This window comes from Ammospiza nelsoni, chromosome 13 (assembly GCF_027579445.1).
Source record: "Ammospiza nelsoni isolate bAmmNel1 chromosome 13, bAmmNel1.pri, whole genome shotgun sequence".
In the NCBI taxonomy this organism is placed as follows: Eukaryota; Metazoa; Chordata; class Aves; order Passeriformes; family Passerellidae; genus Ammospiza; species Ammospiza nelsoni.
Window position 1 is genome coordinate 19,528,876 of NC_080645.1, and position 72,089 is coordinate 19,600,964.

Genomic DNA, 72,089 nt, shown 5'->3' on the forward strand with positions numbered 1-72,089 from the left:
TCTGCTTGGCTGGAGCTGAGGTCACATATGAAGTGGTGCCTAAACTGAACAAATATTTCCAATATATATAGAAAAAAATAAAAAGAAAGAAAGGAAAAGAAACGAAAATCATTAACCTTTTGTCATTAGCATGAGCTGTTCTTTGAGCTGCTCAGCAGTTTGAATTAGTGCACCTGCCAAAATAAGCACCAAGTGTTGTTACCCTCTTAGGGACAGCCCTGTTCCATAAATCACAGCCTTTCAATGACAGCTAAATGTGGTTTATATCATATAGAGAGCCTGTGTTTATGAATGTGAGATAAAAGGGGTTTAACCAGTGCAAACACTGAGACTACTGTGTGCAGCCTGTCTCTCTTTCACAATTCTTCTCCTTTTCCTTTCCTGGCATTCCTCCTGCCCAAGCTCACTGCTTCTCCGAATTTTCTGCCAGTTTTGTTGGTTTTCCTTCCAATTCTTCCTGTCCTGATGTGCAGAACCAACTGCAAAATCCAAGTGAGTGTCCAGCTGGAGGGAAAAGGGATTTTGAGAAATCAATTATTTGTATGTGGTTTACAGACAGCTAGGGAGATAAACATATGGCCTAATTTATATAAAAACATGACTTTTGCAGAGTAAATTCATTTACTATTCACAACTTGTAGAATTCCAGCATTAGGATAAATTCCCCCATTTTCACTGTCTGAACTCTTAATTCTTCACTCCTTGTCCAGACAGCATTTCTGTGGTGCTTCAATATTACAAGGGAAATGGCAAAAAGGAGATGCGCTTCTTCCTGATAACTTTTCTTACAAGAAAATAAATTTAAACATTACTACCAAGCTTCCCAATTGCATGGAAAATCTGCCACCTCCCAGGTTGATGAGATGTAGATTCCTGATGTTCTGAAAGTGTCCAAAAACCCTGGGATGTCTCAGGTGCCTGGTTTCCCCCAAGCTGTTCCAAAATATCATATAAATAGAGTGTGTTACAAAAACAATATAAGCTGAAAAACATCCAGCCTGCAAAGCTGAAGGGAAGTGAATTTAAATGCAATATTCAGAAGGAATTATTCCCTGTGAGGATGGGGAGGCCCCTGGATCCCTGGAATGTCCAAAGCCAGGTTGGATGGGGCTTGGAGCACCCTGGGACAGTGGAAGGTGTCCCTGCTATGGCAGGGATGGAATGAGATGAAATTTAAGGTCTTTCCAACCCAAACCATTCTATGATTCTATGAAATTATGGTTTAAACCATCCCTAGCCACTCTCAGCTAAAGGTAGTGACAACAAATCCTAAAAAGAAAACAAAGGGGTTGTGGGTTATCCAGGCAATACAGGTCCAGAGCAACCACTGAGTCATTATTTATCAAGAGTCTCCATGTAAATAGATGAAAACACTGTAATTTTCACTTGTATTCCAGTGCTATGTTCTAAGGGCTGTAATTTATGCTAACTGATTTTAAATCCCTTGGAAAAGGAGCACGAGAGGTTGCACAGAGAAACCACTTGCTGGCCATGGCAGGAAACAATCTTCATGCACGTCTCCCTGAACTCATTCCAGAGCAATATATTGAGCTGAAATGGTGGAATTATTCATTTTTACTGCAGCAAAGGTGGGTGGAGGGGGGAAAAAATCAGATAGGGGGCAGAGATTAAGTTATCATTAAAGACCAGTAGAAGAATGGGGTAAAATAGAGAAGAGGTGCATTTCTCTGTCAGAGGTTTTGAGTGTGAATCTGGTTAAATCCCAGGCCAGGAAATCCCATCCTCGTGGAGTTTTGCCATTGACATCAGGGAAGTTCAGCTGCATCTCTCATCAGCTCAGCCCCTGCTTTGGGATGCTGTGGTGGTGAGGATTCCAGAGGGATTCCACACCTAGGCTGGAAGGATAGCATCCTCCAGGAGGGCAGGAACACAGCCAGGAGAATTTAAACAGCACAGTTTAATGAGCTCCTCTCAGATGGAGTAAAATAAATTATGGCGAGGTGTGGGGCAGCCTCTTCTCCCAGAAAATTTGTGATAAGACAAGGGGAAATGCCTCAAGATGCAAGCTGGATATTAGGAATAATTTCCTTGTTTAGTGTTTAAGCACTGGAACAAACTCTCCAAGGAAATGATGGAGTCACCTCACTGGAAGCGTTTAAACAAGAAGAAGATGCAGCATTTCGTGGTATAATTTACTGGGCATGGTGGTATTTTCTCAAAAAGGTTGGACTTGTCACTATTGGAGATCTTTTCCAATGCTTTTCTTAATGGTTTTGGAGATCTTTTCCAACTTTATTTGCTCAGTGATTCTGTGAGCTGGTATGAAAACTCACAGGAATGTCACAGGGATGACAGATTTCCTCTTCACTGCTGGGAATCACAGGCACTTCTGGATGCCATCCTTCTCTTGGGAAATGTGTCAGGAGCACGGTGCCTTCAGGAAAATGGGCCCAAATGCCAATTCCCACCAGAAATTTGCCACCCAGCCAAGCTGTCTCAACAGCAGTGGCTTTCCTACACCTTGTAGTTGTCCCTAATTTCAGCCCATGAGCTCAGTGTTTCTGTGTGGGTCAGGAAAGTCGTGATCCAATTCCTGTGATCCCATTCCCCAAGGCAACTCCAGCCCTGCCACAGGAGATTTATTTCCCATTGGAAAGCAAGGAAGTGCCTGAGCCATGCCCAGCCCTCCTAGGGGAATTCTTTGCCACCTCAGCTGTTCATTCCTAGAAACTCCATTGTCAGGATAGTCCTGTGGATCTTGGAGAGGCTCAGAGCCATTTTCTGCTGCAGCCCCTTGGAACAGCTCCGCGTTCCTGCAATCTCCATTACAACACAATAACAGGAAACGTTTCAGTGGCCTCTGCAGTACTTGGCATATAATTTCACTTTAATGCTCATATTGTTCGAGCATTAATAAAAACTGGGAACTGTGATATAATTAAATCCATTCTTCCCACAGAGAAATGACTGTCTGAGCTAGTGGCAAGAGCAGCACTCACAAGTTGCCTGGAGAAGGGAGAGCATTCCCTTGCCAAGGCACAGAGGACACGTGCTTGGGTTTATATCCCTCTGAAGAAAAAGAACTCCAGTTGAGAGCTGGAGACCTCTGGTACCTCTGGATCCAGAGCTGCCAGATTTTATTGCTTGAGCTCTGAGATTATCCCGTTAGAGCCGAGGATAAACCGTTCTCACTCAGAGCAAGCTGGGAGACCAAATATCTGATAGTGCCACGGCTCATGGGAACCAGCTGGGCTGAAATTTGGAATTTCCATTGGAGGGGCAGGACTGGGGAGGTGGCAGCCTGGAATTCTCTGTGCAGCACTGAACGTGGGGTTCTGAGGCTCGTTGCCTCCACCTGCACCATCTCACCTGCAGATGCTCCAGATATGCACACATGTTTCAGACTCTTATCCAACTTCCAGCTAAGATCATTCTCTTTCCTTTCCCTTTTTTTAATTTAAAATTCGAAGTTTTCCCCTCTCTTACAGGGAAAATAGGAATTCTGGATCCAGTATCAATTTGAATAATTTTACACCAAGAGATGTCTCACTGATCACAACCTCCTCCATTGACTTTTGGTGGATTTGGGGTTTCATGCTGAAATTCTGGTGAAAAATCGGCCCTGATCAATTCAAGTTTATTATTGATTTCTGCTCCCTGGGATTTCAGGATGCAGCCATTTCACAGGATGTCGTTCAAACCTTTACTTAAAGCGCCAACAGCTGCCTTGGTTGGCTGTTGATCCAGTCAGAACCAAATTCTGCCTTAAGCAGAGCAGGTATGTTAGATCACCACATCATCATCATCATGGCTGAGGAGCTGGAAGAACTTTTTCTTTGGCGGCAGCCAGTTAGAAACCTGTAGAACAGCACAGAGTGTATTTTCAAACAGTCTAAAAGATCAAAAAAAGAGAAGTTTGTCCTGTTCTTGATGGGGATTCCAAGAGGAATCCAGGCGTTCCTCCTGCCGTCGGTGCAAACTTTGTGCGCCGCGAGGTCACAGAATTGGGAGTGGGGGAAAGATCAGAGGTTAGGGAGCTCAGATTTCTCCCCAACACGACCTTATCTTGGATTCTCATGGTGTGCTGCTGTGTTCTCACAAGGAGGAGCCTGCCCTGGGCACAGAAGGGAGTTTGAGGCAGGCAGAGCCGGGGCTGCTCGCGGCGGCGCCTTTGAAAGGCTCCCCTGGCTGGCAGTTACGAGATACTGTACTTAAAATGTCAAATCAGGCAATCTGCTCTGAAAGGAAAATTACCACAGCAATCACAGCCCCAGATTTCCTCGTGGAGCACAGGCAAAATGATGAAAATCGTTTGGCCACCCAGAGCCTTAACGCTGGAGTGCCAGGTCAAGGAAAGCTCCAGCAATTAGCCTGCTGTGCTAATGACATGCCTGTTTGATATAGGAGCTGAATAGCACCCTGACTGACCATAATATGATTATGAACGTTTTGGGTTGGTTTAAAAAAAAATTAAAAAAAAAAAAAAATTGATGCCTTGAGAAAATAGAATCTAATTTCTCTGGTATTTCTGAAAGACCTCTGTTTCCTGAAAAGCCAAGGGCAGGTTTCAGCTCCTTGGGTTTCCAAGAGTTATTAGATTCACTCCCTGACCTACCTTTAATGAGGAGAAGATGGCATTGTTGGGAAAGATATTAAAATACAGTAGCATGAGAACCTTGTCCCATCACAAAGCTGTCATAATTCAAGGGGTCTGTTTCTCTTCATGCATCATTAAAAAGAAAAAATAAAGGAGGTGAAAGAAGATTGCTCCATGTTGGATATCCTTAACAATCCACTCACTGAATACACAAGTTAAATTCTGGTGGTCAGAAAACATTCTCTTTCCTCTCCTTTTTTTTTTATATTTTATTTTAAAGGGCTTATTTTGAGTTGATCTGCCATGTATGAAAAGTTCAAACACATTTTCATTTCATTTTTGTTTTCCTACTTGTTGGGAATAAAATGGATGGTGTTGAGTAGGGCAGGAGCAGGATTAGACTGAAAGTGTCCCTAAGGAAAATCCCTGCAGGGTCACCAATCTGCCATGCTGGAGAATGGGATTTACCACCAAATGAAACAAAAATAAACAGGAAAAAGCCATTTATTCCCATGGAGACACAATCAAAACACACCAAGGGAAAAAATTGTTACTGGGAGGATGTGTCCAAAAGACACCCAAGCACTCATGGCCAGAAGTTTGGTTATTGGTGATAAATTGAATTAATGTCCCAGGTGAAGCAGCCCAAAAATCTGAGCACAACCAGCCTGAGATTCCCAACACTCCTGCAGGACATGGGGCAAAGAAAGCAGTGACACAACCGAGGCTGGAGCAGCACAAATGTCAGAGGATAAAGAAAGTGGGAAAAGAATATCCCAAATCTAATTGAATATTTGGATTGAGAGGAGATCAGGCTTCTTTTAATGCAGAGATGTTCCAGCGTGTGGGACCATCACTGTCCATTGAGGCAGAGCTTGGAGGATTTGGGACAAAACCAAAAACAAAACAGTGACCTGCACCCAGTGCCCACTGTGGGGCCTCCAGCTTGGGCATTCCAGCTTTTTTCCTTGGCATTCTGTCCCCACAGACTAATCTCAGGCAGGATATTTATTGACATTAAACAAAAAGCCAATCCCCTCTTTGGAGAGAGGAAAGGGAAATCTCGAGGTGGGTCTGGGGACAATGGCTGCTTGTGTCTCACCAGCTCCAGCAGCATCTCAAATGATATTTTTTGGATTCCCAAGGAGAGGAGTGGGAGCTTGGGAAAGCTCCTGACTGTCTTCATGCATATTCAGGATTTCTCTTTGTTTTCTGATGAAGGGATAGGCTCTGTCCTTAGACTTGTGAACAGTCCCTTGACACCAGCCCTGGAGATTTTTGTTTTTAAATTAGGCAAGCCTGGAATGACTTGAATTTGGACCCAGTACTGACAGGCTAGCCTTGGTTTAAAAGGGGGTTTAACCTAAAAGGAAGTGGAAATCTTATATGAATTTGCTTCTGCTCCTTGAAAGATTTTTTCATCCAAAGCCTTTTATTTCCTCCCATTTCTCCATTTCTGCTGCTCCTGGGGATTATCAAGACGTTTTGTCAGAATGAGGGGGAAGAAAATTTTTAAGCACTTTGCACTGGTCTTGGAGCTGATATCGAGATGTTTGCATTGTATTTGTACCCCCTGCTCCACTTCTGAGCTGTGGCACGGGCTGCTGCTGCACCCCTGCTTTCCCTGGGCGCTGAGCCAGCTCCAAAGCCATGGGATGAGTTTGTGCCTCTGTCCCAGCTCTGGGTAAAACCAACCCCTCACCTCCCCTCCAGCCCAGCACCTCCATCAGCAGGGAAAATCTTCCCAACCCACCCCAAAACCGAGGCAGCACCAAAACAGAGGCAAAAGGAGCATCAGTCAAACCTCAAAATGAACTTTAACAAGAAGAATGAGCAGGAAAAGTTAATCAAAAGCACACCAAGCCCTTGGCATTGCTGATCTGCTCTGTGGTGAGGTGCAGAAATGACCAAAATCTGTTTTTCTGTATTTTTTATAGGACTTTGTACTAAAACATGGTCACTCCTAATCAGAAGAAAAGGCTGCTGCTCTCTAATTTTACAACCACAACATTTCAAATGTTGTTTTCCCATTTTTAATACTGTGGAGGGAAAAGAAAACAAAGATTAAAGTGTGGAAATACAATTAATTCACACTTGCATCAGTTCTCTATTCTCACTACTCGAAAGAGCTTTAAATATTTACTGAATTTCACATATTGCACTTTCCTACTATATTCACACAAATGGACAATATAAAAAAAATATATACATTATTTTACTATTCCAATTGCCCTCCTTTAAATCTGCAGTCCATCATTAGTGAGAAGAATAAATTGAAATTCAGCCTGGCAAAATTGAATTGAAAAGTCTCAGCTACAATTTGTCTAAAGCAACATGTTTTATAATTATTTTATATATATATATATTATTATATTATATATATTATTTTATTATAATATATAAAATATATGGTATATTATATAATTACATATATTATTTTTATATATTATATAAAATATAGAAATTATTTTACTATTCCAGTTTCCCTCCTTGAAATCTGCAGTCCATCATTAGTGAGTTACAGAAGGATAAATTGAAATTCAGCCTGGCAAAATTGAATTGAAAAGTCTCAGCTACAATTTGTCTAAAGCAACATGTTTTATAATTATTTTGCCCTTCCCTACTAATGACTTTCTGACTCTTTCCATCCCCTGGGTACCCAAGGGATATTCAGCATTATCTGTGCACATCAATAATTTTTATGGCACATGTGTTTTCACTTTGTAGCAGACTTTTTTCATTGCTTAAAAGTAGCAAATAAAGCTCTAATAAAAATTGATGCTTGTGTCCCTTCGACACCAGGTATAGGTTTTCCAGCCAGCCATAGGATTTCATGTTGCAATCCAGATTGCTGCTGTTCCTGGTTCTCCACACAGCCAGGAAAATAAAATCAGGCTGTTGAGGCTTTGGAAGGGAAAAGCAAATCAACCAACAAATATTTGGAGAAGAGTAATTTGGGGAATATTAGATAAACTTTCTTTCCTTGCTTTAGTACAGGAAAATTATCTCTACTTGCAATTTTTTCATATTACTAATATTATTTCTGCATCTTCTGGGTCTCTGGGTTTTTGCTGACTCATCTGCCATTTGAGACTTTTCCTATGCCTCTAACTCACACATCCTTTATTCTCTTGGAATCTATTTTGGAGCCCTCAGCTCACCCTGTGGGATTCATTTAGATTTTTTAAAAACACTCAAGCTCACATGAAACCTCTTAGTCAATATTTAATTTCGACTCTCAGATGCAGAGACCCTCAAACTATTCTGATTTCCAAAGGAAAGGGGAAATGTGGACACAGAAAAGATTTTGCTGCTGTGAAAAGCCAGGAGGCTCTGCCTTGTAGCAGCACATTTCTGGATTCCTCCAGCTTTCATTGTCACTCTTATCAATCCCAAAATCTGCAAAATTTCTCCCTTTCCTGCATAAATAAAGCTGGAACGTCTCAGCCACCCCTCTGCAGATGCAACCTGGGAGTCGTCCTGCTGCTTTATCCTTCCTGAAGCCATAAATCCCCCCAAATGTCCCCAAATTCTGATCTGTTCCTGCAGCAGAGCAAAAATTCCAATCAATGCCACACTGGGATGAAATGAATCCTACAGTGGGATTTGAATCAATCCCTGTGCTGGGACTGATTTGCAGAATGAAGGGTATCAAATGGCACGAGCCTCTCCAGGAGCCATGGGGAGCCCATGGGGAGGGGAGATGCGTGAGGAGGATGGATTAGGCTCTCCATGATGTCCAGGGAATATCACCTGGGCCAAATTCCCCCAGCATTTCCACCCCAGGAGCCTTTGTGACCTCCTGAGGGTCTCACACCACTCACAGTCCCAAAGGAAAGGGCTCCTCATGCTTTTGAACCCTGTCTTCCACTTTTCCTCATAGATATTTGGGGTTTTGGGATGGCTTTTGGGATGGTTTTTGGGGATGTTCTTCAGCTGCTGATCTCTGTGGGTTTTCCACATGTGTCTGACAACTTTTGGCTGTCTTGAAACTGTTCAGTTTGAGGCTATTTAGGCTCATCTCTCTTCTCTCCTTCCTGTACTTGTGTTGAAGGGAAATGAAATCCTGTGGGTTATTTAGGCTCATTCTTCTCTTCTCTTCTCTTCTCTTCTCTCTCTTCTCTTCTCTTCTCTTCTCTTCTCTTCTTCTCTTCTCTTCTCTTCTCTTCTCTTCTCTTCTCTTCTCTTCTCTTCTCTTCTCTTCTCTCTTCTCTTCTCTTCTCTTCTCTTTTCTCTTCTCTTCTCTTCTCTTCTCTTCTCTTCTCTTCTCTTCTCTTCTCTTCTCTTCTCTCTTCTCTTCTCTTTCTCTTCTCTTCTCTTCTCTTCTCTTCTCTTCTCTTTCTCTTCTCTTCTCTTCTCTTCTCTTCTCTTCTCTTCTCTTCTCTTCTCTTCTCTTCTCTTCTCTTCTCTTCTCTCTTTCCCTGTGCCTATGTTAAAGGCAAATTAATCCTGTAGGTTATTTAGGCTCATCTCTCTTCTCTCTTTCTATGTGCTGAAGAAAATGAAACCTGTTTAACATGAAGGACACACCTAAAGCTCTGCTTGGTGCCCAGCAGAGGCTCCCTGGGGACCTTTGATCCACACCATGCCCTGTCCCTCCAGTTCTCTCACCTTTTAATCCTTTTCATCCCCACAAAAGCACCAGCCCAAGCTGCTGCTCCAGCCAAGGGCCCTTTCCATGCTCTGACAGGGCTGGGAGTTGTAATGGAGACACAGATCAACACCTCAGCTCGCTCTTGATCTGCTCCTGATCTGCTCCACGGGAATAAATGGTTTTTTTCCTGTTTATCTGCCAGGGACACAGGACATTGCAGCAATACCTGTCTGCCCTCATGGAGCAGCAGGGTGGTGGCCCTGCAGGAGCCTGCAGCTTGCCCTGAAGGCCTGGAGCAAACCCATTACCACCAGGGCTCCCCTTCATCACAACTTAACAGCTTTTTATGGATTTGTGTTGGAGCCGAGTTCAAGTGCTCCGAAAGCAGTGATGTCCTGCCAGTGATTTAAACTGGAACCTCAGACTAAAATGTTCCCTTTGCTCTCAGCTCCAGCCTGGGGACCAGGGGTGTGTTCCTTTTTAACAGAAACACCTTTTTTCCCCTAAAAATATTCCCAGACAAACCTGCTATGAGTACTTTGCATGTGGTTTTTGCGAGCCTGGGACAGTGAGATGGGCAGGATTCACTCTGAGCAGGACCTGGCACCAGGGAAATTTTGCAGCTCTTTAAAATGGGACCAAGAAATTCCCACCAAAGGCTGCACTTACTGGAAACCAGTCCCTGAGGGGCAAAATCCTGGTGGTTCCTGCTGGATTTTTACAAGCCAGGTGTGCTGGCAGGAAACCTGCAGTGGTCCTGTGAGGCAGGTAGCCTGACAGCTTCTCTCCATCACATCTTTGCAGGCTCATGGAGCGTCTCCAGGCCCAAGGAATTTTGCCCCAGGCATCCTGGTCCTCTCTGGAGGTTGCAGACTTTGAACAGGGTGTAGGGCACGGAGTTGCTCCTCATTCCCTGCTCCTCTGAATTGGGACAGCACAAAAAGGATCAGGAGCTGCAGGTAACAGGGTCAGAAGGGCGATTGGGTGGCCAGAGCAGAGCCAGGGCCAGGTTTCTGGGTGATTACAAAAGACATCACTTCTTGGGAATCAGAGATTAAACAAAAGAGTGGAAAGAGGGAAATGCCAAAGAAAAAGCTTGACCAGAAGGTCTGGGATGGGGATAAAGAGATGGAGGCAGCAGTGACCCCACACCTCTCCATCCCACAGCCCCATCCTGGCTCACCAACCCCTCATGTCCTGCCTTGGGAGATGTTGAGCCCCCCTGACCCAGCACACCACAACACCCAGCGATACCTTAGCACCATAAAATATGCCCGGATTTGATTTTTTCCTATTGCCTAAGCATAAAAAAGCCCCAACATTTGGGGTTTATGGTCTTTCCACTCCCTCCTAACAAAGAGCTGCTTCTTTCCCGTTTTTCAGGGGGATGTTGGGAAACTTTTGGAGTTTGTAGATCTGAGCAAGGGCGAGCATCTCCTCTTTTCCTGCCAGCGACAAGGGCAGCAGTGATCTAATGAAGTGTACATGTTCTAAGTGGGGCTTCTTCATTTGGAAACACTTGCCAGAGCTCCATAAATGGGACTCCTTCATTTCTGACCCTTTGCCCTACTTCAAATGAGCTTTTAAACCCTTTGGAAAACATGCGGTTTTGCTTTCAACTGCATTAACGCTCATAATGTGTTATTTTGGCTCTCCTCGGACGTTCAGGTTGAAGGCCCAGATTTTCAGAGATTTGGCCTGGCAATGTTGACAAGCAAGCCCTACTCATCAGGCACCCAAGTCAGCTCCTTTTAAAAGCTCTGTTAGCTCAGCTGTATTTTTCTTTGTACACCCAAATCCTCCTGGCCGTGACAGGAGGCTCCGCGCTGCTCACGCTCCACAGAGCTCGTACATAAAGCCCCGAGTGTCCACACGGACGCTGTCAGGACTCACCTGGGCTTTACAAGGCACTAAAGAAAACACTGGTGGCATCTTGCCCTGCTGGCAGCCCTCCCAAAATCTCCCAGCTCGGTCCCCGTGCCAGCAGGGACAAAGGCGGTGTGTGCGCGCTGCCCACCTTCTCCAGCCTCGGTATTTATTCAGCTTTGTGCCATGAGAATTTGAATTTTAAAAGAGGGTTTCTGCAGCTGGAGAGAGCCCAGGCTGGGAATAAAAAGGGAGAGGAGGGGGAAAAGGCAGGAAATTTCTGTGCTGTGCAGGGATGGCTTCCTCCTGCAGGTCCCCCCGTGCAGGAGATCTGTGAGTCTGCACATATCCTGTGAGTAAGGAAATTTTCCATTCCTATTTAGTGGCTGCCTGGTGGATTTCAATTTCACAGACATGGATTCACAGAATCATTTAGGTTGGAAAAGACCTTTAAGATCATTGAGTCCAACCCTGTACCCAACACTGCCAAGTCCACCACAAACCCACGTCCGCAGAAAACAAAAAAAAAAACAACCCCCCCCCCATCAAACCCCAAAAATCACCAGTTCAGAAAAAATTATATTTTTTAATTATTTTTCACTGTTTAGAACCAGTTGGTTTTGAACACCTCCATCCTTAACACTTGCTAATAAATAATTTCTGATGAATTTAGTTATACAATGTAGCTCAACCACCCGATTTCATGTTTTGTTCATAATAATTTCATTCACAATAACCTTTAATCACTGATCTGTGACAGATAAGTTGTTTTACTGTAAAGCGTCAGAAGATCATTTTGTGGTAAATAAATTTTGACCTGAATTATCTAAACTATGTTTTAGGAAGGGAATACTGAGTTTATTCACCCTACATTAAAAAAAAAAAAAAACAGTTCCTGTGGTAAAAATACAGCCTCATCTCCCTTGGTTCCTGTTAAAAAGAGCAGAGGGATTTTAGTTCCTTCAAAAATGGCTCTGAGCAGCCCTGCTCTCACCCATGATCTGGATGTGTGAGTATTTTTGTTGAATTATTTTATCAGCTCTGGGGAGGGATCTCCCATTTCTCTTTGCTAATTTCCACTCCCATCGATGGGGTGAATCTGATTTCCAGCCCCCCTTCCTCTGGGCATCCCAGGGCAGCCACAAAGCATCACCAATCGAAAGAAATGCAGCAAAGAACAAGGTGACATCAAGTGTCTTTATGTGGCAACTTAAATCCAAGCTGTAGGTGATGGTTTGGAACATAAGAAAGTCACTTTCTTCAAAAATACCAATGTTTTATCCACCAAGAAATGGAAAAGAGGAGGAAAAACCCTTGCCAGGCCACATTTAGGGAGAAGCATCCCAGCATATAAATGTTTTTGGGTACGTGACCAGCTCTTTAAAAAGTTATGGTGGATTTTTCCTCCAGGAAAGCTTTTCATTAAAGTCATATTTATTTCTTTGGGCTTAAGTAATAACGTAAAGCACTCCTACTTCTTCTAACACACTATTAACAGCATAATTAATTCTCAGCAACAGGAAACAGAAACCTTTCTTCTTCACTTCATCATCTCAGAGTCAGACCTTCAGTCTTCTTCCAGGATCCCTATCAAACAGATGGCTTTTATACTCATAAACATGTTGAGCTCAATTTTCCTCCTGCTGAGTGAAAGATTCAAACAAACCAAACTTCCCTACTACTGCTAGGAAATTCCAAACATCTAGAAATACTTTTACAGATGTTCCTTGGCAAGTGACTCCTCGAAATGTGTGTGGTTCGAAAAAGCCAAGCCCAAAGCAATGAATTTCACTGATGAAAATCGCTGATCAAAATAAAAATGAGGCGGGGGAAAGGAGGGAAGGATAGAAAATAAGAGAAGAAACAGACTTTTAGCTGGATAACCCAGTTTGGGAGCCCTGGGACAAAGCATTTTGTAAGTTCTATTCATTTGTAAGATGGAACCTTTCAAGCTAAACTGGGTTGACTTTTTAATGAACAGTGTCCAAATTTCGAGACAGCCTTGGCAAATTTCTTGCTTCAGGGATGGGAGCCGGTGGTTCAACCACACTTGGAGCCCGAGCCAGCCCCATTTTTGGTGGTTAGGACTAATTTTAGAGGGTGAAATTTCAGGGATGCAAATCCATGCAAGATGGAATCCTCGCAGATACAAACAGCCCTGGTTATTTGCTGCTTTTGAGCAGAGCTCTCCTCGATTTAAGGTCTCGTTGTTGTCACGCCGTTCTCATTCCCATTTACGAGACATTTATCCTGTTAAATCCTAATCCCTGTGTACAACTAAGGCTGATGCACGAGTGGATAACTCTGCTGAATGCCAGGACAATAATCCAGATGTTTCACCTAGTAAATACATGAGATATTTTGCTGTCTGCCAAGCGTTGCCTTGGCAGGCAGAACCTTTGTTCTCTCACCGATGAACGCAGAGGAATTTCCAGGGGGAATTAGCAATGGAGGGAATGGATGAGAAGTGGGGGAAATTGAAGAAAGTCAGACTCAGATCCACACAGTCCTGCTCTGGCTGGGAACAAAGCAAACAGAGCATTTTTAAAGGTGTTTTCTGAAGGTGAAGTGGCATCCATGGGCATGACTCCGGTACAGTGAAATACCACAGCACCAACCCTCAACTATTGGCTCCATGAGGAAAATATATTTAATGAGGTTTGGAAATCTGGGATGCCACCACTTCTCCCCTCTCTTTTTCCAAGCATTAACCCTCCCCACAATTTTTTTTTCTCATAATGGCTCTCTGGTTTGGTGCGTTTTCCAGCATTCTGCATTTTTCCTTTCCCCGAGTTCGTGTTCGTTACACATGAAACCATCTCCAGACCCCTGGGAAAAACCTCATAAAAATTCAGGAATTATATCATCTCCACGCTGTTTTTAAGGAAAAAACAATCTGGTTTTTTGGAAAGGCTCTAGTGAGCATTAGCAGCTCTCTCTCCTCCACGCTCTGTGTGTGTCTGGTTACCTTGCCCTGAGCCAAACAGCTTCATTAAATCTCATTTAGGCGCTGGCTGCGGTCAACTCTTGTGACTCCAACCCGAGCTGGAGCAGAAAATCCACAACCTCTGCACACAAAGCTCATCTCGTTGGGCCAATATTATTTTCATCTTCCTGAACATCATTGTCTGCCCCAAAACAACCAATTAGAGACACTGTTAGTTTTGGAAACAGCTCAACAAAGTGTGTGTGGATCAGACAAGCGCGGGACTTCAAACAGGCAGGCGTGTTTTTTGGCTAATATTGTCTGATAAGGCAGCATTATCTGCACCTTTTCCCTGAGCTGGCTCTCACCCTATTTGAAATAATTCTATTTTACAAGCTGGATGTCAACAATACCTGTTTATGGAAGGTGACACCGGCTCCCCCCTGCCGCTGGTGTTATCGATGAGGAAGCACTAAGTGGGCGTGTGAGTATTTTTAAAGTACACTGCAAAAAATAAAATAACAAGGGGGCCCCCTGATTTATCCCTCTGCTAACAAAATAATGAGCCTGCCACCTACAAATGTGCTGCTCTTCTGGACTCGCTTTTAGAAGAAATCTTTGTTTCTCCTCAAAAGAGAAAATATTGGGGGTATCTTTGAAGTTAAACAATTTATTTTCCTGGTGTTTGCTGGCTGGATTTTAACTATAAATTTTAGGTTCTTTTTTTTTTTGTTTGCCTGTTATGACAAGTGCTGCTGGTCCTGCATTGTAGAGTGGGAGAAACAAATGATCATTTTCATCTCATTCTGGCTCTCCTCAATCCAGTCACTGGATGTCAGAACCAGTGAGAAATCAAGAACTTATTGAAAGTGTCTGTACAAGAACCATGATTTCTATATAAAAACCCTAATTTCCAGATTAAAATTTCCACATTAAAAGCCTTAATTGAGCTTTTTTTACTACAATCTCATGCACACACACAAGACTATGTAGAGGCAGGAATTACTCAATCCCAGTTTTTAAAGTACAGGGTTTCAGAGCTGATAATCAACATTTCACAGCACCTTTCAAAGTGATTTTAGAGCTGCATAAACAATTTCTGGCCCTGCCTAAAGCAAAACAGGCAAACCCCAGGGGTGGATGTGTCCAGCAGATGCTCCCAGGTGCTGTGACACTTCTGGTAGCACTGTCCCCTATTCAGGTCCCCAAAACTCTCACAAAGAAACTTCTTTCTCTAATATTCATTCCTAAATGTGACAACAATTACAAACAATTCCCAAAAGGGTGTGGCTGCCCTTGGAAAATGCAGGTTTAGGTTTTCCTGGGCTGTGTGCAGTGGGTGGGGGTGTATTTGGGATTGGGGTGCTCTTAGGGCATTGCAGATCCTGCAAGCAATGAGAGAACACAGGGAGAGAAGTGAAGATTTACATTTGGGGTGAAACTTCAGGATGAAAAGGTGGGGATACTATTTAAGCAGTGGTAGGGTTTATCTCACTCACAGTCAGGTAATCTTCTAAATCTCCATATAAAATGAATTAATTACTACTGGGAAAATTGCTGTCCAAGAAAACAGTTCCAACAATAATTTCCAACCTTTACCAAATCTAGGATAAGCAACCCAGGAGTTCCTTGATGTGTTAGCAATGCCTTAATCTTAGCCCCAAAGAATAAAATCAATTTGACCAAAACAAAATATTAATTTATTTGCATTTTTTGCTTCATGAAAGACAGTGATGCTAAACACGTTACATTTGGCATATTTGATGTTCAAACACATCCAGCTTCCAATACCCTCTGATTTTTATTTGGATGAAGTGAGGGACTAACAGCATAGAAGCATTTTTCTTATTTTATAATCCAAATGCTTTCCTTGTATCCATGAATCCCATTCCATCAGGGATTTCTGATCCTTTCCCTACCAGAGTGTCCAAATGTGTTTTTCTAGAGAAAATAACGTGCCTGTGAGCTTTGCTGTGCTCAGGCAGCAGCAGTCTCTTGTTCTGTGCTTAATTAGCTAATAAAGACAAGCAATGAAGAGACGTGGTACCAGACCTAGCCCAGCTGTCCCAGGATTATTCCTCCTCCAGTTCCCTTTGACCACAAGGCTGGGTCACAGCCCAGCCCACCCTGGCCCAGATGAGGTTTTCCATGGCCCACAGTGGGATTTGGGTCAGGCTCACAGTAGCTGAAAGTGAGCAATTACATTTAGAGGGAGGAAAGGAAGGAAAAACAGCTCAACAGCCTGATCTGGGCCAAAATTCTGGAGGTGCACCAGGGAAAAATAGTCCTGCAGTTGCTTTTCTAAGGAAATGAACATCCAGCACAGAGACACTGAATTTGCTTCAGAATGATTTAAAATCAGCATTCTGAGGGGGTGTGTGCATGTGGAAAAGCAGGTTTGAAACATAAATATATTCCTTTTGTTGACAATGGAAGAAGCACTGTTTCCTTTGGTCCTAGAGAAGAGCAAACAGTTGCTCTGATAGTCTTGGCAAATGAAAAACTTTATTTTTATCAGACAGAGAAGGAAACCCTGTGCAGCCATTGCCAAGGAGTTGCACACTACGTGACATGTCCCATCTAGTCCCAGTGCTGCCAGTGAGAATTCTCACAGCACATATGCTTCACTGAGGGGTTCCTCATCACTCCCCTCCCCTCCTGGGTGGGAAGGCCCAGCACAATCTTCCTTGGCTTGAACAAAGGTTTCTTGTAAAAGTGAAGATATTTTTAAGCAGGTGAAGATATTTTTAAGTGACCTGTCACTATGGTCAGGGTTAGCACAGAATTCACAGAATAACCAGGTTGGAAAAGACCTTCAAGATCATGGAGTCCAGCCCAGCCCCAACAGCTCAACTGAACCCTGGCACCCAGTGCCACATCCAGGCTGTGTTAAACACACCCAGGGATGGGGACTCCACCACCTCCCCGGGCAGAACATTCCAGAACTTTATCACCATTTCTGTGAAAAATGTATTTCCCTTGGTGCAGCTTGAGGCTGTATCCTCTGTTTCTGTCAGTGCTGCCTGGAGAAAGAGCCCAGCCCCAGCTGAGCACAGGCGCCTTTCAGGAGCTGCAGAGAGTGGTAAGGTCACCTCTAAGTCTCCTTTTCTCCAGGATAAACACCCCCAGCTCCCTCAGTCATTCCTCACAGGGCATATTGCCAGCTGTACCCTGTGCTATCCTGCATGGCAAAGTGACAGGACAAAGGACAATTATTTGAGATCTCTGGCGCAGCTGAGGGTGAGGATGGTCAGGCAGTAAGGCCCCTCCTGCTCTTCACTTCCCTCTGGAAGAAGGACCTGCCCATCTCCTGACTCATCTGGACCAGAGCAAGGCCTCTGGAAGAGACAAATACTGGAAGGCAGTGTTCCCAACAAGGAAATGCTCCCAGCTCTGATGCAGTTAACCCTTCCCTCATGCTCAGTCAGGACAGGCTCCTCTCTCCAAGGAGATCAATTCACTTCATGTGCTGTTGGAATCAGTTAATCATCTCAGCTGGGCTCAACATAGGGTTGGAAGGACTGAAGACAGTTGTCACTCCCGGCTTTATCTACCAAAGAAAGCCCCAACCCACATTTGTGGAGATCATCTCCATCACAAACACAGGATCACTGCTGCAGTTACAGGCCTCTGCACAGTTACAGGCCTCTACTCTTCCCTCATTTTTCCAGGAAAACAGATTTTGCCTTCCTGCTTCATTCTGCATTTTCCTAATTTAACTTTGATCCAGGGACCAGTGTTTTTAAACACCCGCATTCCCTGTTTGGCAATGAAACCTAAGGAAAACTCTGTGTATAGCCACACTGCAGGGATTCTGAACGTCTGGGCTTTCTGAGCTCTTTCTTTCCTTTTTTTTCACTCCCCAACAGCTGGCTCTTAGCAGGCAGACTGCTGCTTAAAGCGTCTGATATGATGTGAGAAAGCAAAATAATCACCTGCCAAGGATTTCATCTTCATAAAAGGCAAGGTGTAAGATCAAGTTTCAGATCGTGTAGGAGTCGGGCGCGCGCCGTGACACCGCCGTGAACCCTGAGGAACCAACTCCTGTTAGCTTTGAAAACACAACATTCATCTCCTGGCCTCGCCAGACCCTGGTTTGACAATGCTGGGCCCTTCTGGGAGGATAACTCAAGGGAGAAAGGAAAAAAGAGGGAGAAAGGAAGCTCCCAAAACTGCTGAGATCCATCAACCATCTCCACCAGAGCTGCGTTCTCCTCTTCCATGATGATATTCGCGGTCACTTCTCCTTTACAACTCAGCCAAAATTGTTGGATTCACACTTGGTTAGCCAGGGAGAATTTGCCCATGCACACGGATGATGGAAAATTGAGAATAAGGGCTTTCTTCTCATCAAGGGAGTGGGTTTTTCTTGGGAAAAAAATTGTTAAAACCTTAAAAAAGAAAGGCAGTTTAAACCTTGAAAAGTTGGCAGGGCAGCTGTCATGATAAAACTCTTCTGTTAACTAAGATGGACTTGTGTTGCATCTTTGGAGAAATGTTGTTGATTTACTTTTCATCTTTAATTAGATTTTTTGCCTCATTTGGCTCAGAAAGATATAAAAAAATTAAAGATATCATTTGTTGAGACAGTGATTTTCTGGCTGAATAAATATTTATATTTTTGCATATTATTTTTACTGCTTCATGGATGGATGGATGGATGGATGGATGGAAATAACATTTCTGGTTTTAGAGAAAAACTGAGTCTCTTCCTTCACTGATTTTCATTTCCACCTCTGCAAAATAAAAGCCAAAACAGGTGGCAAAGGACATAACATTGATTTAGTGGCAACCAAGCATATTTATTCTAAAGCTTTTTGTAAAAAAGAAATTCACCGGCTTTACAGATGGGGAAACAAATTCCTGATATTTGGAATTGCCACGGGCCAGTTCCACTGGGGATGTGAGGAAGAAGCTTTGGCCCACAGGGTTCATCTGCCTTGGGCACATTCCATCACCAGCAGTGATTCCAGCCTTCTCCCCAAAACTGCATATAACTGTCCTTCCCTAAAGGAAAACTGTCCTAAACCAAATTAAAACCCAGCTCTGAAAACTCTCTAAATAACAATCAAGTACAAGGTATTTGATCAAGAACATCAGCGCAGGGATTTCCCCTTCTGCTCCAAATTCTGGCCGTGATTTCCAAGAGGTTCCTCAGCCACATTAATTTATGTATTTCTCAAGATTTTTTTTCTCATAAAGGTTTTGTCCTGACATCTCCTTGAGACCTTCTCACTGTTGGTCCCATAGGAATTTGCTCCTGCTGGATTTTGCTGTAGCTGTGAGGAGCTTGCTTAAAAGACAAGAAATTTGCTGCTTGTGTTTCAGATTTGTGTGCCTGGGAGTTTGGCTGATTTTAGCTCCATTACACCCACTAGATCTATTTCAGATCTATTATTTGGACTAATAACTGATATTAAGGAATTACCTCCTACTATAGATTTTACCAGTCCCTTTACACAGCAGATAAATTTATTTCAATGTGTGCTCAGCTACAAAATTGATCCTACTAATTAGTGAGTAATTACATGTATAAGTGTCCAAGCATTAAATCTGTAAAAAGTCGGATTTGAGGAAATTTTTGGCGTAATCCTTGCAGGGTGTGAGTGGGAATAGATCCACAGGGAGGCAGGATCAGCTAATTAGGCTTCTCCCCCCTCCCCTGGATTTTCCTGTCCCGCCTCCTGTTTTGTGTGTTTCCAAACGAGTACACGATAATTACTTCATTAGGAAACTATTAGAAGGGAACAAGAGGGGATGAGTCACTCGCTTTTTGTCCCTGCTTTTATCTGATGGTGAGAAGGGAAGGAATTTTAAAAATCTTTTCTAGGTCACAGATCCTTCCAAGTGCTCGTGCCCATCTTCCCTCTCCCCTTCCTACTCCTCGACTCCAAGTGATTTTGCAGAGCCTGGTGTGGATGCAGGAATCTACCCACAAGGAGCCTTTTCCACTAGAAAAGCATTTATTTATTTTCTTTTAATATTTTGTTCTCTCTAGATAAGGAAAGCCCTCTCATCAGTACATTGGTTTGGGTTTTTTTCTCTTATACCAATAATTTCTTGTGAATTACATTTTGTGGCTCTCAAACTTCTGTGGCTCAGAAGTTCACACTGAAAGATCTGCATGGAAATATTTAAAGACAAGAAGAAACACTTCAAATTAAAAAAAAAAAAAAAAAACCAAAGTTAATAAAACTTGTGTGTTGCACAATATTCCTCCACCCACATTTGGGTCCCCATTGATAATATATTTTAAAAATTGCTTAATACATTTAGATTGCTTTCTTTCTTCATTCTATCACTTCAACCATCATGTCAAGAATATGACAAAGAGGAGCCTCCAAATCCATGTTTAAGCAGTAAAAGAAATTATCTGGTTCCCAGAAGAGCTGAGTGCTCTGCAGTCATGAGCAGGGATGAGGATTCCAGTCCATTTTAAAATGGAAGCCTTAATATTTATTGCATCAGAAATGCATTTATCATCTTCTGGAAAGGAGATCTGGCACAATTTGGAGAAAGTTCCCTCAAAGAATGGGAACTGAGTCCCTTGCTGGCTATTTAATCACAGTATCAGCTTGCCTTGCTGTTTTCCAAGTCATTTTACCATCGCCTGGCCAAAACATGTGAGGTCTCCTCACCCCAACTGCCACTCGGATTAAAAGTGATTGACAAGGGATACAATTAAGGTCTAATTCAGAATTCACCGAGCTTAAATCCCTCTAGTAAGGAAATACTTCGATTCCACCAAAAAAACCCCAAAAAAACCTAAAAATACCCCTTGGAATAACCCTCACGAGTTAATATTTGAATATTCCAGGAGTATTGCAGCAATAGTCAAAAATCGAATGAAAAGTAACTCTGAGCAGTGGCTGGTTCCAGTTCCTTGAAACAACAACAACAACAAAACCATGAGGCTTTGAGATCAGAATCTCCTGGTGTGATTTGCATATTGATACAGAGCAGATGTTGCAGAAACAAATGCTGCTGCATCTGCTGATGGATTGGCTTCAGCTGCCTGTAGGGGAGTTCAGCAGGGGTAGAGTGTCACATTTGTCATCCTCATCGACTTTATAAGTCCTCTGTTGACCCAACAGTACCTGAATAATTTTTTCCCTTGCAGTAAATTAGAGAGGGAAGCCTGCAGGGGAAGATGTGGGGAACGGGACATTTTTCCAGATCACAGGAGAGGTTGGCTGAGGCTGCAGGGATGAGTTTTGCTGTTTGTTTTTACGCTGTTCTGCTTTTTTTTCCCTGTCTTGGACCAAAGGCAGAAAACAAAAAAAAGTGGTCAAAATGTTGGTCCTGTCATTCAACAATTGTCATTGTTTTATTTTCATGTCAGGTTATCCTCCCAGCGTTTCTGGAGGAGTTATGTGAACACCCTTGGGAGCTTTGATGTTCCAGTGATGGATATTGAACCCTGAGCCTCAGGAGTGTCTTGCTCCAGAGTAAAAACTGAGCAGTGAAACAAAACAGTGATGGTTTGAATGACAAATTTCTCAAGGGCTTTTTGAGGAGAAAAAAATCCAAGGGCATCAAGGTGGACTGGGTGAAGTTTCTTCTAAATAACAACAAGAAAGCTGAAGTGTCCCAAAGGAGTGAGATCCCATGTGTTTGCAGCTCCCCCCATGCATTACAGCTCAGTTAAAGCAAAAAAAAGATGAGGGCTACACACAAAAAAAAAAGGGTGGAAATTCAGGGGCAAAAAGATTCCAGCTCTGCTCCTCAGAAGAAAGAATTTCCTTCGAGGTGCAGCACCATAAACGTGCTGTACAAACAACACCCAGAATCCCGCATTAGAGAAAACCAAATAATAGGTGCCTAAGGAAATAGCTGGGATTTAGGGGGCTTAAACCCAGGCCCTGCTGTGATACAATAGCCTTATTAAGCATGATATTTTATATAGGATCCAGAGAGTTTGAAGGGTTTGAAGCATGTTTGGGTAAGGATCAGGGGGATTTCAGGAGCTGTGACCTCATCCTGCGTTTGATGCTATCAGAGCTGGGCTGAGAGAGGTTTAGGCCAACTGGAAGGCAGAGCCCAGAGCAGCTCTGCAAACTCAGTGTTTACCAGCCTGGAGCCTATAATTGTTTTTTTTTTTGTGGGGGGGAAGTTCAAGGCCACCCAAAGAGCGTTTCACAATGCTCACCAAACCAATAAATGCTGGAGTTGGGGAAGGCCACAAACCGGAGCTGCCGGCCAAGCCTTGGCTGCCTGGCTCCCTCGGACTTTAAAGCAAATTGTGTGGCTAAAACCTCCTGCACCTCTTGGAAAGCTTTGGGCTTCACCTATGGGCTCAAGCCAAAGCATCTGGAAGAGGGGAAAAGGTCTCCTGTCACCAGGAACAGCGATTTTCCTCAAAATAATTAGATCTTTGCCAGCTCAGAAAGTTATTGCATTGTCATAGAATGACACAATCATGGAATGGTTTGGGTTGGCGGGGAATTTAAAGTTCAGCCAGCTCCAAATCCCTGCCATGGGTAGGGACGCCACCCACTAGCCCAGGTAGCTCAAACTCTTGAGATTCCAGATGTTTGCCATGTAGGAAGGGATGGTTGGAGCAGGAGGAGCACATCAGGATGGTCCCATTGCACATCTGCCTGGTCTGTTGGCACCTAAGCACACAAACATGCATCCAAAATGCCTAGAAGGGAATGGGAAAGAACTATGGAAGTACTTACAGCAGTGAATCGGCCGTGGGCATTTTTACAAAGCTTTAATTTTGTATTAGAGCAAAACGAAGAAACCCCAAACTTGGGGAGCACCACAAAATGGGCAGACTTCAAATGTCTGCCTTTAGGTCCAGTTAAACCAGATGGCAAAGGATGTTTTCCAAGGAGGTTTGGAATTCTCAGCTGATGTGAGATTACGTGTGGCAAATTGTGTCTGCGTTGATTCTGCCTCAGAAATTGCACGTTTGGATATGACTCTGCTTGGGTTTGGGCTTGCTTGCAAAGTTCTCTTCCACCATCCATATGAACACACTCTCTAGATTAAATCAGATTTGCCTAGAGGCTCAATCCAGAATAAATTTCCAACACTTGTGATGCTGGGATAGGACTCTGGAGCCAGGGACACATTCCTTGTGGATTTCTTATTTTTTTCTGCTTCATATCAACATAAATTCTGCATAACTCTGCTATCAAACAGATTAAATGAGACTTTTGAGAGAAAAAAAGAGTGTGAGATACATCTGGTCCCTGGACAGAACTTTGGGGCTGTTATCTCTGGAATCTCTCCTTAGCTGGATATGCTCAAGAAATTGCGCTCAGGGCTATAAATAAATATAACTATTTAAATCAAGAACTTAACAATTTACCTGTTTGGGAATTCAAAGTGCTATAAATAAAGTCCTAAACTACATAAAGAATTTAAATACACAGAGGTTTGCTGAGGACAATCAATGACTTTGATGTCCATTGGCTCAGGCTGTAACAGCACAGATAATCAGAGTGCCATTAATAAAATGTTCTTTCTGCCTGAAAATTGAATTAGCTGAGTCTGATACATTTTATATCACTCGATGACCCAGCATGGCCAGAGCAAAGCAGGAATATAAAAGCCATCTGACGTACTTTGTCTTTGGCTGTTTTGGGAATCTTCTCAGCTGACATGAGAAGCAAATGTTCCACAGTCTCATGGGGTCTTTCTTGGGGCTGACTGGTTTATAGCTGGGGAACAACAACAAAAAAAAATAAATCCTCAGCTGGTTTCAGTAGCTATTTGTTACCAACTTAAAGATCAGGTTCTTCAAGGTAAACTGAAGATGACAATTGGAAAATAAACATGAGCCACTTGGTGTGTGTCCTCTATTGGGCTGAAATGTGACCCGTGTGGGGAGAGGTTAAAGGGTTAAATTGTGCCTTGCTCATTATGGGCCTGGAAAAAAAAATCCATGAGTAAACTCAGAGGGGTGAGGCAGCTCTGAAACCCCTCAGTGCTGCTCCATGAGGCTCTGCAGTGACATGTGATACCCAATTTCTGGAGTGTCATGGTTATCAACTGCTCAGGATTATAAGAACTGACGTCAAAAAGTGTCGGGCAGCCGCTCTCCCCTTGCTCTGCTTGTCACTCTGAGCTCACAAGAAAAGCATCAGGGGTGTTTACACATGGCAAAGTTATTAAGGGCCCTCACAGAGGGCTTTAAAGGCTGCAGGCTCACCTGGAAGATGGCTGGCTTGATCTTAGCCCTTTCCTTCTGGCTGGAATACCTTCCTCGTAAAAACCGAAATGGGCCCCAGAGAACATTTATGTTCCCCAGCCTCATCCCTCCCCCTGATCTAAACCAGCTCCCAGTAAGAGATTTCAGACCACCCTGAACAGAGCCGCTTGTCAGGCTGCTCATTTGGGGTCAGAAAGCAGCAAAGCATTTCAGCATGTGCCCAGAGTTTGGGCACCTGCTCAATCCTGTTTTCTGCTGACTCCGAGGTGCTCCTGCCTGACAACATTAAAGCATTTCCCTTCTACTTACATTTAAACATAATTTATTTTTTGCAAAAACAGAGTCTAAATATGGATTCCTGACAGTAGCTGAACTTCAGATGCTCATTTATGAGCTTCTTATCCACAGGCTTTGGGGAGAAAAAGGCTCCTCTCACAGCACATGTTCTTTTTCTCCTTCAGCAGAAAAATAAAAAAAATTTGCTTTGAATTAGTAAAGAGAAATAATATATTGAAGTTACACAATAATATATTGTGTTATATATATATAACAAGAGAAATAATATATTGAAGTTACACAATAATATATTGTGTTTCATATATATAACACATAGTGGTGCCCATGGGACCCAAGTCACCCCTGCTAACAGACATCCAGAGGCAAAGTTTTCATTCCTGGTCCCAAATGGGGCACTTTGAGGAAGCTCTTGAAATGTCTGTGAAATATCTGCCTGCTGTGCTCATAATTTCCCATTTATACTGGAGATCTACTTCTTCCATCTGTGTTTTAGAGGCCTCTCCTTTCCTGATAAGCACCTAAATGTGAGAATTCAACAAGTTGAAATGACAAATGCCGGTGTTTCCAAAATATTCCATTTGGCCAGGAAGAATATTTTCCAGCTATCAGGATCTCTTCAAAACTGCACGTTTTGGTGACCAATTCATTTGCCGATAAAATGTTGCCTTGTTCAGTTCATTAGATAATCGTGGTCAAATTTGGGGATGAACACATGGTTAATATTTTACACATGAGGCTAACTTGACTCCTTTTCGAGGAGAAGCCACTGAATCTTGGAAAATATCATCAAGCTGTCAGCATTTAGCAGAGAACAAGTTCATAAAGGCTCAAATAGATCATGCTTTATGATGAGTAGCAGAATGGAGATTTTCAGAGGTAACAAAATAGGAATCCACAGTGCAATTCCACTATTTTAGTATGGTGTTGACTCTTTTTCGTATTGTCAGATGCTTCGCATCCTCATTTTTGCTTTAGGAAATGCAGTGCTGATGTGGGTGAGGTCCAAGGGTGGATGAAGGGTGATCACAGCAAATCTCATTGTTTGTGTTTGTGTTATTCCTTCCCTCCTCACCTCAGCAAGGTGAGGGACCACATTCATGATTTTCTTTATTTTCCCTGTTTTGTGTACCACCAAAAAAAGCCAGCCAGGCATGAATTTATTTAAAATCATTCCAGGTTTGTCCTTATCTTTCCAACACATAAAAGAGCAGGAAAATCAGCTTGTTCAGAACCAGGTGATTCAGCCTCAGGTTGTGACTTTGTCACTCATTCACACAGCAACTGCCGAGTTTATTTTCCCCTCATTCTGGCTGTGTGTAAAACAGGGTTTATTTTCTTGGTTGTGGGTCTATTTAAGGAACACACATTGTAAGGGCTCCTTCTCCAAGGGAGTTTTGCTATTTTAAGCCCAAGGGTTGTGTTCCAAAGCCTTGATGTCTCCCTGCAAACGCTGCAGCGGCCAATTGCTTGTCACAGCCTAAGCTGCTTTATCAGCAACATGATCAATGGTCTCACCACAACTTAAAGGCAGGAACATTGCTCCTACAAGGCTCTGGAGTTTTATTCTGCTACTGCCCCATGTGGATAAAGCATTAAAGAGAGAGGAGCAGCCCCACACTCTCCATCAGCAAATTCCTCACGTCCAACAAAACTCCTTTGGAAGACGCATCCCGGCATTTCTCCAGAGCTTTCATGAGTGTTTGGAAGATTTTTGCCCTGTGGTGAATGAGAATGAAGCAACCTGGTATCTGGAGAATCAAAAGGAGTGATTAGACAACAGCAATGCATCTTGGTATTCATCCAGGGCGCTCATTATTGGGAACTTTTTCCAGGGAGGAGGTGTATAAATAAGAAAGGGTTTGAAGTGGAGGAGGAGGAGGTTTCTCTGTGACAATATAAAAATGAAGTGTGGCAGCATGACCTTTGCAGAATGCATTTCAACTTCCTCTGGCCCCCCTGGGCTATCCCATATCTGTGTGGTTCACATTACGCTGCTCCCAGAAACATTTGCTTTCGAACAGGAGGGCGTTGTTAATGGGAGCTCCTTCCAGAGGTCCAGCCAAGCTCCCTTCCAGTTCTGCCCCTCTCTCCCCTTGCCCAACTGTTTGAAATATTCTGTTTTCCTTTTCCAGGTCGGAGGGAGTTGTATATTTAAATTTCTCACGCCTGTTAAAGCTTGGGCAGGTCCCATTACAAAGTCAATACCCAGGAATGGAAAACATCTTCCAAAGTTTCAAGCGAATTCTGCCCAAATTTAGCCGGCGCTGTCTGACTTCGCTCCCCATCCACAAACTCCACGCTAATAGAAAGGGCTTGCTACATCTGGATCCTGCCTGGGCTGTGATTGTAGATAAGTTTTGACCAAGAGAGGGGCTGGGGGGTTGGTTTGGGTTGCACATTTTCCCCTCTCACCTCTGACACGGCCAACACACGATAACAAGAGGAGGGAGCTCCCCGAGGGACGGCGCTCGGGGTCGCCGCGGATTAAACGTTCTCAGGCACGGCTCCTTCCAAAGGCAGGAGCAGGGGAGAGCTCAAAGAGCCAGAGCCTGCTGATTAAGGGCCTTGAAGGATTTTCCAATCCCATCTCGTGGAGCTACTTGCTGTACAGCCACCCAAAGCGTGCTTTGACAGAGGCTCAAGTTTGCTATTTAAAGCTCAGCGACAGCGGAGGAAGGCTGAGAGATGTTTGTTTCACTTTGTCCTCTCACTCAAGCCGGATTCTTTTTTTTTTTTTTTTTTTTTTTTGCTAATGTTTTAGGAATGTTTCCTTATCAGGATTATAAAAAATAAATACAGCCAGCACTTTGGCAGTCAAAAAAGAACAATATAGATTAGAAAATGATTTAGTGCCCTTATTTCACTGACTGACCCAGATTGCCTGATCTCAGGAGCAATTATCCACGTGGGTAATTCTCCTGTGTGAAGATCTTTGTTGAAATCAGTGGAAGTGTTTGTGCAAGCAGAGTTACATAGCTGCAGATTCAGGCCTCAATTTCCTCATGTTGAATTTAAGAACATATTGTTTCCTTTACAACTTCTTTTTTCGGTGAAAAACAGTTCTCTTCAGAAGGTGAAGTTAAATGGAAATGCTGCATTCTGAGGAAAATTCTCTGTATTTCTTAACTAAATGTTAATATAAGGAATTTGTTACATGTAGCTCCTCTCCAGACATAGATGTGCTTACCAAAAATTCTCTGTAGAGTTCTGACTCTCATTTGTGGCTCTCCTTGACCATTTTCATGAGCTTTGAGAGCTTCATAGTTCCATTAAAACCAAAAGATTTTAGCCAGTTCTCACCAGTTATTTATGGGATGATACCACCAAAGGTTGGTAGCCTAAAAAACACAGAAAAGCATGAAAAAACTTGAAAAACAAACTTGAAATCTGCACAAAGCTCAAAACGAAGAGATGAAAATTGCAAAATTAACAACTCAATTAAATCACCAAAAGCACAATGTTGTCCTATGAAATATGGGAAGTTTTTGCTAAAACTACCAGAGACATCATTATTGCTACTGATATAAATTAAATTATGCTGGGATATGGGAGAGATAGACAGATAAACAAGCTCTAGGTTTAAATAATTGAATTCTGGTGTTTTCCCCCATAAAATTTGTGAATAAACCCACGGTAGCTACTCCAAAATGTGCCCTTTGACATTGGAATATGCTTTAAACTGAGATTCAGAGTGTCATGGCATAGAGCTTCATGTTTCAGAAAGGTTTCCACAAACTCGGGCTCGTTATTCCATGACAATTTATTAACGCTTCCAGGCACGAGTGCTTCAGGCAAAACAGAGCAAGAAGCATGACCCTGCTCACTAACAATATCCACGCTTGGATACCAAGCTGATGATTTCAGTGCAGCCCTTCCATGCAGGATTCTGGGAGACTTCAGCTTAAAGAAAGAAAAACAACTTTAAAAGTCACCTTCCAATAAAAGGAGGTTAGGCAGGATTATTCTAAGGTCCCACCTGACTTGGAAATGTATAAATGTATGTTATGTGCTTGGATAATTTTAGAATTTTCGTGAAGTCGAAAGGCACATTTTCAGATAAGTGCTAGGAACACTTGGCAAGCCCATCTGAAACATGCTGCAAGATTTTTGGACATGGTGTGTATTTATAAACCACAAAAAAATACATTCTATCTCTTGTTTTGTCTCAGCATTAATGGTCAGCTACACTGAGAATGTTTAGAAGAAACTCCAGCCACGTTTTGGAGGAGGAATCTGGGAGCTGCACGTCCACCTCGCGGTAGGACAACTTTTTACTCTGATTACTTCAAATTCCCCTTCACCTGAGAAGTGACAGCAGCTCCTATTTAAACAGCAAAGCTCCTTTTCAAAACCTCCTCTGTCCCAGTGTGGCAGAGTAATACAGATGCCTGTGGGGCTCTCCAGCATTTTCACAGAGAGCCCATTAACTTGGATCCAAATCTGTGCTTGGCCAGACATTTCGAGTCCACAGAGAAAAGATCTGAAAAGCTTTATCTGAGCCTGATAACCATCACAGCTAAAGCATGGCTCGGCTCCTGATTTACATCATTGCTGAGGAAAGGAGAACCGTCCAGTTGTGCTGATAAAGTTGTAGCAAAGTGAAACCAAATAAATCTTAGAGATGCCATCAGCTTGTTTGTTTGCTTGCTTGTTGTCCGATGACATCAGCCCAGTGCCCGGTTTATCTTTATTTTAACTTGAATTGGATCCTTGTCAGGCTCTGCCAGAGCTGTGCCAAAGGCACGTAGCGAAACCGCATAAAATCCATCCAGTTTGATGTTTTCTTTGTAAACGCTCTAAAACGGGCTTGACTCTGTCCCAGAGGATCATTAAAGTTCCTGAACTTTCTGGGGCAAGCGCGACCAAGTTCAAAGCAAATCTGGCCTTGATTTATAGTTCTGATTGGAGACCAAGGAAAAGTCAAATTTACAGTCTGAGTTTTATGTTGAGTTCCTTGTGCTCGCTCAGTCTGAAACTCGCAGTGAACCTCAGGGGGTTGGAAGCCCAGGAACACTGAAGCCATTGCTGGTGCAACGCTCAGCTGGCCAAAGCTGGCACAGCCCGAGGAGCTCCTTGGCACCTCAAGCAGCCTGAGGACTTTGCTGCCAAATGAAGCAGTTCGCTGTTAGGAGCGTTTAAAAGATGAATAAAGTGACACTGGAGCACGGCTAAATAGTTTCTGTAGAGATAAGCTGGGGTGTTTCATAGGAGTTGGGCTGGTGGAGCGCAAGCTCCCACCACTGCAAGCATTTTGAAGCATTCCAAGCTGAAGCAAGGAGCATTAATTACTCTCAGAATCACAGGAAGGAGAAAGCTGTGCCCGGCAGAAAGGGTAGCAGCAATTCTGCAAAATTTGGGGGTGTTTTGGGAATGCCATGTCACCGTTTTGAGGCGCAGATGCCAAAAAGTGGAGGGCTCGGGGGAAGTAGGTGTTGTGCCATTGTCACTTTTTATGGATGGAGGTCTCGGAGAACAATGCTCCAGCAGGAGCCACTGGGAGGAGAGCCAAGTGGAAATATCCCATCACAGCCAGCGTGTGCTGCGAGGCTGCAGCCTCAGTGCCTTGCCATGACTTCACTGACACAAAGTGCCTGGAACAAAGGAACAATGCATTCAGGCTTGGAAGAGCTCTCCTTGTTTGAATGCATAATAGCGCTTGTTGGACAATGAACTCCTTGTAAGATCATGGAAAAACCATTGTGGAAGGTCTGGAATACCTTTTTGCTGCCAGCCCTGGCCTGGATTGTTGCAGATTTTATTTCAAAGTGTTCCTGAGGGTTTGAATGTTCAGTCTGTTTCCGCAGGAATCACCCCTGTGTCAATGGTTTTCTGTTAATCCCCATCCTTGCTTTGCTCCATATATCCTGATACGACTTAATTCCAAGGCGATGAGCTCAAATCCGTGTTTTTCTTGGACAAAAAAAAAAAAATGTTCCAAGTCACCAGCAATCCCCTTGCCACGAGTGCAGTTGTGGAGCACAAAGAGGAATTCTGTTTGGAGGATCTGTCTGCTCATCCAGGATTGTCCCAAGGGAAGAACACCCACGGCTCCAGCCCAGGAGTGAACTCACCCTCAGGAGTCCAGGATTGCTCAGCATCCCCACACGGGAAGGGGTTGCCACAGCCTACAAAGAGCCATTGTATGAAACCATCCGAGTCACCCTGGGTTGGGATAAATTGGGTAAATAAAGGATCTGTCATGCACCAGGCTCCAAGCTCAGTCCTCACTTTGAGAGACTTGAGAGCTCTTGGATTTGGTTGGGCAGCACAGCAAAACACAAGAAGAAGGCTTCCAAGTTGTGCCTTATTGGAGACCTCAGTCAAGGGTTGCTTTTAATGTGTTTTTTCTTCCCCTTCCTTTAAATAATTCCTTCTAAGAGAGGCATAAAATATGAAGAAGCTGGGGACTTGTCAAAGATCTCCTTATCCAGTCCTGTTCAGCATGGGAAAGGACAACAAGGATGCCCACTTTCCTAGGAGAATCCCAGTCAGATGCAGATGGGCCTCCACAGCCCACATCAGCATTTCCCTGGTGTTGTTGTGGCAGGAGAGGTGAGCTTGACCCATGGCATGGGAGCAAAAAGGAAATTATTTCCTTTGGGTTTATTTTCTACAGGAAATCTGGATGCAGGATTTAAGAGCCCCTATAGGTGTGCATCCCTTCCATCAGCTCCCAGCGTTTAACTGAGCTGCCAAATCACCTGTAATTCCCCCAGACTTCTGCCATCCACAAAAAAATCAGTGTGTGGAAGAAGGAACAGGAGCAAAGGGAGGCACACAGCAAAGCCTTGCAGGTGCCAGATGTGGATCAGTGCCCAGCTGTTGTTATCAGAACAGATGTTGTGCCTGCTGACAGCAAAACCTGCAAAGGCTGGGCTTTTCAACACTTCTGGTTAGCAGGAGGTGTGATCTGGTTTGGATGTGAGGGGGGAGAAACTGCAGAATCCAGACAGACAAATTCAGGATTTTGCTATCAGACATGATGCAAGTGGAGAACGTTCTGCCTGTGTGGGGAAGGAAAATGAAATATTGGACATTAAAGCATTGTGTCATTGGAGCTGTGTTAAATGAGTTGGACTGTGAGAACATCCAAACAAAAAATCTGCTAGTGCTTTTTGACTCGAGCAAATCCTGGCTTTTTTCTTTAACACTTTGGGGAATTTAAGAAAATACTGGATGTGGCACTTGCTGCCATGATCTAGCTGAACAGTTAGAACATCGGCTGGACTAGATGATCTTATAGGTCTCTTCCAGTCTTGAAAATTCTGTGATTCTGTGATTCTGTGATTCTGTGAATTTAGTCTTCTTTCCAGCTTTCTGAGGGAGCTGGACACACCTTTGAGAGAGAGCTGGACTCCAGCAGTGGCATTGCTGGATGAGCTGGGCACAGCAGGACCCTCACAGAGTGCCAGAGCCCAGGTGACAGCAAGGACAGGTCTGTCCACGGCCAGCTGTACAAACACAGGGCCCTCCTGTCCTGCATCCAGCTGTGTCTCTTCCAGATGCGACTGTGACCTTCTGCTCTCCACCACCGACCATTTCCTAACCAATGTCCAGCAAAGCCCAGCAAAGAGTTCTCCCAGCCACCCATTTTTAAATAATCTCCTTTCATACCTGACCTGGATTTGGGAGAGCCCACACGGCCACTTCTGCCAGGAGAATGATATGGAAGGGGAGGAAATTTGAAAAAACCTTCATTATGTGCGGAATGAGGGCAAGGCACCAGCTGCACACATCTATTCTCACATTGCTCCACCTCCAACCTCACACACAACCCCAACACAATCAGCAAAATTGGCCTTTTGCAGAATTAAACATCATATCTAAAAGTGAAACATTCTTTTTGCACTGAGCTGAATGGTTGGTTAATTCTCAGTCTCCACATATAACACAAATCACTCGAGCTATTTGGCACAAGTCATGGCTTGATTAATATTTTTGGCATTTTTACTGAGACTCTTAAATAATAGAAGTGGCATCTGAATGGAAATTGGAACAGGCCACTTAGAGGAACAGTGTTTTAAAGGCTTTGGAGAATTAGCAAAAGCCTCCAAAATGTCAGAAGATGTTAAAAATATGAAACTAGTTGAGGTCTTATTTTTAAAACGGTGTCTCAATTGATTTGTCCTTCATTTGTGTTTTTTCCCTCCAGTTCTGCCACTCTAAGTTAGGAAGGCAGTAAAATTCCAAGTGATCCCACAGCCCACAGCTCCTGCCTGCATTTCCACACAGCTCAGAGCAGGTCAGGTATGTTCCTCCCAGCACTGTTTATGATGCTTGACGTTGTTACATCATCATTAAAAATCTCTTCACTGATGTGAAAAACACATTTTGGAGCTTTCTAGGCCATTTATTTTGTCGGCTCTGTGGGTATAGGGTGGACTGTCCTCCCTCCCAGGCAATGCTGGTGTAACTGGATCCAAAGAAAATTCTTCAAACTTTATTGGCCACGGAAAACTAAAGTCAATTGGTTAAAAGAAAAGTGTTTATTATGTTTACTCTGGCATCCCAACCATGCAGAATTATTAATCATTAAGATCCAGATACGTAGAGTTTGCTCTTTTTTTTCTTTTCCCTTTGCCAATTCATTAAACATCATTAAGCTGAAATAAGCCTCAGCAAGAGTGTTTCTACCTCATCTTTTAAAATTATTTTCTGTTATCACGCTGCACTTGCTGAGGTCCATACTCACCACTTTATTCCTGAGGGTTGAAACACTTCTTCCTCTTGTCCTGGATAATTTCTGTGGGGTCCTAAAGATCCACCAGTCTCCACTGATCTCATTTTGAGCTGAACCCAACTGAAGCCACGGAAAAGCGCAGATTTTTCTCCCCTATCCTCCTTTTATAAAATAAATCAGGACCAATGCGGTCCCTCCATACACATGGCACATTAAAAGAAATAAATTCACATTTTCAACCCCAGTGAATCATTCTGGTTTCACTGGATCTCCGTGCTCTGCTGAAATGTTTTCTCTCGAGGGCAATCACCGAGGTTTTGGAGGGAAGCAGCCTCTCTCAGCCTCCCCAGCAATCAGAGCCTTGCTGCACTTCCAGTGCTGGCACAGGTTCCCTCTGTGAGCAGCCCTGGTTATCCCTCAGTGCATTACACGCCTGGTAACAGGAGATTGGCACCATTCCTCCTGCTCTGTTTTAATAGTGACAATATAACTGCTGAAACAATATTTTGGTTCCACTGACGTATGTAAAAACGCTCTGGCCAGGGCTGCCAGCAGCACAATTCCCCCCTTTCCCAGCTGATGGCTCTGAGGAGATCCCAGTGGATCTCCCTTTTTGCAGGTTTTCCTTTATCAGGGATCATCCTTTGATGATGCCTCAATGAGATCCCCTTGGAAGGTGTGAGCAGGATCAGACGAATTACAGGGCCTCGTATAAACTGAATTAATAAGACCCTGATGCATGTGGGAGCTCTGTGATGCGTTCACACTGCTGTGGGATATGAAGGTCTTAAAAAACATCACTGAAGTAATGGGAAAAGTTCAGTGAAAAGACTGAAAAGGTCATTGATCCTGCCTAAAGATATCCCAGTTTGGGCTTTGGACTCCTCCTCTGATATTCAGGGTACATCAGGATTTCACACTGAAACTCCAATATCTTAGCTAACATTGGCTTTACATAGATGTTGATCCTGTACAAGGTACAAAAAAGAGCAAGGTTTCCTCTCTGAATGCAAACGTAAGAGATTCATCTTCCCAAAAATGTGTCCCCCATAGTGGTGGCAACAAATGGCACCTCCACATTGACATAACTGGTCCTGACAGCACCCAGTAAGGACATAATTCAGTGCTATATTAGATAACCTCCAAAAAAACTTAAACCATGACCTTTCCTTCCTCCCTGCCCTCCTTTTTTCCTGAGGAGGAGGCCGTAGGGCTGGATCTGGGAATTAGAAAGCAACATGGGTGGTGACCCCCCAGTGCCAGGTCTGTCATGAAGAATAATCCATATGTTGTGTCTGTGCGTGTTGGGAGGTCCCAGCCCTGAACACCACAACTGTTTTCCAGCCTGCACAGCTCAGCAGGCCCAGGAGAACCATTTAGGAAGACAGAATTGCCTGGGAAGCACAGCCAAAAGGGGCTGCCCTGCTGGTTTGTTTTCAAATGCAAAGCCAGCCAGGCCACCGTGGCACTAAGGCCAGGTTTGTCACCTTCTGAGAAGGCCTCACAAACACCACCAGCAGCTGTGCTGTGACAAAATTCATTGTTCTACCAGCTGGGAGCCACCAGCAAATGCCCTCATGCTCTGCCACCAGCTGGTAAATCCCTTTCCCAGATAACTGGTGAGCCAAGAGAAAACCAAGCTTAGCTTCCACTGAGCTTGGAAGAATTTTCTTGGTGGAAGGATGGGGAACACTGGGAATGGGCTCCCACTGCCTGGGGCAGCAGCTGGGCTCCTCAAGCAGCCCCTGAGGACCATGCAGCTGTTTGGGATCTCTCAGAGCAGACATGAGCAGGTATCTCCCCCCACTTTCCACCATCCATCACTGAGCTTTACTGGCGACTCGCATTTTTGTCCTCTAATTAAAGCTTCTGTCAGGTCCTTTTAAATTATAGCCCCAATTAGGGACTTTAGATCCAAATTCAGCAGGCTTTGGAACCTGCCATTTTATTTAATTACTTGCAGTAAATTATTTTGACACCCTCAATTAACAATGTCCATCACCTCAGGCCGGCGACGATGAGTGCGAGGAATTTGCCATTTGATCTGTTTTGTCTGCTGGAAGGGTGCAAAGGAGACAAAAAATTCCACCTCTGCACAAAAGCGAGGATTTTAGCGAATTCCACCACACAGATTAGAAAATATTAATAATTTCCTTTAGTCTGTTAATATTTGGTTCCTAAAGCCAAAGGTGTGTTTTGAATTAATAAAACCATTTCTGCACAGCCAGACTGGTGGAAGGACAGGATGGTCCTTCCTGGGTGTGATGATTAAACCACTCTTTTAGGAAAAGGATTGTTCCCTGAGAGGCTCATTTAGGTGTTAAATATTTATCCATCTACAGCAGCAAAGTTCCCATTTCAACCATCCATTCCCAGCCCTGGATGGTGCCTGAAATTCCCCATTTAGGAAGGAGTTTCTCTGGGAACATCCCAAAGGCCACTGAGGGTGAATCATCCTGTGAACTTCATGCTTTGCTGTTTCACCAGGCAGAGCAATATTAAACTCCAGCATTCCCCCTCACTTTAACAACCTTGGGGGTGTTGATGATGGAGCTAATTAGCCATGTTCTCTAATTTATTAAAATCATAAATATTTCACTTCAAGGCTTTTTTTTGGGTGGGAGGGAGAAGAAGGGGGTGGGAAGGTTAAAGGGAGACAACTGCATGGAATTCTTTGGCTGATTAAATGTTCCATAAGATGCAGCAATATTTTACCTCTCTTAAGTGATTCGGTGGCACATCAGGCCTGGCACCTCCTTCTTCACCCTGTTTGCTTTTAATTATGGCCATTATTTTATTTGCCATGGGTAACATTAGGACCTGATATGGTTGGCTGGAAAAGCCAAAGAGCACAACATCATTTCGGTGTCAGAAGCTAAAATAAAGGGCAAAGGAGCAGCAAAGCCATAAAAAAGATGGAGTTAGAGAGATGTAATATATTTGTCTACTGTGGAACTGCATAAGAATTTTTAGTACAGTATGTACAGAGACTTATGGGTTTTTTGGGAAGTAATCTGATATCAAAACCTTCCTTCTAATAAACGAATTTGTATATTTGCTGCCTGAAATAGATCATATTCACTCTTAAAAAATTATAGTCTCAGAAACTTCATATTTCTGACATAAAATCCATGTTGTGGCCATTGCAGATTTCACCAAGGGCAGCAAAGGAGCCCAAATCCTGATATGGAAGAAAAATTATTTTCCATCCCTCACCACAACTGCTTAAAGTTTCAGAGATTATTCTGTCTGTGACTGTAGTCATTGTTTTCCTGTGGAGGTTCCATGCCCGTGGTCATGTGGAGATTGTAGAGAAACCATAAATGTGAATTTTGGGCAGTGAGCAGCAGCCTGGGTTGCTGTGGAGGGTCAGCAAAGTGTGCCTCAGTTTCCCTGTTCATGGTGAGGTCGGATCCTTGTCCTCTGGCTTGGGCTGGGAGAATTTGGGATGGACAAAGCTCCTGGGGCTCAGGTATTGTATATTTGTATATTTATATTCTATATTGTATATGATATATACAATATATAAATAAATTTTAATATAAATATTGTATATTTATATCGCTATATTGCATATAATATACACAATATATAAATTATATATTAATATAAATATTGTATATTTATACTGCTATATAAATATTGTATCTTTATATTGCTACTATAAAAGGTAGTGCCTTTTATCAGCTTCAGAAGCCTGCAGCCATGTAAATCATAAAGCCTCAGGTATTGTATATTTCTATATTTATATTCTATATTGTACATAATATATACAATATATAAATTATATATTAAAATATAATATAATATAATATAATATAATATAATATAATATAATATAATATACACTATATATAAATTATATATTAATATAAACATTGTATCTTTATATTGCTATATAAACATTTTGTGTTTATATTGCTACTATAAAAGGTAGTGCCTTTTATCAGCGGCAGAAACCTGCAGCCACTGTAAATCATAAAGGAGGAGGATGCGAGGAGGAACTGAGCCTGGAATGTGAGAAGTGAGATAAAATACAAGGCAAAAATCCCATCTCATTCCAGCCCAACCCCTGCTGAAGCCGGGGATGCGAATTTCCCCCAGCATCAGCAGACAAAGGGGCAGACAAAACGATGCTCAAACACCCGGGATTACCTGTCCTCCTCTTCCCCCTTCCAAACATCCCCTCCCGCATCCCGGGCCGTGGGAGATGCCGGAGATGCCCGGCCCTTTGTCGGGGGATGCCGGGGCAGATGCAATCTGTTCCTCATTGTCCCGTAATAGCTCGGTTATCCGCGGCTGAAAATGCAGAGTGGTTGTGCCCAACGAGCCATGAAATTGCCGCTGCTCCGAGGAACATCCATCAGCAGCCCTGCCGAGACAGCGCGGGGCAGGTATCCATCCAAAACCGGGATGCTGGAATGCTCTGGGATGGTCCTGGGGCAGGTATCCATCCAAAACCGGGATGCTGGAATGCTCTGGGATGGTCCTGGGGCAGGTATCCATCCAAAACCGGGATGCTGGAATGCTCTGGGATGGTCCTGGGGCAGGTATCCATCCAAAACTGGGATGCTGGAATGCTGTGGGGATGGTCTGGGGCAGGTACCCATCCAAAATCAGGATGGGGGAATGCTCTGGGATAGTCCTGGGACAGGTATCCATCCAAAACCGGGATGCTGGAATGCTCTGGGATGGTCTGGGGCAGGTATCCATCCAAAATCAGGATGGGGGAATGCTCTGGGATAGTCCTGGGACAGGTATCCATCCAAAACCGGGATGCTGGAATGCTCTGGGATGGTCCCGTGCTGAACTTTTCAAGGGAGAAGTGAACCCTGACAGAGGATGCTCGGGAAGATCTTCCTGGGGAATTGGGGGATAAATGCCTGCAGAGCCTGAGGAACGCATTAGGAGCGTTGCTGGAGGGACATGGCTGAGGGTTTGGTGTTTTTGTTGTTTTTTTTCTTCTTCTTCCTCTTCAGCAGAGAGGAAATTTGGGTAAAACCATTAAGTTTGAATTCCCCCGGGCTCAGGCCATGTATTTTGTGTCAAACTCATGGTTAAAATGTGAATTCACAGCTCCTGGGGCTGCACAAGGAATCTGGACACAGACTGTGCTCCCTGGGGCGGATTCCTCTTTTAATCACCCTGGCCCCAAGCTTAGGAACTAATTTATAAAATAAATCTAATTCCTACTTGGAAACCACTGCCCAAACCTCTTTGTGCCAGGAGTTCCCACAGAGCCAAGCTGAGGATGGGATCCTGCCCCACTCCCCAAGCTGTGATGACTGAGCCACCCCACTGGTCAGGTATTCATCCCAAAACCCTCAGGCTTATCTAAAAATTACCTTACTGGGTCATTTTATTAATCCCAAAACCCTCAAACTTATCTAAAAATTGCCCCACTGGCTCAGGTATTCATCCCAAAACCCTCCACCTTATCTAAAAATCATCCCACCAAGTCAGGTATTCATCCCCAAACCCTCAAGCTTATCTAAAAATTACCCCATGAAGTCAGGTACTCATCCCAAACCCCTCAAGTTATCTACAAATTACCCCACCAAGTCAGATATTCATCCCCAAACTCTCAAGCTTATTTAAAAATTACCCCACCAAGTCAGGTATTCATCCCCAAACCCTCAATCTTATCTGAAAGTTTTTGCTATCACCATCAGAAGAGAAGCAGAAGCTCAGTTTTGCTCTACAGGAACAGTTCTAGGAGGTCCAACATGGGCATGGATATGCTCTTCTCAAATAAATAAATGTATTTGCACCTCAAAAGATAAGAATGTTAAATTCAGCTGAATTGAACTTAAAAGTACAGATCCGTCCCACTGCTGGTGCAAGGGCTGTTTTGGGGTATTTTGCCTGGTGCTTATCAGCTGAGCCAGCCCAGCAGGAGCTTGGTGAGCTGGATAAATTGGGAGAGCTGAAATTTGTGAGGGGCAAAAGACAAATAAATAGGGAGAGAGTGGGGTTTGTGAGCTCCTCCCTTCCTGCTCCAATGCAGGAGTTTCGAAACTTGATCCAGGGAATCCTACGGGGCCTTAGAGGAAAGGAATTTACTCCCACCCATCCTGGGTTCAGCCTAACTCCTCATTTTTTGTTGTTATTTGAGCCTCCAGCCCGGAAAAGTGTCTGCAGATATTCTGCCCAGAGATTGATCCCATCCTAACCCTGAGCTCCTGTGTCCCTGTGCCACCTGTGTGTGACACAGGGCTGCCACACGTGGGGACAGAAATTCTGCCACGGGCAGGAATTCCCTCCTGGATTTACAAACACCACAGGCACAGGGATGCTCTGCAAAGGGCCTTTCTACTCTCAGAAATCACAAAAAGCTGCCAGAAATTCAGTTCAATAAGCTTTCCTCACACCATGTTTGCCAAAATGAAGTCCCCAGGGTTGGGGATGGCTTTTCCTTGACAGGGAATTGGAAATATCTGGGACACTGCTTTGAATCTTGTTATTTATCCAAAGCTCTGTTGTCCCATTAAATGAGTGGTCACTGCCAGATCTCTGGCTGGATTCTCACAGTCCCTTCTGATGAGTGTTTTATTAACTGGAGAAATGATGAGATTTTATGGCAATTCCAAATCTTGCAGCGGTTTGTTGAATAAATCAGATTTTACAAGGCTTGGCACCCATTTATCCACTTTCCATCATCCAGATTGTCACGGGGTGGATTTTACCCAGGGAGAAGTGTGAGATAAATGCCTTAATTTCTCTTCAGCTTTTCAATCCATGGTGTTACATTCGTGCTGGAGCCTGCTGCTGTGTGATGAGGAAGTGTTGTGGCCTCTGAATATAAGAATACTGTCCTCTGTTGATCAGAAAGGAAACAACTGCTGCTCGTACAGCAGAAAACACTGGCAAAAAAAATTCCCACTGAGAAAATCAACCTGGCTCTCATAATTCCCTTTCATGGCTATTCACAGCCTGAGATGCCTTTGGAAGTCTGTGTACACTGGGATTTGGGGGCTCTTAGATCGTTCATAAATCACATCTCACACCTACTTGTGTGTTTTGGCTAAAATAGTGATACATGGGATTGATGCAGAGCTCTCCAGTTATTAATAGTTCAGACTTTAGTGGGCAGAAAAAGAAATGTCCCGCTCCCTAAAAATGGTACTGGAAAGAGGAGTGAAAAGAGAGGTGAAATGAGTCAAAATGAGCAAAATAAAGGGAATTTTGGGGTGTAGATGCCACAGGGCCTGGCCTTTGTTAAACACAGCTCTTCCCTCTGTGCATCCCCCCTGTCCAGCAGCTCCCTCTCCTCTTGACAAGGAAAAAACCCAAAACCAGATGAATTTTCTGGGCAAAGAGGCGAGAGCAGCTGAGTCAATAGCTGGGGGTTATCCCAGGAGCTGTCCTGGGAAGCTCCAGGAGGAGGAGGAGGAGGAGGAGGAGGAGGACGAGAGGATCGGGATCGGGATGGGGACAGCGCTGCGAGATGCTCTCTAATTAGCGGCCGCTAATTAGCGGTGTAAACCCGACACGCACCCTCAGGCTCAGCGCTGGCAGGATGATGCTGCGTTTAAAAGGACAATGTTTAATAATTCAGCAAATTGTGTGGCCACGCCGGAGGGGATCGGAGGGGATCGCTGCCCTGGGGCCGTTCCGGCTGATCCCTGTCCCTTTTTCCAGGCCCATTCCAGTTGATTCTTGTCCCTTTTTCCAGAGTCATTCCAGCTGATTCCTGTCGCTTTTTCCAGGCCCATTCTGCCTGATCCTTGTGTCTTTTTAAAGCACAATTTCATCTGATTCCTATCCCTTTTCCCAGAGCCATTCCAACAGATCCCTGTTTCTTTTTCCAGACCCATTCCAGCTGATCCCTGTCTCTTTTTCCAGAGCCATTCTGGCTGATCCCTGTCTCTTTTTCCAGAGCCATTCTGGCTGATTCCTGTCCCTTTTTCCTGGCCCATTCCAGCTGGTCCCTGTACCATTTTCCAGCACCATTCCATCTGATTCCTGTCCCTTTTCCCAGAGCCATTCCAAATGATCCCTGTCCCTTTTTCCAGAGCCATTCCAACAGATCCCCATTTCTTTTTCCAGCCCCATTCCAGCTGATCCCTGTCCCCTTTTCCAGCCCCATTCCAGCTGATCCCAGTCCCTTTTTCCAAACCCATTCCAGCTGATCCCTGTCCCTTTTCCCAGCCCTCTGTTGATGGTGCTCCAGCACAGGCTTGGAGAGCAGAGCACAGCTGGAGCCAGGAGAGGAATCCAGCTGGATCCCAGCTCCTCACCCCGGTGGGAGCAGGAGGAGAGGTGTGTGTGCACCAGGGTGATGAACTCCCAGTGGGGGACAGGCCAGAGAAACACGTGGTTCTTTCTGTTTTCTCCAAATTTCAGCTGCAGGGGCTACACCTATTTACATTAACCACAGGGGTGTCCTCTCAGGGTGTTTCTCACCACTCACTCACGAGGATGTTGTTGTCAGAACTGTGGTGCAGCTGAATTATTGCCTAAATCCTCAAAAAAGAGGAGGCAAACTGAGATTTTTAAAGGAAAAGCCAACTTTTGGGATGTTTTCCTTCTTCACCTGACGTTCCGGCATCACATACTGTTCTGCAAATATAAAAGAGAGTTGAAAAATAAAATCAAATAAAAGCTGGGGTTCTCATCACAGCCAGGAGCTGCAGCTTTAAGACAAGGACCATACGGTGCAGGATTAATTAAATCATGCTAATTAACCACACAGCACGTCTGAGGTTCAGAGACCTGTGTGCCTCAGGATTTTGGGTTTGCACAGGCTGAGCCTTGCAGAGTTCAGCTTTTGGGCACCACCAGGCATGAACACACTGAGAGTGTGGTTTTAACTTCATTTTCATGTCCTTGGATATGATTAAACATCCCTGGAGGTGTCCAAGGATGGGTTGGATGGGACTTGGAGCAACCTGGGATAGTGGGAGGTGTCCCTGCCCATGGCTGGGAATGAGATGAGCTTTCAGGTTGCTCCCAAACCAACGCATTCCACGATTTTGTGACCACTCACAATTTCCTTGGCTGTTTTCCTCACCATTTTAGGCTCGGGCTGAACCTGTCACAGCTCTTCCCACCAGTTTTACCTGGATGTGACAGGGAAGGCAATGACACCATCACTTAACGCTCTCTTCAGTCAAATCTTGCTCTGAATTAGTCACTTGAAAGCAACGGGCAGAGCACTCAGCTGGCAAGAACCTCTGGGACAAAAATTTTCCATGTGCTATTTTTACTATGAAATGGGTCCGACAGCAAAGACTGGGACAGGCTTTTGTAGCAGAGAAGGAGGTGCAGATGCCAACTGTCCCTATTTAGAAAGGATAGTTTCTCATTTTTTTTAAAAAAAAGCAAAATATCTCTTATTTTTTTTCCATTCTGTCCTTCTGTGAAAGCTCTCACGGTCCAAAATATGTCAATGGACTTTAAAGGTGTGTTGCTATTTCACTCTTCTAAAAGTGCATTTTTATAGTTTCCAAAATGCCATGGAAAGCCTGGAAGAGGGCAAAAATAAAAAGGAGTGTGCTTTCTAGCACAGGAATTACAAATAAAACAGAGATGTCACTGAGTTGTGAGTGAATCTTGCCATGATGCTGCACAAACCTCCCAGAAATCCCAGGCTCTGAGTCATTAAATTGATTGGCCGGTAAATAAAGTGAAGCCAAGTGACTCAGATAAACACAAAAATCCCAAGAAATCAATGAAAACTGAAAGGGTGTCAGGGTCAGAGAGCCCCCACAGCTCCATGTGAGATCAGCCAAGATTCTCCACGCAGACCTTGGGGTGAAGACTCGTGCATGAAGAGAAATCATTTCAATTTCTCTTCTGGTTCCATTTCCCTGCATCAGCTCTGGGATCTCCCTGACCCCAAAGCATGGGAGAATCTTTCCATCTCCTCCTACCATGCAAGGAAATTACTCTTTTACCAGCAAAAAAGCAACTTTTCCAGTTGGCTGGAAAGGCTGGTTTGGGTGTCCACCCACTGCAAAGTGAAATCTGAGCTGTTTTGACTGGACACTGAGTCCCCAGGGCTCGTGTTCTGATGAAGTGCAATCGCTGAGGGAAAAAACATTCCTGATGCAAGCACTCTCACTGGTGAAATTCCTGGTCCATGGAAATCCCATGGCTGCTGGAAATGAGCAGCTCCCACAGGATTCTGTGCCAAAAAAGTCCTTTTTAAGGAATGGTGGAGGAAAACAAAAGTGAGGCTGGAGCGGATTTATCTCCAACGTCAAAGGAACGGTCCTGTTAAATTTGGGGTTGATTTTCCCAGTGCTGCTCCATCTGTGGCTGCTCTGGGACAAACTGGGAATAGTGGGAGGAATGGGAATGCAGGAATTCAGCTGGGATGTGTAAAAATGTGTTAGAGACTGGGGCTCCAGTGGTCCGGGGGTAAAGAGGGGAAGGGAAAAGGGAAAAGGGGAAAGGGAAGAGGGACAAGGGAAAAGGGAAAAGAAAGGGAAAAGGGAAAATGGAAAAAGGAAAAGGGGAAAGGCAAAAGGGAAAATGGAAAAGGGAAAAAGGAAAAGAAAGGGGAAATGGGAAAGGGGAAATGGAAAAGGGAAGAGAGAAAAGGGAAAAGAGAAAAGAAAGGGGAAATGGGAAAGGGGAAATGGAAAAGGGAAGAGAGAAAAGGGAAAAGGGAAAGGGGAAAAGGGAAAAGGGAAAAGAGAAAAGGGAAAAGGGAAAAGGGAAAAGGGAAAGGGGGAAAGGGAAAAGGGAAAAGGGAAAGGGAAAAGGGAAAGGGAAAAGGGAAAAGGGAAAGGGGAAAATGGAAAAGGGAAAGGGGAAAAGGGAAAAGGGAAAAGGGAAAAGGGAAAAGGGAAAAGGGAAAGGGGAAAAGGGAAAAGGGAAAAGGGAAAAGGGAAAAGGGAAAGGGGAAAGGGGAAAAGGGAAAAGGGAAAGGGGAAAAGGGAAAAGGGATAAGGGAAAAGGGATTTCTGCAATCCTCTGTAGGAGCTTCTGGCAGCCGCCCTGCCTCTCCTGGGGTTCCAGCTCAGTTCCCAACAGCAGTTCTGCCAGCTGGAAGGACAAAGCCCCATTTCCAAGGAGTGTCTGTGGATCCAGACTGATTCCATCAAGCCCAGAAATAGCAGGAAATCTGAGACAGGCTGAGTGCAGACAACATCCACCTTCCTGCCCATGGCATCCCTGCCTGCTCAGCTCCAGGGAACCTCCTGAAATCCTCATTTCTTCGCTGCCTCCCTGCAGACTGGGGGAGAAATCCTTTCCTTCTCCTCAACAGTAGCACAAAGCAAAAGCAAATAAAAAACTTGTGCCTATTGCTAGGAGCCAAGCCAGCCCCAGCTCCTTTGGCACCACGGAATCCCACGGGGGAGAGCGAAGTCTGCGAATCATTTGCAGTCATTTTAAGGAACTGTGTCATGGGATAGACCCAAATACGAGGCAGCTCCATGGATTTCCACAGACATTTCCACCCCAGATTGCAGAGGGAGTGAAAGTCCCCTGGGAATGCATCCCAATATTGCTTTTAGTGGCACTCCCTCGGGATGGGAACTGCTGGTGCAACTCAAAATCATGGAAAGGTGCTGCTCAGTAGCGCTGGGATAAACCTCAGGAATCACTCCTTGATTTATTTGTTGATTTTTTCCTTCATTTCATGACAACAGGTCACCCCACAGGGCTGGTTGGTGGTTGCAAAATTCCCATAAATCATGCAAACATTTTGCTTCTTCTGTCTCTTTCTCCCTGTCCTTTTTCTCTGCATTCCTCTACAATGAACAGAGCCAAATGGATTTTTTTTTTTTCCCTTAATCTGCAGGGAAAAATGACCAATTTTGCTTGCAGGCTGAGAACTCTTGCCAGCTTTCAGCTGGAATGGATTTCCACCACTTTCCTTAACCCCCAAACAAGAACTCTTCCCTTTCCTCAGTGACCCTCTAAGAATAATGATAAAAACTCAGAATCCAAACAGGCATTTTTAAAAACTTGCATAATGCATGTAAAAAAATCAATATTTGCTAAAACCAAGATTATTTTCCATGGCTAAAAGCAGAGAGACTGTAGAGCTGATAGGATGCAAACACTGAAAGAATCATCCCAGGGGTTTAAAATCCAGCATTTATTTCTGCTGCTGTCCACACACTCTTGCAAAATCTGCAATTTGAGTCAAATATTTCCATACATTACAGCAGGTCTCCTGTGACCCTCGGGCTTGGGACCAGTTGGATTTTCATTCAGACTGGTGAGTTCACAGCTCACTGGATATTTCTGAATGCACAAGCAGGGAATTGCTGCCAAATTCACTGCACTCCGAGGGGCTCCTGGGTTATCGTTCTGTGGAGGTGGGAGGCAGGAAAAAACAATTTTTGCCTTTCCCCAGCCCGGAGGCCAGGCAGGGGGAGAGCTGGAAAAATGGGAAGGGACAAAAAAAAAATACAGCCCTGGAAAAATGGTAAAGGACAAAAAAATACACACCTGGAAAAATGGGAAGGGGACAAAAAATACAGCCCTGGAAAAATGGGAAAGAACAAAAAATACAGCCCTGGAAAAATGGGAAAGGACAAAAAAATACAGCCCTGGAAAAATGGGAAGCGACAAAATACAGCCCTGGAAAAATGGGAAAGAACAAAAAAATACAGCCCTGGTAAAACGGGAAAGGGATAAAAAATACAGCCCTGGAAAAATGGGAAGGGACAAAATACAACCTTGGAAAATGGGAAGGGACAAAAAATATAGCCCTGGAAAAATGGGAAAGGACAAAAAAATACACACCTGGAAAAATGGGAAGCGACAAAATACAGCCCTGGAAAAATGGGAAAGAACAAAAAATACAGCCCTGGAAAAATGGGAAGGGATGAAATACAGCCCTTGAAAAATGGGAAAGAACAAAAAAATACAGCCCTGGAAAAATGGGAAAGGGATAAAAATACAGCCATGGGAAAATGGGAAAGGACAAAATACAGCCCTGGAAAAATGGGAAAGGGATAAAAATACAGCCATGGGAAAATGGGAAAGGAAAAAATACAGCCCTGGAAAAATGGGAAGGGATGAAATACAGCCCTGGAAAAATGGGAAGGGACAAAGTACAGGTGGCTGCTGGGATTTTCATGCTGGAATTTTCATGGGTTGTGACCCTGCTGGTGGCAATGGGAACAGCTCCGGCACCATTGAGGATCCCGGGAAATCCTCCCTCTGGCATGCATGGGATTGATTTGATCTCTTTGGAGATGTGGAACTCCAAATAATTATAATTTAATAATTATTATAATTTAATTATTATAATATTATTATAATATTATAATATTATAATATTATAATAATATTATAATATTATAATAATATATATATATTATATATAATAATATATATTATTATATATATTATATATATATTATATATATAATAATATATAATAATATTATAATATAATAATAATAATATTATAATATTATAATATTATAATATATAATTTAATAATTATAATAATAATAACTATAATTTATAGGGGCAGGCCCAGGGAAGAGAGCAGGACAGCCATAAACAGCAATAAAGCACCGAGCAATCTGCGGTTTCTATATCTCTATAAAAACTCTTTGAGTTCGCTGGGAAACTCCACAGACATCACTTCTCCTGGCATCTGTAAGATCCATTTTATGGTTCAGCAAGATGACATGAGAAAAAGGACTGAAGATTCATCCCAAAGCTGCACAAGCCAGTGGCAGGAATGGAAAGAAAACCCCCAGGACCTGGTTCCAGCCCCACCTCTCCCCATTAGCCTGCAGGGTTTTTCACGACACAAAATGTTTGGTTGAGAGTTCTAAATCTGCCTGCCAGTTAAATCCTAGGAAATCTCAGGTTTACATATTTGATGGAGTGAAATGCACGGAGGGATAATGAAATCTTTATGTCGCAGCCTTAGAGAAAAGCATTTCACAATGCTCAAAAAACCTTATTACTTTCCTGAGTAGGGGAATGCCTAATGACACTCACGTGCTGTTCCCTTCCTCCAGCTGAAAGTGAGCATGGAGGGACAGGGAGAGACATAAAAGTGAGCAGGGACAGGATCCAGAGATGGGGACACAGCCAGGGGGCTTCCAGCACAGTTAATGGCATGATGCCCATCTAAAGTCAGGCATTGCAACCACAAACAATCTCCTTCTTGGCAGAACCTGATGCCAAAGTGCCTGTGACAGCATCAGCGCCTGGCACTAAATATCTCTGTTTTGCAGGTGGATGGATGGGCCTTGAGTTATTGTGGCATCAGAGTGAGGAAAATATCATATTGGTATTTAATTATATATATTATAATATATATATAATATATAATATGTAACATGTAATATATAGAATATATAATGTGTAATGTGTAATATATAGTATGTAATATGATATGTATAATATGTAATGTGTAATGTATAATGTCATATGTCATATATAATATATAATATATAATACATATTATAGTATATATAATATATTATATATATTAGAGTATATATAATATATAATATATAATATATAATATATAATATATAATATATAATATATAATATATAATATATAATTTATAATTTATAATTTATTATATATAATATATAATTTATGATATATAATATATAATATATAATATATAATATATTATATATTATATATTATATATTATATATTATATATTATATATTATATATTATATATTATATATTATATATTATATATTATATATTATATATTATATATTATATATTATATATTATATATTATATATTATATATTATATATTATATATTATATATAAATATTCCATATTATAGATAGAAATAGATTTCTGTATTATATAGATATCTATATAATATTCTATATCTATATAATAATATATAATAAAATTAAGACAATAATATGGTATACATAATACAATATAAAATAATATATAATAATTATATAGAATATATAATATTCTATATTAAATAAAACAATTTACATAAATAATATCTATATAGCTTACATAAATATATAAATAATAATATTTGTATATTTATAATATATAATGTGATAATTAATTTTATAAAATAGAGGTATATTATATATTATATATTATATATTATATATTATATATTATATATTATATATTATGTATTATATATTATGTATTATATATTATGTATTACATATTATGTATTATATATTATATATTATATATTATATATTATATATTATATATTATATATTATATATTATATATTATATATTATATATTATATATTATATATTATATATTATGTATTATATATTATGTATTATATATTATGTATTACATATTATGTATTATATATTATATATTATATATTATATATTATATATTATATATTATATATTATATATTATATATTATATATTATATATTATATATAAATATTCCATATTATAGATAGAAATAGATTTCTGTATTATATAGATATCTATATAATATTCTATATCTATATAATAATATATAATAAAATTAAGACAATAATATGGTATACATAATACAATATAAAATAATATATAATAATTATATAGAATATATAATATTCTATATTAAATAAAACAATTTACATAAATAATATCTATATAGCTTACATAAATATATAAATAATAATATTTGTATATTTATAATATATAATGTGATAATTAATTTTATAAAATAGAGGTATATTATATATTATATATTATATATTATATATTATATATTATATATTATATATTATATATTATATATTATATATTATATATTATATATTATATATTATATATTATATATATTTATTATATGTTATATGTTATATAATATATACTGTATATTATATGTTATCTATTATATAATTATGAATTATTCCCACTCGCTGCAGTGGGAAGGAAGAAGTGGAAAACACCCTGAGGACTGCTTGCCTCTACCGAAATCCATCCCATTCCCCTTAGGAACAGCAGTGATACCTCTAGCACTCTGACCTCCCAGCTTTCAGAATATTAATTAAGAAAAAAAAAAAGCTGAAAGCTTTCAAATAAAGCCTGACCTATACTTACTGGCATGAATGAAAGATGAAAACTCAGGTCTTCAAGGTGTTATTTTTAATTTTCTTGTTAAATGTTGCTGTCTATCCAATTGAGATTTCTGTTGCCCACACACTAATTTGGCAATCAGGGTTTTGGACAGGGCTTGGTTACCAAATGCTGTCCCAAACCACTCCTTGGATGGTCCTTGGGGTTTCTGAGATAAGAAACTCAATTTATTACTGTGCAACAGGTAAAGAGAAAGTGATTTTATTTGTACATCTCAGATAACATGAGCCTGCAAGAGCTTAAAAATTCCTTCCCCTTGGTTTTCTCTTTATTAGGGCAATGATTCCTGGGATCACCCTCTAAAAACCCCTTTTACTCTCAGGCTGCTTCTCCTGCTCTGCCAACTCCTAAAGAAATAAAGGGAGGGAAAAAAATTTAATAAAGTTCCTTAAATCTCAGGAAATGAAGCTTTGCCTCCTTGAGTTCTTTTAGGAGTGAACGTGGCCAGCCCAGAGTGGTTTTCACAGGGCCCCTCTGGATTTTTGGATTTTCTGATAACAGCTCCTTTCTCCCAGCAAATCCCAAAACTGCTGAGCCCTCAGGCACTGGGGTTTGCTCCTGCATGGATGTCTGGGGTGAATTCCCAGGAATTCTGTGATTTTGCCAGCCCCATTCCTGGGAGGAATGTGGTCACCAGCACCCTCAAGTCCCAAATTCCTCCCTCTGAACTTAACCCCAGCTTTGAAAAGGGGGCACAGGGAGATAAGAAGGAAAGCAAATCCCATATAACTGCCTTTAAAAGGAGCAGAGGTGGAAAAGGTTCCTTCTTTTTTTCCCTTTTTTTCCCTTTTGCCTCTCCTTTTCTGCTTTTTTTCTTTTTTAACTCCTGCCATTTGTTGCCTTGTAAAAACAGAGGCTTGGACCTTTCAAGGCTGCCAGCCCCTCCAGTGGGAATTCCACCATTTGAGGAAAAAGATCAAGGATTGCTCCAACAGCATTTAGGAACAGAAAAAATGGCGAAAGATGATTATTTCTGTAAAGAAATAACAATTTCACCATTTCAAACAACCTAAGAAATAATAATTATTCAGCAGTGTTTTCAGTTCTTCCTGCTTTCAGAACTATCATATATTATAAACACATATGAAATATGCATTATAATAATCTGCCATACAGTACAATAAAAATAAAATACTTAAAAATAAGTACTGTGAAGTTTCCCTCCTTTAGGCTTTCCTGGCACTGCAGGAAAGAAATCATTGATTTATTTATGCTCTGTAAAATATTCACCCTTAAAAGACTTTCATGGACTTGCAGATGAAAATGTCATTTTCCTGTGTCACCCTTTTGGAGCTGTGGCAGTGAGGGGATTCCTGAATGAATTATGCTTCAAGAATTTAAAATTATAAATTATAAATCATTCTAAATCAGTATTAAATTATGCTCAGGGTTGGTTAAAAGAGGAGTTTCCTCTGAATTTCCTCCTCAGCCTTGGTTATTCCCAAGGAAAAAACCTTGGGGCTGGTTTCTGACACAGAGAAGCAAACACCTGATGGCAGCACATGGAAAGATTCCTCAGTGCATTTGTAACAGCTCCACACTTCACATCACTGAGGGGGCTGGAGGGATTGGGTTTTTCTTTTTAAATCCCCAAAATCTGATACTTTGAGACACCAAATAGCTGCTGGAGTCTTGTGGTGCTTGTTTATAATTCTTCATTTTTTTGATCATTTTACATCAAAACCCAAGGCACCTCCTGTTTAAGATTCCATTCAAGGAGAAAATCTCCCAATGCCTTCAGTGGGTCCTGAATGATGCCTTGAGAAAAAGGAGAGATGAGAAGGAAACGGTTCAAAAAAATCCTGAAGCAGCAAAGGTGCAGGATTTCATCTAAAGTAGATCAAAATGATTTGCAGACCTCCAATTGCTGCTTTTGGTGAATTGTGTGATATTTGACTCTACAATCCAGTTTTATCATTTTCTCACATTGGTTCAGGCAATGTGGCAAAGGAGCTGCTGCTTTGGGAGCACATTGATTAATAAATATTTGCATTTTTAAATCAAAAGGCTCGATGGGATCATTTTGGCTGAGGGGAGGTTTTCAACACTGAGATGTTTTTAGAGGGGAAAAATACAAAAATATCTCCCCCTACCAAGCAGACCCTGGCACTTCTTCCTCCTCACTCAGAGCTCTCTGCAGCTCCACATCCCATTCTCTGCTTTCCTTCCACCTGAAATCCAGAGCTTTGAGGGCATTTGGGCTGTGCTTCAGATTTCCTCAGAAGGTAGGTGAGAAAAACAAGGATTTGGGAGAAAAAGGCTCCAGGTTCACTGGGCAGGACAAAATTCCTGTCCTGGAGAGGACCACCCAAAGCTCCTCTCCTGTAGGCCAAGTTCTCCAAACCTTCCTCAAATCTGTTGTCATGGCTCATCTTGGATTCAGATCTCCATGGTGTGGTGCCCACATAACACCACAACTGGAAGGAAGAAAATATAAGGTAAAGAAGAAAAAATAACTTTATCTGCATCACAACTATTTATTTCCCTAGGGTGAGCTTTATTTTTTTGGACTCTGCTGGTCTCCTGCGGAAGCACTGCCTGCAGGAGGACTCTGTGATTAAATCCCTCTAATCCAGCTGCCCCTGGGACTCAAATGGGAGCAGGATTGAATCCTTATCAAGCAGACAGGCTTGAGAAGCTCATTCCCATTTTAGAGATTTCTAATCCCAGAGAGTCCTTAGATGGAAGGTTTTCAAATGAAGATGGGAATGGGGCATTTTGCTGGAAGCAGAGGGACAAATGTCAGTGCCAGGGGGATTACAGAGCTCAAAAATATTTTCTTCATGGTGGATTTTGGATATAAACAAGGGAAAAGCCCCAAGAACCCTGGTGCACAGACAAATTCAGTGGCTGCAGCTCACTGAGCCCGAATTTTGCTGTTTTAGGGGCAGAACTTTGTTGTCAGAGCTGTGTCAGCCAAATCAGGCTCCTGCCACGAGGCTGGAGCACTGAGACCGGGTCAAGCCAGGATACAGGGAGATGAGAAAGGGAAAAGAAGCACAGAGCTGACATGAAAGATGGGGACAAGTCCTAGAAATGCCTGTGGCAGAAGATTGAACTGTCCCCAGAGCTTTGGAAGCGCTGTGGGACACATCTGGCCACCAGACGCTGCTCCAGAAGAGCCAACAAGCTCTTTGTGCATCCTCCAGGTGTCCCAGGTGTGGAAATCCCAGCAGGAATGGACACATGGGCAGGTTCTGGTTGGATTGGGAGGTCCCAGGAAGGAATAAAATAAACCAAATTCTGCCCAGAAGGGACTGAGCACAGCAGAGCTGCTCTGGTGACACCTTGGGGTTTAAGATTTTCTGTTCTGTTTTGGGTGCAGCTTTTAGCTTTATATTATATTTATATTTTTAGCTGTATATTAAGTATTTCTCTATTTTCACAGAGTGGTGAAGACAAAACAATCCTATTCTAGCTGGAGATCCAAGGACCAAAGCATGAAGAGGAGGATGGGCAAGCAAGCAAGGAAGATGAAACTTCATCATTTGAAGCTGTTAATTGGACAGGTAACTCCTATATGCAAATGGACTAAAACTTAAAAAATGTTGGAGTTCTGGATGCTGAGAATTTTAGACTTTCTTTGCTGACAGACTCTGACTCCCAGGAGAGCACTGCATTTGACTTCAGGCCATGGAGAAGGCTTCCAAAATTAATTGATAGTACTGGGATTGTGGGTGTGGAGTTGGTTAGAAGTGGGTGATATCACAGGGTGGGAAACTTAGAGTTTGGGGTTTTAGAATATGGAAATAATTATGAAGCAAGATGGAAGTTTTAGGGTGGAGACTGGTTGTTCTTCTTTACCTTCTTCTTCCTTCTTCTTCACCTTCTTCTTCCTTCTTCTCTATGGGTTTGGGTGATGTTTTGTAATTGCACACAAAAGTCCACATTGCAGACTTCAAGGGATCAGTTATTGGGTTAAAAGGGAAAATAACTGAGGTGTCATTTCTTAACTGGACAGTTTAGCCTTAAAAGACCTTGAAACAGGAGATTGTTGACCATTTTGTGCCTGGCTAATGAAAAACTGCAGAACTCACTGCTGTGACATTTATTGATAAGAGACTTATTGATAAGAAACAATAAACACCTGACTCTGAACATGAACTATTGTTTCAAGTGCCTTCAATCCCAGCCTCAAGAGAGGTAGAAAAAGGAAGTCAAAAACCAGCAAAAAAAAAGTGAGATCTTGTGACCAAGCCCACTCTTGGTTCGATCTTGGCATCTGGGCACTGCCAGGCTGTGGCCTTTGAAGGCACTTCAGTAAATATCCACTTTATTCCTCTTAACTGCATCTGGCCTCTGCTCCAGCTCCTTGAGGCATCCCTGGAACACGAGCACAGGGTCTCCAGGCAGGCTCAGGAGCAGCAGCAGTGGCTCTGAGCCAGCTCCCATCAGCAGCACACAATTTGTCTCTGGGTGAGGTTGTGCCTCCCCAAGCCCTTGGAATAGCTCGGGCATCCATCAGCAGCCCAGCCCAGAGGGAGCTCTGCACCCTGCCAGACCTTTGGGGAGATAAATGAGTCCTATCCCAGAAAAAGGCAGAGAGGGATGGGCTGGATCTCCTCTCACTGCACGATTTTCCCTCCATGATCTCCAGACTGAATCTCCTCTCACTGCACGATTTTCCCTCCATGATGTCTTGTTTGAATTCCCTCTCATATCAGGATTTTCCTCCCGTGATCTCCATGCTGAATCCCTTCTCACAGCAGGATTTTCCCTCCATGATCTCCAGGTTGAATCTCTTCTAACATCAAGATTTTCCATCCATGATCTTGGTTTGAATCCCCTCTCACATCAGGATTTTCCCCCCATAATCTCCAGTTTGAATCCCCTCTCACAGCAGGATTTTCCCCCCATAATCTCCAGTTTGAATCCACTCTCACAGCAGGATTTTCCCCCCATAATCTCCAGTTTGAATCCACTCTCACAGCAGGATTTTCCCCCCATAATCTCCAGTTTGAATCCCCTCTCACAGCAGGATTTTCCCTCCATGAGTTCCAAACCCAAGGACAGTCACACACCTCAGGATGATGTTTTAACACCACACAATTTCCAGCACTGCCTCACAACAGACTGTGTTGGATTGATCCACCCTAGGATATGGAATATCCTGACTTGGAAGGAACCCACATGGATCACTGAACCCAACATGGATCATCCAATCCAAACCTGGTTAAGGACAGTTAACTAGGATACCAAACCACACAAAGCTTCTTTCAGCCTGAGAGGGAATAAGAAATATGATTATCTTTCTCTCTTTTTCTCTCTTTTTTTAGCAATTATTCCTTGTTTCCAAATCCCTGTCCATTTCCTGGTCCCAGCCCAGACGTGCCATGGGAAAGGCAGTTCTCACGGCGCTTGCACAAACAGGAAGCATGCGGATTTTCAAAAGAAACCCTATTTTTGTGAGAGCTCCTGCTGAGGTTTGCTGACTCAAGAGACCTTGGCCTGAATTTAAATAAGCAGCTTTGGAGGAACCAAAGTAATCCTTGATGTCTCCAGACTCCTTATCTGCCATCCATTTTCCAAAACAGAGCAAAGAGCCCGACTCCAACCCCTCTGCCCTCAGCATGGGCTCACTCAGAGCCTGGTACAGACCCTGTAGGATTGGGATTCTTCAGAATCTCCAGGACTTGGAGCAGGTCTGAAGAATCCCATTTTACTGCTGCCAAATATTTAGGGAATCCCTGTTCCTTCCCACTCCTGGGCAGGGGATGTGGGCTGATGTCACATCGAGCTGTCAGAAAGCATCACCTTCCTCCCTCCTGGATGCTGCCCAGAGCCTGGCATGTCAAGAGCCATCAGTTTTGAAGGGGATGTTTATTTCTTTTGATGCTGAGGTGGAGATTTGGACCCTCTTGGAGCTGCACCATTCCCTCCAGTCCCTCTCCAGCTTGGCTGGGTTTGCTCAGCCTTTCCTTTGGTGCTTTCCCTCCTGGCAGGTGCCATCCACACCCACAGAAATGAGCCTGATCCCACCAAAACCTCATTTTGGGGTCTGAAGATGGTGATTTTTTTATTCTCAGATGGAAATTGAGGCTTTCAGGCGGGTTGGAAGGGGTGGCTGCTCTGGGAAACAACAAGCTTTTTGAAGAATAAGGTGAAAGGACCTTTTCTGTGGCTGAAATTCTTGACGCTAATTTTAACAGCTCTTCCACAACCCCTTGAAAATTGCCACTCTGAAAAAATAAACAGGGCCCATATTCAGCCACTGAACTGGCACCCAGGCTTTGCTGGGCCACCACTGGGAGTTCCTAACAATAGTCAGCCTTATTCCTGCCTGCAGAAACCATGGCAGAGAGAGGGAGAAAGGCAGGGAGAAAGGGAAAGAGGGCTACTCCAGCCTAATTGGCCCGTGGTTGGATGGGGCTGCTGCATTTTGGGCTGGTTTTAAGTTACATGTGAGCAAGTGAAATGGAATATAAATAATAGCAGGGGGAGAGCTCCAGTGGAAAAGCCAGCCAGTGTCTGCCTGAGTGGCTGCTCTGGTATCCATCAAACCCTGCTGTGGTCTGTGTCACTCAGGGAGTGCCCTTGGAGAGAGCCCACCAGTGCTCCAGGGACCCTCTGGGGAGGGGTCTGCCACCCCCAGGATGGGAAAAGCCCCAGACAAGGCAGGGCCTGGGTTTAGAAGCTCTCAGTGAGCTGCTCTGATGAGCTCTGGATCCTTCCCTGCAGAGCCCAGCTCTGCCAGGGTAGAATGACCAATGGATGCAGTTTGGGATTTGTGTAGGGAAGGAGAGGAAAAGCCCCAAACAAGGGAGACTCTGGGTTCTCAGTGAGCTGCTCTGACGAGCTCTGGATCCTGTTCTGGCAGAGCCCAGCTTTGCCATCAGTCCCCAGGGTAGAATGACCAATGGATGCAGTTTGGGATTTGCGTAGGGAAGGAGAGGAAAAGCCCCAAACAAGGGAGACTCTGGATTTAGAATCTCTCAGTGAGCTGCTCTGACAAGCTCTGGATCCTGTTCTGGCAGAGCCCAGCTTTGCCATCAGTCCCCAGGGTGGAATGGCTGATGGATGCAGTCTGGGATTTGTGTAGGGAAGGAGAGGATTGATGTTGCAGAGTGATGCCATAGCCTGTCTCAGCTGTCCCGGTTATATTGGTATTTAATTCCAATAGATTTGCTTCCAACATCACTTTCAGAAAGCCTGGAGCAGACCCAGCAAAGAGATCTGCACATCCTCTGCTTTTCCCAGAGATCCTCAAGCACAGAGCAGTTTTAAATCTGAATATCAAGCCCTGCTACACCTGCTATAGGTACCTGCTGATGGATTTCTGTAGTCCCATAGATCAGCTCCCTTTAATAAACAGTTCTTTCCTATCATTTCAGCCCATGTCTCTTGTTTTGCCACCAATGTTCAGTTTTTTATTTTCTTTTTTTTCATTATTTTTCAGTCATTTCAGTTTTCAAGCACAGGCAAGCTGCAGTACATATTTGGAAATTAAAAATTTCACCATTCCTCCTGCAAACACAAATATGCCCCTTGCAGGGGTGAATCCCCAACATTTCACACATAACCACAGTTCTCCTATTTTTTCCTTAGCCTTGTTTGCAAGGGCTTTTCCCCTGTAATCTTCTGAGTTTGGTTTCTTGGGCATTTTTTTTCTCTCTGCTACATTTCCTCTTCATTCCTCCACCACTTCCTGCCTGTATTTCCCCTTCCATCCTTCTCATTATCTCTGCTGACAGGAGATTCCTCCCCATCTCTGACAAGTCACACTCTCAAACCTGATGGATAAATGGAGCTGGGTTGGTTTGCTTGTTGTTACACAGAAGTGATGCTGAAATGACTTTATTTATTAATTTCTATATATTTATAACTGGGATCCCTGAAAAAAATATGCTTTATTGGTTATTGCCATGGGTGCATCAAGTTTTCCTGTTCCAGGGCTTTCTAAGGCTGAAGATTCAGGAATAAAGAAAACTGAGGAGTGATTTTCTTGGCAAATCTGAAGCATAAATATGAACTCAGCAAAAGATTTTGAGAGGAAACACCCTGAAACCATGGCAGCTCTTTGAGCAATCATGTTTTTCCCCCATATATTTGTTCCCCACTTACACGCTCCTCTCCATTCTTGTTTTCTGACTTGGGTGCTAGGATAATATTAAACCCCACTCTGAATAAAATCCTAAAGGGCAAATCAAAGGGAAAAAAGCTCTATACCACAGAGGATGAGTGCAAACAGAATTTGTTTTAAGGTTGTGCTTTTTTTTTTTTTGTCACAAACACCCCAACCGTGCCACAATGGCCATGGCACCAGGAAGAGACAAAGAGAAATCTTTATGGGGTTGTTGAGACAATAGCTTTTTGTCATAAATAGAATCTGAGAATCTGAGTTTGGTGCCCAGCCAAACACTGGAAGTGTGTCCTGGCAGTCGTGGTGTTCCATCACCAGCAGGATTATGTCATGGTGGGAGCTGCCAGCCTGGGGAGCTGAGACAGCATCCTGGAGCCCTGGGCAGCTGGGGACAACTGTCCCTGTCCCCAGCAGTGCCCCAGAGCACTGCCAGAGCTGAGAGGGGCTGCAGGTGATGGTGGAGAAGAGAGGGAAGCAGAGAGCAGGAGGAATGATGGAAAAGCACAGCTCCAGGCATGGTTACGCTGCCAGAATCAGCTGGGAGGTGTTGGAGCTCCTGGTGTGGGATATGAGAGCTCCAGGGGGAGAAATCACCGAGGTTCAGCAGGGAAAGGGGAGCAAATGCTGTGGAGTGAGAGGTGAACAGGACAGGGGGGTGAGGCACAGGTGTCCAGAGCAGCTGTGGCTGCCCCTGGATCCCTGGCACTGCCCAAAGCCAGGCTGGATGGGGTGTGGAGCACCCTGGGATGGTGGGAGGCATCCCTGCCATGGCAGGGGATGGAACTGGATAATCCTAAAGATCCCTTCCCAACCAAAACATCCTGTGATTCCATGAAATCACACATTTTTACTCTTTTTTTCCCATTTCATTCACCGCTGCTCTTGGATCATGGAAACCTGCAAAGCTCTCCTTGCTGGACCATGCTGCATGTCTTGGCCTTGAGTCCAGCAAAGCAGCTGAGGAAACCCCAACCTGACTTCAAACTTTGCCCTTTTCTTTAAAACACAAAATCACAAAATCCTTAAGGCTCTAAAAGCCCTCTTAAATCATCAAGTCCAACTCTTAACCCAGCACTGAAAGGCCACCACTAACCCATGTCCTCAAGTGCCACATGGCTTTTAAATCCCTCCACCCCTGGGCAGCTGTGCCAAGATGTGAGATTTTATTGAATGTTTCAGGAACCCCTGTGGATCAGCCCAGGAAAAGAGAGGGATCAGTGCTGGCAGTGCCCACAGGACAGGCTGGCTCAGGGGAAAACCCAAATGGCCACACAGGTCAGTGTTTCCACACATTTCTCTGTGTGAGCAGGCATGAGCTGAGAGCACACCCCACCTCACATCTAAAAAACTCAGACTACAAAAAAAAAAAAAACATAAAAAGAAAAAGAGGGGGAAAAAAATAAAAAGAAATATTTTGGCAACTGGAAGGAATTATTCTCTCTTCCATAGTCTGGGCTCTATCCATAAATCATCCATAATTTTTTAGATGTCTAGGGCAATGTTACCATTTGATGAAATAAAATACCGAACCTCTGTGACATCATCTTTTATCTAAAGAGTCCTGCACACTTGGTCATGTTCCTGAGCCACATTTGTTCTGCAGATATTTAGACCAAACCTGACATTTTATAGACTTCCTCCGGCTCGTGCATGTGTTGGAGACAGTTGTTTGGATTAGCACGATCAAAAAATTTAACACAGCCTTTCAAGATCCCATTTTCATCTGGATTTGCACAACACAGAAGAAAGCAGGATGCCAAAAATATGTTTTTTTGGAAAACACATCCACTTTGTTGTGACTGTTTGTAGCTGGTGAAATCCTGGGATGCCCTGATTACCATGACCTGTGTGTTTTCATACAAGCCTGAGATAGAAAAGCTCTGTATACAAATGAAAACCGTTAACTTTCATACCACATGTGTTGTACTTATGCCAGTGGGAAATGACAGAGAATGTACAAGGTCATGGTTTACTAAAAATATAAAAGTTTAACATGTGGTGTTAATAGAACACACAACAGGGGTCACTGGTACAATGGAAAATAATTCATTTCCAATGTCAGGCCAAGTAATTCACTAGGAAAGAACATTTGAAAATGTGTTACTTATATCTTTCTCTTTCTGTTCTTCAGGAAGAGTTTCAGGAGGGGAAAGAAAAAAGGCAAAATTGCTGCTAATACCAGTGCATAAATAATAACCATGATTCAGATTTCAAGTGTGTCAGAATAAACCAGGCCCATCAACCCTACAGGAGCTGGCAAACTTCCACCAGGGTGTGCAGCATGGTTGGACCCTCTCCTCCCTCCCTCATGTTTGACTGGAATGAGCACCAAACCCCACCAGGATGGTTTTAATCCTTGCTCAGTATCTCTGCAGATATTGGGGTGCCACAAGAACTAAACTGTCTAAACTCTGGCTAAACCAGTAAAATGCCAAGCATAGGAAAAGCTGGCCAGGGATGTGGTGGAGTCACCATTCCTGGAAGTGTTGAAGGAACCACTGGATGAGCTCTGGTCCAGCTGATAAGGTGGTGATTGTTCAGAGGTTGGATTTGATGATCTCAGAGCTCTTTTGCAATCTCAGTGATCCCAGGGTTCTGTCAGCCCAGCAGTGCCCAGAGTTATGTGCCCCAAGTGCAGGGATCTGTCTGCACGAACCCAGCGCCGAAACCCCAGCAGAAATCCCAAAGCTGGTGCCACCCTCCACATCCCAGCTCACCTGGTGCTCCTGCCATGAACAGCGAGCCAGGCTGAGCCTTGCACAAGCTGGAGCCATAGGGCACAGTCACGGTGTCCCCTCTTTTCCCCTGTGACATGCAGACAGGACCCTGCTCTGGCAGGGGCTGCCACCCCTCCTCCCACCTCTCCAGCACCAGCCAAGGTCCCTCCTGCCCCAGCACCCGCACAAACCCAGCACTCCACACTGCACAGGCATCTGGAGGAACAAATAATTAGCACCAGAGGTGACAAATTGCCTGCTCCAAGGCATAGATAATAAATCTGTGCAGTGAAGCTGTATTGGGCACCAGAGCTGCTGGCACGATGCTGCCTGCAAGGAATGCATCTCTGGAGTCACCCAGCTATTGCATTCATGCTCATGGAGCTGGTGCAACCCCACAGCTGGCCAGGAGCATCCCCAAATCACCTGTCCTCTGCTCCAGCTGTGCCCTCACCTGCCTGTGCCAGTGTGCCCGCACTGCTCTGTCAGCAGCTTCTGCCTGGACAGCAGCAGGTGAAGCTTCTTTTCCTTCTTTCCCTTCTTTCCCTCCCTTGCTAAAAGTGCTTTGATTTCTGGGTTGGCTCAGTGAATTTCTGTAACATGCATGTCCCTGTCTGGCCAGGCAAATGGATGGAAAACATCTTGGAACTGGCTGTGCTTCCCTTTGCTGTCCCTGCCACCTCCAGTGCTCACTCCACAGAGCCGCCTGGCACCGATGCTGCCAGACAGGTTTTATGCTTTTCAAGCAAAAAATGGTCATGGTCAAGCTAGAAATGCTGCTGGAAACCTTCTATCAGCTGGACCACAGAGACCTATCTGTGGTGCTCCTCTGTAGGGCCCAGCTCAAGGCACAGCCAAATGTTTTAGGTCGAATCTTGAGGCTGTTTGTCCTCCCCTGGGAGTCCCAGGAAGAATTGTGAGCGAGGCTGCAGCCTTGATTTGTGCCCATCCACATCACCCCCAGTGTCCCTGAAGTTTATGGGATTCTTCCAGGCTGACTCAGTCAAAGGATCATTAAAATAATACAGTGAGAAACAGTCTGAAACCCACGGTGGAGCAATGAAACGGAGCAGACAGACGGGAAGATGGATCAGAGGGAAATGTGCGCTGGGCACTGACAAATCCGGCGTGGGGGCTGTGCGTGGCCATTCCCAAAAACAACTTTATGGCTGCAAAACACTTCTGTTAAAAATTGTCTCATTAATTGTCTCATTCCCTGCATCCCTTTGGACGCACTAAACCAGAGAGTGGGATATTCCTTTGTCACTCCAAAGGAGGGATAAGGATATTCCTTTATCCCCCCAAAGCTTTGAGGGGCAAATGCCAGGGTGGAATTAATCTTTCTTACCCAAACATGAGTTCAACACATCCTGCTTGCCGCGATTAACAACCTGACATAAAAAAGTTACAGGGCATAGAGGACTCATAATAAATTCCTAAGAGATGATATTAGCTGGCTGTTGGAGAGGCAGTGCGTTACAACACACTGAGCTTGCTCTACAGGATGATTTTTAGGGAGATTTCACTGCAATGCTGTGAGTTATTTGGTATAATGTGATTTTTTGGAATTAACCCTCCAGTTTTCTCACGCTATCCAAGAATTTGAAGGGAATTTTTTAAAGATAATATGTGTGATGTGTAACAGGATTTTCTGTGGGGTTGAAAATCCTGGAGAAACCTGCTGAAGTGAAGGGAGTCATCCCACTGATGGAAGTATCAGTGCATCTGCAGAAACACTGAAGAAAAATAGAAGTAAATAATTGCAGCATCTGGAAAAGTGAAATAGTTCCTTTAATAAGCTTCTCTCCTGGTCCTGAGCTGCCCTGAGTTGGATTAAACTTTTCTTGCCAGCCCTGCTTGCAGTGTCCCACAGGTGACTGTGGATCAGAGGGTGGCTGATAATTATATCTTAATATCTTAATATTTAGAATTTTAATATTTTAACCCTTTGCATGACCATCTGCAGCCTGCTAAACCCACCCAGGTGTCCCTCAAAACACATTCCAAAAGCACAAGATCCCTTCTTTTTTATCTCTGTGTACATTTACAGCAGTTTCTCACCTCCCAAGGAATAGCAAACCTCGTTTTCCTTAGCATCCATTGATGATGCTTCAGATTATGAAGAAAGGAACCAGTTTATTTTAAAATAAAGCATTAAACAATTTTTGCAGATATGCTCATGTGTATGCTCAGACAGACAGATACCCTGGCAACTATCATGGGGACATTTTTAGAAAATTTCTTAATTCCCTGGCCCAGGGTTTTGTTATGACATGTAGCTAAGAGAAGGGAGAGATGTGGTTTCTCTGTCCCCTGCCAAACCCTCTGGTTTTCCCTGTTTGCTTTGATAATTTAAAAAAGTAGCAACAATTACAAGGAGTTACCATGGGATCAAGTACAACTGGTGGTTGTAGGCTCTGGGTAAGGAACACGTGTGGGGATGTGGGGAGGAAGAGGAGGGAAGGAGAGGATGAACTGACAGAGTTTTGTGCAATTCTCCCTCTCTAATCACAGTTAAATATATTATGTCATATATATCCTCTCAATAATTTGGGCTATGTACCTTCTACACCACACCCACCAGGATGTCCCTATAAATCAGGGAATATGAAAAATATAAAACATGTCCATAAAAAAATCCAAAAGCTGACCAGTGAGGTATCAATTCCTGTTATTAAATTAATTTCCATACAGCTGCAGGCAGGTCTGTTCCAGAATAAATCAGTTTCAACATCCACCTGAGGAGAAAATTAAGGTGAGATCTTCATGGGAAGGAGGATTTGCAGGGCTGGGATTCAGGGTCAAGGGGACAATTTTAACAGAGAGCCACAACACACCCAGAAGAGCTGAGCTCCCAGACTGTTGGGAGCTCTTTTTTGCTTCTTACATTGACTTATGTCCACCTAATATCTCCTAAAAAAGCTTTATTTAGGCAGAACAAATCTGCAGAAGAAAAGAGTGGCACGAACTCAGAAATATCTCAGCAACATCCCTCAGAAATAAAGCACACCCAGGCCTGAATGGGGCAAAAATTGGTGAAATAAATGACATCAAATTAACAAATTGCATGTGATGAGGAAGAGGAGGATGTAAAACCCAGCCTGGTTCACACCCAGGATACTTTTGTTATTGTTAGGTTGGACATGATATATATACATGATCCGGATTTAAGAAGAAAAAGGTTTTTCATTTTGCGTGTTTTTTAGTTTATATATTTTTAACAAAGTGTGATTTTAAGTCATTAACTACATCATAATAACTTATTATATTATCATAATATCTTATAATGTTATATATATAAGTATATTAGTATACTTGTAATATCTTATTAGTACACTTATAATAACTATACTTAAAAGTATACTTATTAGTATACTTTTTATATATATATAAAGTATACTTTAGTATATATATTTTATATAGTTTATATATAAAGTATACTTTTTATATATATACTTTATATATAAACACTTTATATATATATAAAACTATATTTAATACTATATATATAGTTATATATACTATATATATAAATATATATAATACTTATATATTTAGCATACTAATAATATCTTATTAGTATACATTATAAGTTATAATATCTTATAATAAGTTATCATAATAACTCATTATATTCACGGGTGCAAAGCAATTTGTTTCCATGCTGATGGCCTTGTCTTCTTCCCTGCTATGGATACACTCGAAAATCACCAATTGTTATTTTTTCTGTTAACTCAGCTTTGCTTGCAGGCCAGCTCCATCCACTTTCCCACAGGAGCATTCCCTGTTTGGTCACACAGATCGGGCTGATCTATATTTAACTAGTCCAGAAACCAAGGCAGAGCACCAGGTTAGGGCAGGAGCTCGGGGTGCTGCGTCAGGCAGGGTACCCTGCTCACACTCTTCAGTGCTTTCCTGTTGGAATGCACAATTCAGTGCTTTCCTTTAATGAGGAGAGACACACTGAGATTTACAGAGCCCTAATCGTGGCAGACATTCTCAGCTCCCTGTCTGAGGGACTCAGCCTGTGCTTCTTGCCAGGTTCCCATTTCCACCACATTTTTGCAGTTGCAAAATTAGATTGAGAAAGGAGACGAAGGCAAAGGCTTCTCGCTGGCTGTTGGCATTTTGATTCCCTCACTTCCACAGGCTCTGTTGATGTGTTACTCCACTTTAAACAAACTCTCTCTTTGCCTTTTCCTTGACAAGAGCTGTCGAGATGGAAACAGAGATGGAGGCAGCCCTTGAACCTCTCTGGGAAAGGATGCAGCAACCCCAAGCACTTTTATCCCATCAGTCCACGTGCAAAAGCCCCAGACTGGCCTGGACACAGATGGAGCTGGGCAAAGCAGAGGTCTGGCTGCTCGTAGCCAACGTGGCAGCAGCACAAAAGCCTTGGGAGATGGGAAGATTTAGGGCTCTGAGTCACACACGGAGCAGATTAAACTCAGGCTTCCCACAGCTTCCTGCCCTGCCCTGGTTCCAATCTCCCTCCTCAGCAGGGACACTTCAGCCACGGGCACAACCCCAGCCCTTCAGCAGAGGCATTTCCATGGCACCTGCGCCTCAAAGATTTCTGTTTCTTGCCCCTTTTTTACATGGAGGAAAATTGATGTGGGGAGATGCATTGCTCAAAAATTTTAGGACTGGTCACAGCTGTGTTTCTACGCCAGCATAAAGACATCTACTAAAACTTGCATGGATGTGTAGGCAACTCATGGAAGTGTCTCAGAGTTAGAAACTGAAGTGTCTCAGAGTAAGAAATCAGGTTTTAAGGATTGGGTTTTTTTCAGTTCCTTTCCCCCCACGACTCTCCCCTCATGCTACAATAGAGAGAACATTATCCCATATCTGAGTGTGATGGGAATAAATCATTATTTGTAGGACAGAAGAGTTTCTTGTCCATTTTCTTAAGCCACAGGAGCTGTTGAGAAATCCAGGTACAACCTCACTCCCTCTCATCAGGTGGATCAGGGACCATGATCAGCAATCACATCCAGATTTAGTTTTCACAGCTGAACATCTCTTGGGCTGTCAATCACATCTCCATTTTGCAGCATCAGTGTGAGTTAAAATCCATGGTGGTTTAATTTGGCACCACAATCCCGTGGGAGCCCCAGGATGGCAGGGACAGGTGTAAACTCAATCCTCAGGAGGATTTTCCCTTTGCAGGTTGCTTTCAAAAATCCCTGGTGCAGTGCTGTTTCCTTCAGGGGATTTGCCTCCTTATCAGCATTTAGCATCTGCCAAGGTATTGAAATGTGATTTAACTTCTCATCTATGTGAGCTGGACATTTGTGTTCTGCTTCAGTGCTGAAAAGTTCAGAATAAGCCAAGAGGTTCCTGGAACACAACAGTTAATGAGGAAAAGTTGTCTTGGCAGGAGAAGTGGTCTCATAGGCTGGTTCGAATATATTAAAGGTGAAATGTTTTGCAGAGGGGAGGATGCTCTTTCCAGCCCGAGCTTTTGAGGTTGAGTTTCCTGATTTGCATTCTTTTGAAAGCACAGATAAAAGCTTGGAGCCATTTCTGCTTCCTTTGCTGTTTGGAAAAGTCCAGGGGCTAGCATGGAGATGCTGAGGGATGTACTTGGCACGCACAAAACCAAAAAAAAACTGGGGAAAGAAAAACAAAACAGGAAGAAATTAAGAGTTTGGGTATGTGCTAACAGGAGTTGTTGTTCATCTGGTTTGAAAGCTGGGGACTTCACCAGGGTGAACAAGTTCTCTAATGGCATCAGTTAGAGTGTTTCACCAGGGAAACATGGAGTTATTCTGTTCAGATCCATGGATAGCAGCAGGACAAGTCACCCTGTGAGCTCCTTCCCTTCTTGGATACCTCTGGACAGCATCCCTTGCTGCATTTCACCATTTCACATGGGGCTGGTGCAGCTGGAGCAGCCTTGGCAGGTGGGACACCTTGCTGGCTTTATAAAGGAGCTTTCCCAGTGGAGCAGGAGGAAAAGCATCCCTTTAAACCATCCCTTTAAACCATCAGCACTCACCTTGCAGTGTGAGAGTCCCTCCTGCCCATTTTCACACATCCAGGGGGCAACACCAGAACTCATAATCAAGCTTTCAAGCTCCCTGCTTGGCTCCTGCTCCGGGAGCCTTTGAAGTGGATCTGAGCTGCAGTGGCTCCGAGATGACACTGCAGTCACACCTCTGCTGCATTCCTGTCCCTGTCAGAGGTCTTTGAATCGCTGACACGTTGGCAGCCCCGTGGCCCTTCTGGTGTCCCCTGCGTGACCTTTGGGTTTCTGAAGGAGACACCTGAAACCCCAAATGGAAGGGATCAGAGGAAGGGGGAATCCCACCTCTTCTTCATCAGCTGCCAAAGAGCTGTCTCCCCTTCCAGAGGAAACAGCATCTGTCTTATCTCTTTATTTGTCTCCCCTTCTGAAACTTCTCTTTTAGACGTTGGACCTTTTGAAATTGCATCTTGTTTTTCCTTCTTTGCAATCCACTTTCCTGCAAATTAATACCATTGCAGAAGGGAGGGTGGGAGAGGGAAGGAGGTTGTGCTGCTGCTGTGCAGAATAAAGATGAAATCCCAGAAAATGTCTGAGTTTTTGATCAGCTGTAAGAGCACAGGACACAAACCAAGTGACACTGCTGCAGCAGAGTGCAGATTTCCCTTCTCATGTCAGAGTTGCCTTCATTTCACTGTCAATCCCATTGAAAAGGGAAAATATTTTTATATAAAGATTAAAATAAAATTCTAAGACAAATCTCCACTTGACTTTGGACAGTGTTGTAGAACATCAAAGAGCTTCGGCCTCTCCCCATCTTCACCTGCCCTCATTTCTCATTCTCATTCCTACCATGGAACACTGACAATAAATCTGAGCTTTATGAGCTGATGAGTCATTTTGCAGTGTTCTCCAACATGAAGGGACCAACCCCAGAAACGGCATCAAGCCCAGGACCTCCTGCCAGAAAACTCCACTGCAGTTACTCAGGGTGGCCAGAAATGGAAGGGTTGGGTTGAAGGTACCTGCAGAGTTTTGGGGCTCAGGTGCCAGTGTTGGGTTGAAGATTCCTGCAGGGTTTCACTGCCCAGGTGCCAGTGTTGGGTTGAAGGTTCCTGCAGAATTTCAGTGCTCAGGTGCCAGTGTTGGGTTGAAGGTTCCTGCAGAATTTCAGTGCTCAAGTGCCAGTGTTGGGTTGATGGTTCCTGCAGAATTTCAGTGCTCAGGTGCCAGTGTTGTGTTGAAGGTTCCTGCAGAATTTCAGTGCCCAGGTGCCAGTGTTGTGTTGGTGGTTCCTGCAGGGTTTTGGGGCTCAGATGCCAGTGTTAGGTTGATCGTTCCTGCATGGTTTCTCTGCCCAGATGCCAGGCCTGGATTTGCTGGGCAGAGATGGCAGAAGGTCCCCTGAGCAGTGCAGGGCCCCGTGGGGCCCCTAGATGTGTCACAGGGTCCTGGGCAGCCCTGTTCCAACCCATCACTCAGGACTTTCCTTTGCTTTCTTGCCCAGGCAGCAAAACAGAGCAGCTCTCATTTCTCCTCAGAGGACCAGCTCGCTCTTGGAAACCTGCTGCCAGCACCATTCCCTCTTCCAAGCTCCCCTTCCCTCCCTCCTGTGCTACAGATCCACAGCCACATTTGCATTTGTGCTTTTCAGCCATGTAACGAAGACCAGAAGGGCTGCTGTGATGGACAGAACCGGTCCAGCTCTCGCTGGATTTTGATGAAAGGCAATTTGATTTCCACAGCCAAGTTATTTAATGAGCCTCTAAAATTACAGCCACAAATTATGCACATACAAAACTATGCATTTGTGCACTGAAGAGGCAAGATTTCCAAAACAGGAAGCCGTTGGTCTGCATTAAAAGCAAACCCCTGCCTGCCTAGCTGGTTCACCATATCAATGTGTACAATTATTCAGGCTGCCCAGCCAGCACAGTGCATTGAATGCACAATGGCCCTGTAGGTACCTAACTCCCCATTTTCACATTACAGATGGCTCCTGCTGTGTTTATACATCCATTTGCTCCAACTGGGCTGCACATTCCACGTCTGGAGCAAGGGAGGACACGGCTCCCACCAGGCAAGGAGCTCGTGCTGGTCTGGAGCAGGAGGGTAAAGCTGTTTTTGCTCAACTGCCTTCTCCTTCCACCCTCCACCTGCACAAGAAATTTTTTTTAGGATGTCTGAGATGCCCATAAATGTGTAAAATTTGCACCCTAAGCACTGTGAGGGTGCTGAGGCCCTGGCACAGGGGGCCCAGAGAAGCTGTGGCTGCTTCTCTTGGACACTTCCCTGGATCCCTGGAAGTGTCCAAGGCCAGGCTGGACGGGGCTTGGAGCAGCCTGGGATAAAAGAGGGTCCCTATTAAAAGGAACTTCCACTTAACTCTGTTCTTTTACCATGTGGACTTGAAATATCCTCCTTGAGTAGTGTTTTCCACATTTATGACATAAATTCATTTAATAATAGCACAGTTCCTTGCTCAGTAAAACCTGCTCTCAAAGAAGGATGCTGGAAGAGCTATCAGAAAGGGTCTATTATTAATTCCACACAGCTCAAGAAACTCTCTAGGAATAGCAACTTAACAAATTGGATTTCTGTTCTCAAAGTGATTTTTGCTGCAGAGAAATGAGGTGCTCGAGTGTGAGTCCCATGGATGACAGCCCCATGGATTTTCCAGAGCCCGTGAGAAGCATGAGGAGGAACACTGAGGAACTCAGAGCAGCACACATTATCCTCACACAGAGCTGTCTCAGTGTAGTTTCCAAAATCTCCAGAGTTCTGAGCCACCAGCTTTTTTTTAACCCTTGCAAACTCCTCTGTGGGCACCATGAGCAGATGAAAAATGATCTGAAAATTTTTTTCTTTTTTAATTTTTTTTATTTTGTTTTCTGTTTGTGTTTTTCTTAAAGCAAGTAAATCGTCCTTTTTGCCAAATCCTCTCAAAAAGAGCAGGGTCTCAACTTTTGCTTTTAAACTCACACAGCCACCATCAGTGTGCAAAACCCAGCAGCATTTAAGTGATCTCAATGCACAGCCAACCAGGGCATGAATTTATTTTTATTTCCTTTTCAGACAAAATGCACGTCTTTGTTTTTCATCACGTATTCCCTAATCCAACCGAAGCTTCTATTTAAGCACAGCTTTTTTATCTTGAATAAGTCCTTTGTACAACCTGGCCATTTATAGAACATTATAGAACGAAAATCCCCCAGAATGCAGCAACAACTCCCAAAACTGGAGCTCCTGGGAGAGGCAGAGAGCTTCAGGAATAAGAAGAGTTTCCTGTGCTGCAGGAAATGGCACCATGCACCTCCCTGGGCAGAGCAGGATTGGCCGAGTGACCCGAGGAGGAGGAGGAGGTGACAGCAGGGCTGGAAAGGCTGAGCGTGGCACTTCCTAAACTCAGCAGCACATGAAATCCAGAGAGGGGCAGCCTCAGGATAAAGATCAGGCTTTTCAGCACAGCAGTTAAAATTAAAATCTGGGGCTGTGAGGGCTGGCGAGGCACTGAGAGCTTAGGCAGAAAAGGAGATGCTTTCCAAGAGAAAAAAAAAAAATAAATAAAAGGAGAGAAAGACTGCAAGGAGGTCAGGGCAGAGTATGGAAAGATTTCATCACCAGCAAAGAGATTTGAGATTTCTTCCTCTTCCAGCTTTTCTTCTGGATATCTGAGTGTTTTGGGGGCAGTCATGCTGGAGAACAGAGCACTGAAGTGTGCTGGTAAGGCTGGAAGGAGCTGCCAGATAAATCCAACACACTGCAGGAGCTGGGAGCAGAGCCTTACACCAGGAGGGGATTTGAGCCAGTGTGGGGCGAAAAATCTTTCCAAAGGATCCACAATCAGCTCAGCTCCAGCTGTGAATCCAGGAGGCAGAACATGGAGCATCTTTGTGGAGATTTAAACACCCAGCTCAGGAACCAGCGCTCAATTTCTGCCAAGCTGGACACAACCACCCACAGCTGAGCCTTGGAAAAGTGCAGCAGAGCATCTCCAAGAGAAATCATTTCAAAAGCCCAAGCAAAGGAAGCAGCAGAGCTGCTTTCAGCAGTGTGGAGCTAATGGAAACCACCAAAGGATGCAGAGAAGTGGAAGGGACAAGTTTCCACCCTGCGTGCCAGTGCTGGCCCTGGGAACATGTAACATAATGTAAAAATAATATGCTATTAAATATAACGGACTGCTTGACCCAAATGAGTCAAAGGAAGCAAATCAAAATTAAATGTCTCTGTGGCACTAAATTAAAATGACTTTGCCATTATTAAAAAGAAGTGGGAAAGCCAAAATCCGATATCTCACCTTTTGGGGAGCTGTAAATTTATCCCAAATTCCTGCATTTCATATATAATTTAGACAGAATTCCAGTGTGGGTAGAAAATTGCTCCATCACAAAAATGTTGGCTGGCTGCACCCAACAATTGTTGATATGAGAACCAAAATGGAATTTGGGTCAGCATCTTGGTCAGAGCAAAAACCCTGCATAAAAACGCACACATCCTACCCTGCTGTAATAAATTCAGCAATAATATCCTTTCAAATATTGCTTGCCTGCCAGCAGCAGCCCAGATTCAAAGCAGATTCCAAGGCTGTGCTTGAATCCTCTGGTCCCTCCATGTCTGTGCACCTGTGGGAGGGGAAAAGGACACTCAGTGAGTTGGAAGAATGAGGAGTGTGCCATGTGGGGGGAAAAAAAGAGGTAATTTGGGCACTATTAGTAAGTGCCAAATATTTGCCACTATGTAATAAGAATGGGAGTAGGTTTTATTTTGAAGGATGTCTGAAGCCATGCTGACTGTTTCTCTAAATGCAGAGCCCTCAGAGGTTCAAGTGCTTCAGGATGTATAAAATGTGGATTTTCCTCTGGTATATTTGCTGTTTATAAGGGGTGTTTATGTGCTGAGGATGAGAAGGGGAGAAGGTTTCACTTATTTCCAGAGACCTTGCCAGTTCCTAACAACCTTCCACTTCTTTTAACACCCAGCTGGGAAACAATAATCTTCAACTGACAACAGCACAAAGCAGATGAGGCTTGAAATAAGCTGAGCCTAAGGAGTGCAGAAAGCCCTGACTTTGTGTTCAGTTCCCAGCCATGAAATTGGGCTCTAAATCCACGTTTTCAGCTGCTTTGCAAGGACAATTATTAACACCTCTGTTGAAAATTGCATCTCCAGAGTGCTTGGCAAAGGGTTAGCCCTGAAAACAGCCAAAGGTGGTTTGTGCTGGAAATATTGAGGTCTTTGTTGAGCCAGATCAAGGTCGTCACTTGCAGGTCACTAAAAGGTGCCATTCCTGGAAGTTTGGGTGGGAAGAAAGGACACAGTCCCTACACTTCTCCTAGCAGTAAAAAAAAATAAATGGATTTTTTTCTTCTCCCAAGGATGTTTTCCATCCATATTTAATGCCTGTGGTGATCACCACTCCAGTTTCTTTCTGCTTTGATTTCTGATTTTGCTGAACTCAGGTCAGCACCTTCCCTTTTTTCTGTGCCCAGAAGGAAAACTTGAGGATGTATCTCTGAGCACGGCCTTGCCAAAGACAGTATTTTCCATGGCATCACACCTCAACCATCCAAACTTCCCCTCTGAGCATTTTTCTCTTACCCAGGACACAGCAATCCCAGTTCCTGCAGCCCCTGTGAGGGAACAGAATGAGGCTCTGTCACATTTCACTAGTGTTGGGCCTTTTATTTTTTAACTCCCCAGCCAAGCAGGCAAAGTGGGGGGAAAAAAATGATGTGGGACTTCGGTACACACAAAAAACCATCTGAAACCAACATTTTTGGAACGTGGCAATTGCCAATAAAGAAAGAGGTGATTGGAGATTTTCATATTTGCTCACGTCTTTGAGGATGTTTTGGGCCTTTCATCCTGTTTTGAAGGCGTGTCACCTAATTAGGACCCTTTCATCCCTCTATTCCCTAGTTAGAACACGCCAATCCCTTTTACAGCAATTGATTATGACTTGGAGGTTTCCACATTCCAGCCAGTTCAGAGAGCTGGGATATTTGTGAATACCTGAATAAACTCCTTTAATCCAAAAACAAACTCCACCTGAAAGCGGCCCTATGAAAAGGCCATTCATGCCGTGTTTTCCAACTTACTGCTTCATGGTTTCTTTGGATTTGACCCGACTTCCTGTACTAATGGTCTCTGAATGCATTCCCAATTGTGGCTTCTTGGTCTATAAGGTGCCCAGGGAAGAGGAA

The 72,089-nt window shown here is 43.4% G+C and overlaps 1 long non-coding RNA gene across 1 annotated transcript; it reads right to left on the reverse strand.

Moving 5' to 3' along the window:
* Window positions 1-24,531: 24,531 nt before the first annotated feature.
* On the reverse strand, window positions 24,532-33,395 carry LOC132078875 (uncharacterized). Its single transcript, XR_009419334.1, has 3 exons — window positions 33,096-33,395; window positions 27,591-27,741; window positions 24,532-24,561 (listed from the first exon to the last, which is right to left on the reverse strand). It is a non-coding gene; the product is annotated as an uncharacterized LOC132078875 (long non-coding RNA).
* Between the last annotated feature and the right edge of the window lie 38,694 nt (window positions 33,396-72,089).